Genomic DNA, 69,866 nt, shown 5'->3' with positions numbered 1-69,866 from the left:
TACAAGATTTATTATAAAAATACAAACAAAAAATATTATTAAATATAAAGACAAATAGTTTGTTTTTTTATTACATAAACTTTTATTCAATTCATTCGAAGTACAGAATGTAAATCATGGAAATTCAATTTTAGAGCTCCTCAACAAATATCCCATTGTTGGCTGATTGAAAGTTTAGAAATGAAAATTATCGAGACTCAAATTTAGAGCTTTTGACCAGATGTCCATCGCTCAAACATAGTCAAACATTCATAAGGAGTGAAAAATGGAGCAATGTGACCCGATCCCTATTTATTAACCCCAAAAAAAAAAATCATTAGAATTTTTATTTCAAAAAATGAGAATAATATCATTAACTTCTTACCTTCAGAGTGGCAAATGTCATATTGTTGGAGTAACTTCTCGTATAACTATAAATAAGATGAAACAAATTGTTAACGCGTAGTTGTTGGAGCACCTTCTCGTAAAACTTAAATACGTAGTTGTTTAATTTATCAACAGATTTTCATTAGTAAAACACTGAAATACTAAAAGTGTTTAAATTGTAACTATTTAATCTGCTATAAAATATATTATTATTTTTGCTATATTCTTGTAATTAATAAAGAATTGAGTGAGCCTTGAAACGTACCCAGCTATAATACCATCATCTACAACCCATGGTCTCCAATTGTCAACAGTCGAGTAATTCAACAGAGTTATCCATGCTTCAGTTGCCATTGTTGGCACTACTAAATCGTGGTCACCACTGTTCAAAAAAAAAATTCATTATATAATAAATTACCGAGTTTTAATGGTGTCGATCAATACCACGGTTAATAATATTAGACACAATTATATTGATATACTTAATTAAATATTTCGTACTATTAAATTATTTGACATAACAAAAAAAAAAACATAATTATATATGATACTAGGAAAATAGTTAAATAGTGTCCTAAACATTATTCAAACAGTCAATTAGGTCATTGAATTATTTTAATGTATGTGCAATTAAGTCCATCAACATGTTATTTTGGTGCATGGAAACCTAAAAATCAATTAGTGACATGTTATAAGTCAATAACTGATTTTTGGGCTTCGGTATATTAATATAAAATGTTGATAAACTTAATTATAGCTTTTAAAAGTTCTGGGGACTGTCTAATTGACTTTTTGAATAAAGTTTAGGGACTTATGTAACATTGTTTTTTCTTGTGATACTATCAACCTAGTAAAAAATCTCAAATATTTTATAACTGTACATAAGAACCAAAATTTAGGGACTTATTCAACTTTTTTTTTTTTTTCGTGGTAGTATCAACGGCGTAAAAAATCTCAAATATTTTATACCTGTAAACAAGGGCCCTTAAACCTCTGGCGCTAAGATTTGCATGATAGGGAAGAGCGTCTGTCATATCTGATATGTAGCCAATATTTGTATAATTGCATGCACACCATCTTCCAATTGTTCCCTACATTTAAAATCTCAATTAATAATTAACTAGTCAATAAATTAATTACTTTTATAAGTTTATTACAAGGATTAATGTACATACCCTTCGAACATGGAAGGCATCTTGAACAGCTGCAATGTTTGCCCACATGTCTGTTCTAAGGTACCAAAACGTTTGCTGTTCAAATTCAATTGTAATATTATCATAAATGAGTGTTGATCGAGTTTGTTACCAGATCTTTATGATTGTACAAGGTATTATTGATACTGATTTTTAATTATATTCGGTATAATTATCTGAATATAAATGACAATACCAAGTGCAAAAGGCAACGATACTGATTAACATTAAGACTTTTGCATACCCAACAGAATTCACCCGGAGGTAAAGGAGGTATTCTTCGAGAAAGGATTCTTCTTAGACCATCTGATCCAGCACCGACACGTATGCAGAAATCCTCTAGAACATGAGTTGGATTTATACCCATGAGCAACTGCAAGTATATTTGTATTTAATTATTTATTACATGTGTTTATACATAATAACAATGTAATTAACAACAAATATTCGTATATTGTTGAACAGATACTATGAATATGTTTAATCTACCTGAGTAAGTGTGCCCATATCCCGCGCACAAAGTTCATTGCTGAAATGATCATAATTTCCTTCACAGTTTTTCTCCAGTGACTGATCATATATAATTAATCTCAAATTAGTAAAATTAATCTTACTTGCATACCATATATAGACATTATTTTATGAATTAATTAACCTTGTACAAATCCGTAGGAATAAGGTTCATTCCATAAGCAGTTGGGATAGTGTACTCGTGTAGATTATTAAGAGATGTAACCGGATTGCCAAGTATATAACCCTACAAAAATAAATTATATATTAAAATCAACGCATTAAAATTAAATGTTAAAATGTCAAAAATTCAACCCTCGACCCCTCATATATATATATAAATAAGTTAAGCCTAGTTCACCTTGAGGTTAATCAATGGTTTAGTCCCAGCTTCATTCCCTACACCCACAAAGATAGAGTACGTGTTAACAACTAGAAAAGATACTATATTCAATTCATAGTATTTGATCTGAAATATAATTTAGAGATTTATAATTGTATGGATGTATTTATTATTCCAATTGAAAAAAATAAAAAATAAATAAAAGAAAAGTGTTGTTTAAAATCTTACCATCAGCTATCTTTCGAGTAATTATTGGCACATTAAGTCCAGAAAATGAATCTCCGCCAACATAAAAAGGATTGGTTAAGTATTCTGGATAATCATTGAACCACTGTAAAATAATGTAACATTAGTAATTGCAATATATGAATATGACAAAATCTCTTATAAGATCGTCTTGCAGATTCTCATTCGTACCTGACACAAGCCAGATTCTTCATAAGTATTAATATTTTTCTTCATTAAGTAACTCTTCAACATTAATATTATATTTTCTTAGGGTGTCATCACGTGAGTGAACATAGGAAAAAGCTTACCTTGCGCAAAAATTCATAGGCTTGCTCACTTTCTTGCATATTGCTTGAGACATTAGCCTTTTTGGTGGTTGCATAAGTGAATCCAGCTCTTGCCGGTAAATCAACATACAATATGTTTGCGACCTGAAGATATATTTTGTACAGTTTCAAGTTAGATCAAAGTGAACTTAAAAAACACACGACTTAAGTAATGATATATAAATTATTGACCTTTGTCCATGAGTAAGGATTTAATTTTAATTTAGGTATACCCCCAGTATATTCCACAATCTCCAATGAAATCGGACCTACAATACAAATATATAAATATAAAATTAAAGTCAATCACATATATAATTTTGCATATATGTTCCAAGAGTTAAATATTAATTAAATACGTATTATATAATATAAAATAATAATCAAATAAAACTCACCCATTTCTAGTATAATTGCGAACAAAGCAGAGCAACCTGGGCCTCCAACTTTCCAGAATATGAAAGGATCAGTGGTAGGATCTCTTTGGGACTTTATAAAATAGTAGAAAACTTGCACTTCTTCATTTTCTCCAACTCCTATGTACCTAATAATATGAAAACAACCATGCATTTGATACTGTGAGCATAAATATAACATGTGCAGTCCAACTATTAGCTTAGGCTCTTAGTTAGATGAAACACATGCTTTAATTTGGTATCAAAGCCATGCAAAAGGTCATGAATTTGAATCTCCACGTCACTCAAAAAACAGAGACTTCCACGTGTTGCATGGAATCCACCGCACACGTTGAGGTAGCGTGTGAACGTAAATATAACATGAAAACATACAAACAAAAAAATACCCGGTTTCAATCTCAAAAGGGAGCGGCCCGTCATATTCAAGTCCAGGGATATGCTCCACCTTGGAGCCTTTGGCCGCCATTACTACCGGCACCATTGAAGAGCAGTAGAGCTGCAACACAACCAAGAAATTCAACAAAACAACGGCGGCGGCGTTGCGCCGCCGCCTGGAATTCCCTCTGCTCCACATCTTAATTAATTTCTTCAGACTTATAGAGGGGGAATATGTGAACTTATTTTTGCCTACCTTAATTTCTCCAACGCATGCATTGGCTTATATAGTTGTCAAAATAAATTTATTATTCATTAAATAATATTATTGGTTCAACTAACAACGTTAACTACTTGTGTTCTCGCTTCAGACAATCTTCGATACTCGATAGGCCTCGTTGGTTCGTGATCTACGTGTAACAAAATATTTAATATGAATAGGTTGTCCACGAGTAAATTTTAAGGCTCATGTAAAATAGTTTGTGAATTTTGTACCACAGATTTAACTGATAGAGTGTTGATAATAATAAATTTATCACTTTCAGAAACGAGAATAATGTTCTACCTACTTAATTACTCTTTTGGACTTTTTTTTTTGTTATATTAAGTATTTACAAATAAGAACCAAAGATCTTGTGGTCGGGTGGCACCCCGTTGCACTCCCACATGGAAAGTGGTGGATTCAAGCCTTAGTAGAGGTGTGATATTGGCTCTTTGTGCTTCATTTGATTGAGAAAATAACTGTGAACAAATACTATATTGTAACAGAGTTAATAGTACTCAAAAAAAAATATTACAAATAATAGTTGAACGAAAAGAACCTCTAGACATCACATGTACATTTTTTAAAACAGAAATTCTAATCCATATATTCCTCTCCATTGATATCATCTGATCTATTTCAAGTAATTTATGTGGAACCACCATTTGAGTTATTCTTTGTGCGCCTCTATTTACTACTGTCTTTTATTTTAATAATTTTTCAAAGAATTTAATTGTTATATTTTTAAATAGTACCAAACATGTTTAATAATTTTCTAACAAAATTATTTATGATAAATACATTCCTTAAAATTATTTTTCTAGTTGGCATATATCAACCAACTATATATATTGAGAGAGAGGGGACAGAGAACACCCTACGGGAGGCACAATTTAAAAAAAAAAATGACAAAAACGTACACACAGCAGGAAACTCACGTGGAACAGTTGTTATGTCATGGATCCCGGTACACTTTGTAAGGTGGATCCGGATCTATGTTCACAATTTCATAACCCTATGTTCATAATTTTATAACCTCATGTTCATAATTTCATAACTCCATGTTCACAGTTTTATAACTTCATGTTCACAATTTCATAATTTTATGTTCACAATTTCATAGCTCTACGTTCACAATTTCATAACTCTACGTTCACAATTCCATAACTCTACGTTCACAATTTTATAACTCTATGTTCACAATTTCATAACTATATGTTCAACACTATCAAAACTCTATGTTCAACAGTATAACACAATTTTTGAATCTATATAATAAAATTGTGAATATAGAGTTTAAAAGTTGTGAATATCGAGTAATGTAATTTTGTATATTAAGATCTAAAATTGTTAATATAGAGTTTTAAATTTGTGAACATAGACTCGCGTTCACCTTGCAAGGTGGACTCGCGTCCATAGCATAATTTGCCCACGTGGAACATAACTAATAATTTCGCTTTGTTTGTAAACTGAAAGGCTAACTAAATGTTGAAAAGTTAGTAGCTAATAATAAGCTAACTAATTTAAATTAAAATGTGGTAAAATTAATTGTCAAATTAATTGATAAGTGTAAAAAGAGATAAAAAGATAAACTAGGATATTAGGATTTTGATTAATGAAGGGTATATGATGTCATATTTGTAAATTAATAAAATAAAATATGAAAAAAAAAAAAAGTTAAAAAGTCACGAGCTTATTTTGAAACGCTCCTTAGAATAGCGTTTCAAAATAAGCTATTGTTTTAAGCTCCTTATATTTTACCAAACAAAATTTATAGCTTATTTGTACGTTAAAATAAGTTATAAGCTATAAAATAAGTTCTACAAAACAAAGAATTTGTGTATCAGTTTTTAAAGCCTTGCTGTTTTTTTGCCGTAATTATTTGAAGGTGTGTATTGAATAAACTCCATTATATTCTTGTATGATAATTCACAAATTATACGGGTGAAATAAGTCGCATTAGAAAAATCATGTGCAACAAATTCAAATGAGAAAATGTTGACTAAAGACGTTTAGGTCATTCGACCACTCTTTTCGGGGTCATTTTTGCTGCTTTTTAATCATTAGCTAACTTGTTGACCTAATTTTCTATAACACAGTTAATTAGGTTGGATGAGTACTTCTGGTTAGGAAAATTTGGTTGTGAAAAAATGGAACAACCTAAGCCAAAAACTTGAATCAATTAAAATCTTCATGAAATGCTTGATTGAATATGGATATTTATCAATTTTTATCCTCAATTTTTAATTGTATCATAAATGATCTCTTGATTATTAATATTTATCTATTTTCATCCTTGACTTTTAATTTAACTATAAAGAGTGCTCTAACTATAAATAGTCCTTAATTATTGATTTTGTTCCAAATTTGATCCTTTAGTTAAATATTAATTTAATAAAAATTAAATTTAAGGGTAATAATGTAAAAAAATTTAGTTTTTCACATTCCACTAATGATGACCTCAATGTATTAAATTTATAAACTCAATTTGTCCATCTAAACAAGAAGTCAAATTTTACATCATCATCATCATCATTATTAAATTTAATGTTAACTAAATGGATATTTAAGTGAATAACCAAATTTGGAACAAATCCAATAGTCAATGGACTATTTATGGTCAAATTGAAAGTTGGTAAAGATCAATAGTAAGGGACCATTTATGGTCCAATTAAAAGTCAAATGATAAAATTGATAAATATTAATAGTCAATGGACCATTGCTAGAATTAACTACTTTATAATTAAATATACAATTTTTTTAACAACTTTTTGGCTGTCCTTAATTAAAGATGTGAAATTAGTTTAGTTTGGTTGTTGAAAGTAATTCATCAAAGATGTAACTTTAGAGATTTGTACGTGGTAGCAGACTTGATCTATTATATTAGAAATCATCAAATACGAATTGAACTAAAATATTTATTCAGGTGCAAGGTTGGTGATAATCCTTTTGTACCAATAATTATTACTTATCAATTAAAAACTAACTACTTGCCCACAAGAAAACTAAATAGTTATCAAGATGTGTAATGGTGGTGAGCATATGTATCTATCATTTTTAATCATTATACAATGAACCAGGAACCACTAACATAATATTTATTTTTTATACATTAACTCTTTATTTTTTTTTCTAAAAGTTCATTATTTAGTACAAGTATATTTTTTAAAATAAACATTCAATATACTATTGTCGCAGAACAATTATGTTGAGTTTTCTCCAAAAAAAAAAAAGAGGCTAAGTTAGACACTAGATGAATCTTATTGAATGTGCATAAAACAGCATACCTTCTAATTTTATACGTTTTTATTTTTTAATCGCATAATTGTTATAATGTTAATATATATATATATATAAACTTTTATCTCAAATATTGTGATGGTTAACAACAAATTTAATATCTGATCATCTTCTCTTTTTATTTCTTTGCATTTCAACAAAATGAAGTAATTTTTACATATAATTATATACTCCATATTTGATAATATGAATTATTAAATGTTGAATATGATTGATGTGATTTCAATTACTTAATATATTATATAAATATTTTGTTAAATTCAAATATGATCAATAAATATAAAATTATAAACAAATTAACAATTTTTATTTTAATAATAATGTTAATTTTACAATTTCTTTTGTGAATTTTATTTAAAATTTTGGTTAATCCACCTAATTTGGATAATTGAAGTTTTAAACCAAAATAACTCATAACTGAAATTCTAAAAATTATAAATTTTAACTAAACCAAAATATTTTGATTAAAAAACCAATTAACCAAATTAATTTATTTGACTCAACCAATTTTTCACCAAATTTCCACACCCTTAGAACCTTTTGATTGTACGTTTTGATACCAAATTAAATATAGTCTCAAACGCCTAGACACAGTCTACAAACATTATCTGGACTAATAAGAAAATTATTGGCATGTAGAAGAACTTAAGAAGGAAGACCTGACTTAGAAAGTACAACTAACGTTTGGGTTTGGGCGCCATTGTTATGGTTTCCAAGTTGTTACAACCTAGGAACAACATGAGGTGCATCCCATGGAGCTACGATGTGATTGCGAGTAATTTCTTGGATGGATCGACACCCGCTCAAAGCCATCGTTAGCTCAAACTCGTCATGAAGCATCTGCAAAACCTTTCTAACTCCACCCTCCCCATCAACCGCCAACGAAAACACTACCGGCCTTCCGATCTGCAACCGGACGTACAATTTTATACAAACGACTACTCGATCCGTATTGAGTATACAATATATAAAATGTGCAGTGTCAGAGTCAACTTAAACTAACTTTTAGTTCAGATGAAACGCATCCTTCAAGTCTATAACGCTATTGATATGACAATGGACGATGAAATATCGTGACAAGGCAATATTTCAAAGTAATTGTATCCACTTACAAATATGCCAGATGCTCCGAGGGCTAGCGCTTTGAAGACATCAGTTCCTCGTCGAACCCCTCCATCCAAGAAAACGGGAACTCTGCCTTGGGCAGCTTTAACCACCTACAATGTTTGTTTAGTTTAGACCGATCGAGTTTCAGGTAACAGAGAAACACAATACAGATCGCCATGGTAAGTATCCGAAAAAGGTATCATAATAACAGCAATAAACCCCGAATACAAAAAGGGAACGAAGGGGGTTGCTGTTGAGATTTCTACGAGAAATTATATAGTTATAATAGGCACATCACGCTTAGAATTGCGAACTAACCTCTTCCAAGGCCATAATAGTAGCGGGAGAGTAATCTAGTTGCCGAGCTCCATGGTTTGATACAATAATTCCTGCTACCCCGTTCTGCACTGCTATCCTTGCTGAACTTGTTAAGACACGCACAATAATATATATGTAAAAATCAGATGATGGTGTCTAGAAACACAAAATATATCATCGCGATTGAATCTTAATATCATCTTCCATACCATCCTCTGCAGTTAACACGCCCTTCACGAGAATTGGTAGTGTGGTTACTGTCTGAAGCCATTTCACGTCCTGTCCAAAATTCCAAAAAAGATCAGAGCACTTGAAATTCGATTGTTATTGAAAATCGATTTTTTAAACTGCCTATGTACCTTCCAGCTAAGAGATCGGTCAACTTGGCTAGCAACGTATGAAGCAAGTCCAGAGTCATTAGTCTGCAGGTTCACCGCAGAACGTAGAATGTTAGCGATCGAGAACAATACATTTGAGCATCAATCGTCTAAAAACAACAAATGTGCGTTTTTCAAAGGATAGATATTCACCTTATCTATTTTCCCGAGGTCCAATTCCTCAAAATTCTTCAGTGTCAAGTGAGGCGGCAAAATAAACCTATCGGGGGTAACAAATACAAAGAACCCCCGTTAGCACACAGCGAAAAAGCAGACTGGAACAACGTATGTATGTATAACCACGGTTTCAAAATATTCCATTCAAATGACTTTCTTGCATACCTATTCTTAATATCGGCTTCCCTTCGCCCAAGAATTGGTGTATCCACCGTTAGGACAACTGCCTTGAAGCCAGCTCTTTCAGCTCTTTTCAGTAGCTGCACAACGATATTCCTGTCTTTGTACACCTGAATGAAAAGCAAGCAACAAGTGGTCGACTTTGAAACTCTGAACACTCCACCGCAGAATAGGAATAATAGCAAGGAAAAAACGAAATGGATTGGTAGAGAAAACATTTAAACTTACATACAGCTGGAAGAATCGAATTCCAGGTCCTGTGGAAGCAACTTCTTCAATACTGGAAGTAGACCATGAAGACAGAGTCTAAAATCACCAATCAGACAGACAATCCATGTTAGACTGTAACAACCTCGAGATCGATCATAATAGTACAACTCATAGGAATTCTTAGCCAGTTAAGCAAGAACATTTTTAAAGACGAAAGGGCAAAAGAGAGGCATAGCATCCAAACCAACCATTATCGTGCCAGCAGATGAAGCTGCTCTTGCAGTCGCATATTCTCCTGCATCACAATAAACGCTCGTAATAAGGAGCAAACGACACAGATTCCAGTTTACCAAAAAGTGCCCGATATTTACTCAATTTTATATGTAGAGGTGGTTTTGAATATTTGGAAGATGAAGTGAATGAAAAAGTGGCATATATATACCTTGAGGATGAGCCATTTTTTGCATAGCTGTGGGAGCCACCATTATGGGCATTGAAATCTTGAATCCCAACACAGTTGTGCTCGTATCAATTTTACTCACATCAATAAGAATCCTTGGTCGAAATCTACATCAATTTCAGAGTTCAAAGAAGGAATTTCTCATACATACAACTCATTCGTGACTGGGATTTTAGGGGAATCAGAGGCACTTCAATTCAATTCAATTCAATTCCCCTATGAAATAAGTGAGAGCTAAAGAAATACTTACAGAATCCTAGAAAACGCATCTCGATTCTCCTTGAGAGTCCACTGGTCCTCTGCCCCAGAGGCATAATAATCATAAATCATTTTGGGCAATTTCTCCTTAGCAATCACTTCATATTCCTTCACATTGGTAATGCTCTCCATGTTCTTCAATTAATAATAATACCTACTCTACACTGAAACAAATTATCATTGTTACATTCTCTTCACAATTCATGACTGAAGCATAATATATAGCAACCAAATCACTTCCAAGGAATCACAAAAACCATAAACAAACAAACACTACACACTAGAAATAGAATTAACAGCATGAATCCTTTTTCCAATAACAAGTTCATCAATTTGAAAAAATTAAAAAAATATATATATCATATTATCCATGATGTATGATGTAATTTTCAAAGAGATAACAAAGTTTTGAACTTTTGATGATCCCACTTCACAAAGAGAATAGATCACACAGAGAATGATAAAATCAATATCAACAGCACCCATATTAAGGAAATTCAAGAAAATATGCAAGAAAACGAAAGAGAGGAGATGAATGGAAACCTTTGGTGGTGGCGGCGGCAAAAGATAGAGAGAGAGAGAGAGAATCGCGAACAAATAAGGGCTGCCCGGAGATGAAGAATGAAGAATGATGGAAACAAACACGGAAAATGACAAAAACCCACTGCAGATTCCTTGGAATTGTCTGCGGAAAATGAAAAGATGATTATGATGATGATGAAATAAAGAAAACGGAGCCAACTCAGTTAGTTTCTGTTTCATAAATCACACAGTCGCCTTTTTGAAAATCAAGAATCCAGACAAAAGGATCAGAGGCCCTGTGACAACGACACACTAATTTAGTAATTTCAACTCGATCTATTGCTTTTTTATCTCAAATCTTGAGAATTACAGTCAAGAATTTTAACCACCCAATATATATACCACTTCATCAGATATACTTAGATTGTTGGATCTTCATGTTCACGAGAGAAACAACCCGTGAACTTCATAAATCCATCACAACTCCCAATGTGTTTTCCACTGTGCCCATCATCATAACAAAATGAGTCCATCAAAATTTTGATTGAGAGTGAAAGTAAACTTTAAATAGAGTTCACATAATAATTTCTTTTCTATTATGAGGTTGTCGAAAACTTTATCTAAACATGTTCATTGAACTGGCAATCTTACGTGTTTATCCTCAAAGCTTATCTTCAGGAGCCGTATCAACCTTGATTTTTCTAGTTTTCTCCCAGGAATAAAAACAAGGCTGACATCATGTATAACCTCATACATGCATATAACTGAATGGAGTGGGATAAATACATTTTTAATATATTAAAAGTATATTATTTGTGTATGTAGGTATGTAAAATATACGGAGTATTATTTAATTATTGAAAATATATTATTTTGTATATTATTAAATAATATACTTTCTCTATATAAATAATATATTTTAGGGAAAAGGGTCAAATAGGCCCTCGAACTATAGCTCATTGTGCAATTAGACCCTCAAACTTTAAAAAAGTTCAATTAAGCCCTCAAACTTGTTATTTTGGAGCAAATAGACCCTTGAACTTATTTATGACCTGCTNAGCAGGTCATAAATAAGTTCAAGGGTCTATTTGCTCCAAAATAACAAGTTTGAGGGCTTAATTGAACTTTTTTAAAGTTTGAGGGTCTAATTGCACAATGAGCTATAGTTCGAGGGCCTATTTGACCCTTTTCCCCATATTTTAATATATTAAAAGTGTACATTATGTTCATAATCCATATAATTGTGTGGACTATAGCTTAAAAAAAAATTTGTCAAGTGAGAATAGGTCAGCCCTCTCAAGAGGCAATTGTTATACTATGATTAATCATAGTACACTTTATATTGTGGATAATTGTTCAAGAATTACGACAAATAACGTTATTATGTGTGTTTCATTAATTTTATTTGAGTATCTGAATATTGAAAAAATGTTGGTAAATACTGCTGTGCGCCGCAGCGCCGGGATTAAAAGCGTACCCATAATATTTGATAATCTGAATACCTACATCAACGTTTATCTGAGGTAGCTGTCTTTCAGGGAAGTATTTATTTGTTGAACATCATTTTTTGTACATAAATTTAATTTCTTTTAAAAAAAAGTATATTTTATACTTATTCTCTCTCATTTTACCTGTCTTACTTTCTTTTTTAGTTTGTTCCAAAATATTATTTTCTTTTCAAAATTGAACATAATCATTCACTTTTTTTTCAAAAAAAAAAAAAACATTTTTATAGCTTTCTATAATAACTATTGCATTTAAGTCCAAATGCACCGTATATAAGAACAATCTCACATGATTCTCACCTAGGAAGATTTTCAAGATTCGTCAATAACCCGATCAAATCAAATCAGCGTGTTCTCACGTGTCAAATTATTTACCAGAATATGCATTTTTCCCCTCCTTAACTGAGAGTCTGAGATTGATTCTTTTAACTTTCTTTTAAAAACAAGTTATGATGTTATCTTAATCCTATATATACAACTATCCATATAGATCATGATTTGCACCAAGCACAACAATCCATAATTAGATTGGCTGTACCTTGTACTCAATGCAAATCCACACAATAGAATATATAGAGACAGTATCCTACTGTAACTTTACCAGCAGAACAAAAAAAATTATCACAATTTGGCACATAGACTCACTTGGGTTAGGTTATGAAAAGCAGGGAAATAAAAGCCCTAGTCGAAAATGCTAACAATCCATTGAAGGTCTTCTTGAATTCATACATTGCAAAGGAGATAAGAGCCATTGCAGCAGATGCTATTGTCTCCTTGATCCAACTAAACTAATCTCATAACATGTAATTCTCTTCCAACTTGGACCAAGGAAACACAAAACGCAATAGAAATGTAGATATTCCTACACCTGATAATGCGACAATGCACAATGTTACAGCACAGAGATTGCAGATACTTTACCGTGACAGTAGTTATTCTGCAGTCTTCTTCTTCTTCTTCTTTTTATCTTTCTTGGTTGATTCAGGTTCTTCTTCTTCAGCCTCTGAGTGCTTTCTCTTTTTCTTTTTCTTCTCTCCCGCTTCGGCATTTTCATCATTGTTCTGCACTTCCTCACTTTCAGCTGCATGCTTCTTCTTTTTCTTCTTTTCCTTCTTCCCTACCTCTTCGCTTTCAGGTTCTTCCACAGCTGCTTCCTTTTTCTTCTTTTTCTTCTTCTTCTCCTCAATGGCGGGGGTCTCTTCAACCGCTTCGGCATCCATCTTTTCTTGCTCCGGCTCATCTTCATTAGCAGTCGGCTCAGTATGTCCAAGAACAGAATCTGCTGCAGGGTTGTAAGCCTANTAAGTTCAAGGGTCTATTTGCTCCAAAATAACAAGTTTGAGGGCTTAATTGAACTTTTTTAAAGTTTGAGGGTCTAATTGCACAATGAGCTATAGTTCGAGGGCCTATTTGACCCTTTTCCCCATATTTTAATATATTAAAAGTGTACATTATGTTCATAATCCATATAATTGTGTGGACTATAGCTTAAAAAAAAATTTGTCAAGTGAGAATAGGTCAGCCCTCTCAAGAGGCAATTGTTATACTATGATTAATCATAGTACACTTTATATTGTGGATAATTGTTCAAGAATTACGACAAATAACGTTATTATGTGTGTTTCATTAATTTTATTTGAGTATCTGAATATTGAAAAAATGTTGGTAAATACTGCTGTGCGCCGCAGCGCCGGGATTAAAAGCGTACCCATAATATTTGATAATCTGAATACCTACATCAACGTTTATCTGAGGTAGCTGTCTTTCAGGGAAGTATTTATTTGTTGAACATCATTTTTTGTACATAAATTTAATTTCTTTTAAAAAAAAGTATATTTTATACTTATTCTCTCTCATTTTACCTGTCTTACTTTCTTTTTTAGTTTGTTCCAAAATATTATTTTCTTTTCAAAATTGAACATAATCATTCACTTTTTTTTCAAAAAAAAAAAAAACATTTTTATAGCTTTCTATAATAACTATTGCATTTAAGTCCAAATGCACCGTATATAAGAACAATCTCACATGATTCTCACCTAGGAAGATTTTCAAGATTCGTCAATAACCCGATCAAATCAAATCAGCGTGTTCTCACGTGTCAAATTATTTACCAGAATATGCATTTTTCCCCTCCTTAACTGAGAGTCTGAGATTGATTCTTTTAACTTTCTTTTAAAAACAAGTTATGATGTTATCTTAATCCTATATATACAACTATCCATATAGATCATGATTTGCACTAAGCACAACAATCCATAATTAGATTGGCTGTACCTTGTACTCAATGCAAATCCACACAATAGAATATATAGAGACAGTATCCTACTGTAACTTTACCAGCAGAACAAAAAAAATTATCACAATTTGGCACATAGACTCACTTGGGTTAGGTTATGAAAAGCAGGGAAATAAAAGCCCTAGTCGAAAATGCTAACAATCCATAAATCCATTGAAGGTCTTCTTGAATTCATACATTGCAAAGGAGATAAGAGCCATTGCAGCAGATGCTATTGTCTCCTTGATCCAACTAAACTAATCTCATAACATGTAATTCTCTTCCAACTTGGACCAAGGAAACACAAAACGCAATAGAAATGTATAGATATTCCTACACCTGATAATGCGACAATGCACAATGTTACAGCACAGAGATTGCAGATACAGTTTACCGTGACAGTAGTTATTCTGCAGTCTTCTTCTTCTTCTTCTTTTTATCTTTCTTGGTTGATTCAGGTTCTTCTTCTTCAGCCTCTGAGTGCTTTCTCTTTTTCTTTTTCTTCTCTCCCGCTTCGGCATTTTCATCATTGTTCTGCACTTCCTCACTTTCAGCTGCTGCATGCTTCTTCTTTTTCTTCTTTTCCTTCTTCCCTACCTCTTCGCTTTCAGGTTCTTCCACAGCTGCTTCCTTTTTCTTCTTTTTCTTCTTCTTCTCCTCAATGGCGGGGGTCTCTTCAACCGCTTCGGCATCCATCTTTTCTTGCTCCGGCTCATCTTCATTAGCAGTCGGCTCAGTATGTCCAAGAACAGAATCTGCTGCAGGGTTGTAAGCCTACAAAGAAAAGACGAGTCAATAACTCAAATGAAGCAGAATCTACAGAACGAAATTTCCAGGTAGAATAGGGAGGCACACCTTAGCTGGAGTTATCAATGCCCCGGGACCTTTCTTACGATCCTTATCATAAACCTCTATCTTAGGCTTCCCTTTAGCAGAGCCTGCTGAACGACCCAAATCTCTGCCTTCTAAGTTTCTTAACCGTGCTTCAAGCTGCAAAAGACATATCATAAGATTGGAATACTACAAGAGACTAAGAGGGCATGGATCCCTATCCTAAAAAGATAAAACATCCATAGTACCTTGGCCCGGTTCTCCAATCCCATAGTACTATCCTGGCTATCTCCAAGAGCATCATATCGAATTGCCAAAGCAGTCTTGGCAGCAAGAGACCGTGAAATTTTACCCTTGTGTTTTGGTGCGGCCTGACCAATCAATGATGCATGGTATATTAGCCCGTATTTAGGCGTTGCATGTTTCGTTTTCAGAGCCCTGAAGAGAGCCTTTTCTGCGCCAAGTATCTGAACTGTGCTTCCAGGCTGCTTTGCAAGATTCAACAAGCTACCACCATGGGCAATAAGACGAGCACCAACAAGTTCTCCAACAAGAGCGGTGAGATTTGGAGCAATGGTATTCATCCTGCTCTTCAAATAATCATACAACTGTCCTCTGTACTCTGAAAAAGAGAGAACCTGACTGCATAGGTCTTTAATATTCATCAGATCAAGGTCACTAACTTCAGTTCCCATGGAAATCATTGCTGCCTCTTTCAGTTCTGCCTCAACCTCTTCAGGCAGTATCTATTAACATTTCAAGAAAATATTTAAACGAAGGTTCTCATTACATCATAATACAATGAAAACATTTTCTAAAATCAAAAGAAACTGCCAATATCATTTCCAAAATCCCAAATATGTATTGCTTCGGGCTCAGACAAATTACACCCCAGCAAATATCAACTACATACTCAAACAAAAGTCAAATGCACTAAAGAATATAAATTGCTGGTCATAATCAGGTAGCTAGCATGAAGAAGAACCTAATCAAGAGGTGTAGGCCATCTGTTGAACATCATATGATAGTCATTATGGAAAAACAAGCAAATCCATAGCATACATATCAAGGTTTTGCAGAAACACACATGTCATCTAGTACAAAGACCATCAAACAGTTGATCTGACAAGAGATTCACGGTTCTCTTCTAAATATGAACCTAGCCCAACTTATAGTACAAATCTAAAAATAATGAAAGATAATAAATTGAGGGGAGAAAGAACCTCAGAAAAATCAAGCTTTGCAGCATTTGTACGGTCACCCATCAACTTCACTGTTTTGGCATACTGAATATTGTCTTGTACAATCTTTGCAAGCTCAGGGAAATGCCAACCATACCACTCTCGAACTCTCATAGCATAAGTGTTTAGCTCCTTATCAAGATCATCCAACAAGCTGATGGCTTGGACAATCATTGTGTCCACCTAGAAAGAATATAGCATAAATGATGGCACCAAATGAATAAAGACTCCAATAGAAACCAGCATTGAAATTTATTGGCCCAAAGTTGCACCACTCAAGTAGATAAGTTGTATATAGTCCATTTACTGGGTTGAAATAAGGGTACACAGATGCAGCTTACAAGAAGCATTCAAAACAAATACTGAGTGGCAAATTACAAAGCAATTTTACCTTGTCAGGGCTAAATTTCAGCTTGTATCTTGAAAGGCTGTGAGATAAACCCAAGCTCATTGGAGCCAAATCTTGAACAGCTAGACCACTTATCAGCTCAGTTAACTGATTCCTCAATCCTCTCATCAATTCCATGACTGTGCTGTTGTGCACACAGTCAATTTGCTGCAGGCAAAAACTTGTTTAAGATTAGAGGAAACAAAAGCTACTAAAGATCTAGACAGGGGTAATTGTCAGACCAGTTTCTCCTTAATTGCATTTCCAAGCTTCGAATCGGCTACAGCCAGAGTTTCACCATCGCAATGAGAGCGTAAAAACTTGCGCAGCCCTTTGCTTGGCTTACTATCAATCAACAAAGTAGCTGCTGACAATGCTTCCGATGTATTTTCAAACTTAGAGAAGGCTTTTAGCTTCACAACCTGTTTCCAATCAAACAAATTAGACCCAAAATAAGGAGTGCTACCCTGCCTGCCAACTTGAGTATCATTCCCTCATCATAAATTTTCCAGCAACATGGAGCTTCTTAAACCCAATTAGATCCAAATTAAGCACTCAGTTAACTTGCAGTGCACAAACAGATATCAGACAACTAAAACACAAAACTTCAGGCAACCATCCTACAGAAAACCAACTAATATTTCACATAACATTACTCAGCACACAAAACAGAAAATTTTCAATCCTGAATTCACCTCTACATTATTTTCTCCATTACCTGCCATCATCAAGTAACAAACACTCCAACTTCCAAAACAGTTTGATTACAGAGAATTTTTTTTTAAATTCAATCTTTTTAATTGTTCTTTCTTTTTCATAAACGAATGAGTCATATGTAAGAATTACGAGCAAAAGAACGAAACACCGCACCTTGCGAGCGGTGTCAGCTGTGGAGAACTCCTTCCATAAATCCTGAGAAAGAACAACTCAATGCCTTGAGCATCCATCGGAGCAAACGAAAATGGAGGAAACTAATACATACATAGATACATGCATGGATAGATACATACCTCGACTTTGGAGAGCTTGCCCTCATCCAATACCTTGAAAAGGGCAAAGCCCGCTGGCGTCTCAAACAGCACCAGCATTTCCTCGGCTTAACGATGGTCGAAACCTAGCAGGAGCAGCCAAACGGTGTGGTGGAGATGAGTTATTAGGGTTTTAGTAGCTGCAGGGGGACAAGCTTTTAGGCTTTTAAACAGCGATGGGTTTTGGGATTCTAGGGTTTTACCAATCCTCATGTCCACAGAGAAAATCATCTTTTTTAATATACAATTCACCCCAGTTGTTTTTATTGATGTTGAAGTAGCCCCTGTATTCTTCAATATTATTTAGGAAAAAGTGTCAAATAGGCCACTGAACTTGTCGCTTTTGTGCAATTGGGCCATTGAACTTAAAAAGTGTTCAATTCAACCATCAAACAAGCAAAATTTGTGCAACTGGACCATTTTTACAAAAAATTTTAATTCAATTTGAATTAAAAGCATTTCAATATTGACTCCCAACTAGTATGGTAGAAGAAAATGTCACTCTTAATACATATATGTTTGTAATATAATTGGATTTACCAGAAAATTTTTGTAAAAATGGTCCAATTGCACAAATTTTGCTTGTTTGATGGTTGAATTGCACAGTTTTTAAGTTCAATGGTCCAATTGCACAAAAGCGATAAGTTCAGTTGCCTATTTGACACTTTTTCCTATTATTTATATTCCCCTATAGTATTTGTTAATTATGGCGTGCCTCTGATAGATGTGATAGAAGTGGTGTGTTAACAAGTGTCTAATTACTTTATATTTAGTAAAATACTTCATACATTTATATATTATTTTATTAAATTAAATACTTCATACAAGTGTCTAATTACTTTATATTTAGTAAAATACAATGTTAATGTGTGACAGGATAATTGGGCAAGCAGCACCCTACCCGAATCACAAGCAGGTAAGTGGACTCAGGAGTCAAACGGTCACCCGTTATACTTGAGGAGATGAGTTATTATCAATAGCTCCACTACCATTGAAGGGAGCTCCAGTACCATTGAAGGCTCACCATCATTGAACAATCGTTACAAGTCACAAAGAGTCGTTGTATCTCAAGTATAAGAGGAGCCCTGTTGTAGAGGAGAGGGGGACTTGGCTTTCTGACACACAACACCACTGTCCTAAAACACTACTGTACTGACACTAGTTACTCATTGTACTGAACTATTGTTACTCCACTTATCAAATATATACCGGTAACATAATTACCATCATTGGTGCTCTCGTTGAGAGTTGAGGCCAAATCTCAGGCACAGCTCTACATATTACAAAAGAATGCCACCCCGGTGCCTTCCATGGCAGGGCGTCCGCCTCCTCAAGTAGGGTTGCCTCCTCATCCACGTCGTCACCTCCTCATCCACGGCGTTGCCTCCTCTAGCAGCGCCTCCTCATCAAGTGATGACGCCTCCTCATCCACGGCGTCGCCTCCTCAAGCGGCGTCCTGCTCATCAAGTGGCATCGCATCCTCAAGCGGCGTCGCCTCCTCATCCACAACGTCTCCTCCTCATCCACGGCGTAGCCTCCTCAAGTGACATCGCCTCCTCAAGCCGAGTTGCCTCCTCATCCACGACGTCGCCTCCTCATCCACGGCATCGCCTCCTCAAGCGGCATCTTCCTCATCAAGTGGCGTCGCCTCCTCAAGCGGCGTCACCTCCTCATCCACGGTGTCGCCTCCTCCTCAAGTGGAGTTGCCTCCTCCTCAAGTGGCGTCCACAATTATAATACCCCGTATTTTATTAACATTATCCTAAGGCGTTGACATTCCTAAGTTATGATTTTCAGATATTTCAAAAGAATTTTTATAAGTGAGTATAGTTGTTATTAAGTTGCGAACCTACGTACCGGTCACGAACCGTAAAAATTTTAGGAGCTGGTATTCAGACCCGGTTGTCCTAGGAAATGGATTTTTAGACACCATACTATTATTCTTGAATTTCCTATTTAATTAAATCAGCTCATAGTAGCGAAAATTTATTTTGATCGTACATCGCTAAATTTCGCGGTGTACCGAACCTAGCCCAATTTTGAGGGTTAGTCTGGAATAAATTTTTAGTTTCGGAATTTATTCTATCTGGATTATTTTCTACCGAAAATTCATCTGTTTCAATCCCGATCAGTCCAAGTTGAGATATTTTATTATTTTATTAATTTTTTTCCCTTACCTTATCACATAAGCTAAATGTGATTATAAAAGCATTTTTTCCCCTTTTCTTCTTCCTATTGCCGAAATGAAGAGAGAGGGAGAGAGGGTGTGATCTTCATTGTCTTCTTCCATGAATACCTTGCTTCCATAGCTAATTTCCTTCACATCTCTCAACTATATTCGGTAAGATTCCAATTTTATTCGGTAAAAAGCTTTATAATCCTTCCTAGAGCATGAATCTAAGTTAAGATTTCTTGTATGTTGTGTTATGTTGTTGGTGGAATCATAGGGTTTTAAGGTGAAATTGGGGAAATCAACTCCAAAAGCCTTCTACGAGAACTAGTAACCCGGTTGAGGTAAGGAATTCCCTTAAGTTGGAATTAGTCACTTGAATTTGGATAATTGATTTTTGGTTGAAATATGGTGTTTTTGAGCTTTGGAAATATTTTTTTATACATGTTCATAGCTTGGATATGCATGTATATGTTATATTTATGTTCATATGAGCTTATACTTGTGAGAATAGTGAAAGGAAATCAGGGTAGATTCTGGCAGTAACTTCCGAGATTTATTGGGAAAAATTGGTAAGGTATTTTGATCCTATTTTTTTTTAGACATGTAGTTCTATAACTGTAGAACCAGCATATAAAATTTCATAATGATCGGAGTAGTATAAGTATGGTTTTCGAATTTTTCTCCAAAACTGGTCCAGAGAGAGAAAAATTCCGGACAGCACACTGCCAAGGGCAAAGATGGAATTTTCTGTGTTTATTCGCGGACCAAAATGACCAAAACTTTTTACGGACATCAAGTACTATGAGTTGGGGTTCTACCATAAAAATTTCAAGTGAAAAAGAGTTCGGGAACTATTTTTACCGGCTCAATCTTTCGGACTGCGCCAAGCTGAATTACTGTCCAGAATAGGCGGAACGTGTTGGACGCGCGTCCAGTGGAGTCCAGTAGGTTCGAGAGTAAGATCAAATTGTATAAGCTTTGATTATTATTATTGATGTTTAGATGATGGGGTTGTAATGAACCTAAGAGGTTATGAGAATGATGATGATGTTATAACATGTTGATACATGGGTTATGAAATGGTGATAAAGTTAGGATGGTTATTACTGATGATTGTAATGATTATAGATAGTAATTAGAGCTTAATTAAGGACTTAGTAATTAATGATGGATTAACAATGGAGTTCAGGAGGTAATTAAGCTCTAATTATAGTGATTAAGGAATGATAACAGTTATTAAGGTTTAATGACTGGATGAATAGACGGAATGGTAATTAATATATTATCAAGGTGGGACTAATTATTTGAAGGATTATATTTGATGATTATTGTGAGATCTTTGTTATGGGCAATACTCTCTATTTGGTGGTTATGTTGAAAGATTGGAACTACTCCTTTCGAATTTATTTGGAGAGGTTGTAATTCTCTCTTTGGTTATTATTTTAAGAACTTGGAAGTGATTCTTTTGATTTGGGGATTGTTGGTGTTTACTTGAGGATTTAAAATATCTCTTTGGTAAAGATATTATGGTTTAAAGGAATTTTGAGTGGTGATGATATTACGATATTTATTAAGGAAATTGTTATATGGAAATATTGAGATAAAGATTGAATATGGTGAATTTTGAGGAAATAGTTGTTGAACGACTTTGGATTATGGTTAGGTAATGACTTTACCTCAAGTTACGATCTAATGGTGTTGATCATGGTGGAAGTTGTCAATGGAAATAATGACAAGGACAGCTATCTATTATTAGTTAATGGTGGAACCATGATTATGGATCACCGACGATGATTGGATTGTAAGATGAATTGAGATTCATGATAAGGAATAAGGTTAAGGATGTTAATATTAATGGTGCTATGAATCTATTGATTCATAAATGATTGACTATGGGTTCATACTATTATAATAATAGTATTGGAAATGGATATATGTAGTGTTAGTAGAATATACAAGTGTATAACTAGCTGGATTGAATTCAAGTATGAGACTTGAATATGAAGTATATCCAAGAATATCCTAGTATTGTATATGATGAAGTATCCGATGAGTGACCAGCTTGTGTCCAGTTATACTTTCTTCCAATCTTTGCTCGTGCTTGAGCCATGTTTGAAAAGCCTCTCGGCAAGTAAAAATGTTTATAAAACTTACATTGAAAAACGTATGCTATTTTGATATAAAGGTTGTCAAAACCTTATTGTTGAGAAAATGATGTTTGAAAAGCCTGCGGGCAGAGAAAGTCTTTTGAAAATCCTTCAGGGGCTAAAGAGGTAGCCGATTTCCAATATTGGACTCATTTGTGAATTATGTCCAAAGAAATGATTGTTGTAAGAGAACTGAATGAAGGATCACGTTTTCAAACCCTTAGTTTCTAAAGTGAATTGAGGAGGACCTTGATTGACCTACGGGAGGGCTTAATTGCCATGGCCCGGGGTTGTTGATATGATTGACCTACGGGAGGGCTTAAAGTGCCATGGCCCAGTGGTTTTGTTTATCTCCCTTGACAAACCTCATGGGAGGGCTTAAAGGGCCATGGCCCAGTGGTTTTGTTTATCTCCCTTGACAAACCTCATGGGAGGGCTTAAAGGGCCATGGCCCAGTGGTTTTGTTTATCTCCCTTGACAAACCTCATGGGAGGGCTTAAAGGGCCATGGCCCAGTGGTTTTGTTTATCTCCCTTGACAAACCTCATGGGAGGGCTTAAAGGGCCATGGCCCAGTGGTTTTGTTTATCTCCCTTGACAAACCTCATGGGAGGGCTTAAAGTGCCATGGCCCAGTGGTTTTGTTTATGTCCCTTGACAAACCTCATGGGAGGGCTTAAAGTGCCATGGCCCAGTGGTTTTGTTTATGTCTCCTTGACAAACCTCATGGGAGGGCTTAAAGTGCCATGGCCTAGTGGTTTTGTTTATGCCGTATGACATGCAATTCATACTGAGGGCGAAGTCTATTCGCCGGGTACTGTATCACTCGTAAGCTGCGGTTTGCGGGGGTGTGCACACTTAAGTATGGTTACTCATGAAATATCGGGCAAGATTCGTTTCAATGAACCTAGTTAGGCCAACTAGGATTCATTGTAACGATCCGGTATAGATCCAGGGGAATCGATAAGATACAGGGGGATGCCAGACATTGACCCCGAGTCGAGACCCAAGTGGAAACGAGGGGACAAGATTGGTTGCTCCTAAGGCCTCAAGCTCTCAAGTTAAGGAAACTAAGGATATATTTTTTATAATGAAGGGTAGTTACGCTGTAACTACGAGAGAAGAGAAAGGTGTTAAGGGCTAGCACTGAAGTATGCTAGCGAATTCGTTTTCTTGAGATGATTAGTAAGGAAATTTCCCTGTGATGAGGGACTGAAAGGAGAAATGATGAGTGGGAAAGATTAGAAGTTTTACAGTAGAAAAACTTATGATTTTCAATATCTATTTGTATTCTCAAATGATTTTGTCTTACGAGACGAGTGGATGTTGTTTCACTAAATGTTTTCAAACCTTTGTCTACTTTTGAGTGACATCGGATTTCCTTACTTAGCCGTCGCGCTAACTGCACTTCAATGTGTTTCTTATCAGTTGCAGATTAGTGTGGGCCCCTGTAGCCGATGAGCTCGGAATAGAAGGGAAGTACAGGTTGAGGTCTACTCTTTGATGTAGATAGGGATTGTTATTAATGTTGTAAGTTTAGCCTGTGCACTTAGAGTGGAGTTTGTCAAAGAGGTGATAGAATTCACTCTAGGTGTGGCGGTAGCACCCGGTTTTCTGTTGATATGATGTAAGCTTCCGCAGCGTTTTATTACGGATTTTGTAATAAATGTAAGAGTTGAAAATTGGGGTGTTACAACAATTTTCAGTGTACCTAGTGGTCATGGTCCACCGTGACTAATTCCGTAAAAATAAAATAAAATAAAATAAATAAACTCTATTCCCTTAGGGCCGGCACGAGATCCGATCTTGCTAGCTACCTGACGAGATGGTGTTTTCAAGGTAAAGCTAAAGGCTTTGTTACGAAAACACCACACTCTATTCTCTTACGGCCGGCATGAGATCCGCTCTCGCTAGCTACCTGACGAGAGAGTGTTTTTCTGAGTCAAGGCGAAAGCTTGGTTTCAAAAACACCACACTCTACTCCCATAGGGTCGGCACGGGATCCAATCTCGCTAGGTACCTGACGGGAGAGCGGACCTTCGACCGGGCCTACAGCCGGTCGAAGTGAGCTCGCACACAAAACACCAAAAAAAAATAAAAAAAAATTGGAACTGGGTCGAGGCCATACCTCAGCCACAACTGGCGGAGGCGTGGCCTCGTCCACTCTTGGCCGAGGCCACCCTTGGCCGAGGCTGACCTCGGCCACCTTTGGCCGAGGCGTGGCTTCGGCCACTCTTGGCCAAGGCGTGGGCTCGGCCACTCTTGGCCAAGGCCACCTTTGGCCGAAGCCGACCTCGGCCACTCTTTGGCCTTTTAAAAAAAAATTTATTCATCTCGCTTTGCACTATTACTACTCCCTAGTTGACTTGACTACGCTCGCAAACTGGGGAGTATGGGGGCTGGTGACAGGATAATTGGGCAAGCAGCACTCGACCCGAATCACAAGCAGGCAAGTGGACTTAGGAGTCAAACGGTCACCCGTTATACTTGAGGAGATGAGTTATTATCAACAGCTCCACTACCGTTGAAGGCTCACCATCATTGAACAACCGTTACAAGTCACAAAGAGTCGTTGTACCTCAAGTATAAGAGGAGCCCTGTTGTAGAGGAGAGGGGGGACTTGGTTTTCTGACACACAACACCACTGTCTTAAAACACTACTGTACTAAAACTAGCTATTCATTGTACTGAACTATTGTTACTCCACTTATCAAATATATACCGGTAGCATAATTATATTACCGTCAATGTGTTCCAATGAGTCAATGACCTTGTGGTCTAGTGGCACGAAATAACTCTCCTAGATGAGAGATCATGTGTTTGAGCCCTTATATATACTACATTGTAACAGAGTAACTAGTATTTTATTTTTTTTTAAAAGTCAAAACAATAAAGGGTCGTTTGGATTCTTATTGAATCAAATTGAGATATGTAATATAAGGTTGTTCTTTAATACCATCAACATTTTTTCATTCAATTTTTTTTATTAACTTTCACTGCAGAAGAACACATTTTTATATTAACTTTCACTACAATACTAAGCATGTACGGTGCACTTCAATTTTGTATTAACTTTCACTGCAAAAGAATCAATTCCTATATTAGGCAGAATGGGATTCAGTAAGAATTCAAAAATAATTGCTCATTAAAGGAGAAAGTGAAAATTAACATTAGCAACGATTATAAAACCAATAAACAATGTTTTTACATACATATATATATACACACACACTTACGATACGAGAGATAAACCAAGGATATTAAAGGTAGAGTTTGTAAAATAGCAAGGCTGTAAGGGAATCTTACATTACCTAAGGAAATCAAGAGTTTCACATTTCCTCCAAAATAAGGAAAAAGCTTTCCATAGAAAAGTTAGAAAATTTTAACAAAACACAGAAATATCATATAACTAGCTAAAGATAACCTTTGTTATCTTAGATAATCTGAACCAAATGTCCCTAAGTAGTATAACTAATGCTATCACTATCAACCCGTTGTTGCCACTGCCATCTCCGATACATGTTCAATTTCACAATCCATCAATTTTTAAGGGGCTCTTCTAACAGTTAACACATCTGAGGTGGGTAAAATAGCAGAGCATGCATGATATGCAATGCTTGCCACAAGAAATTATTAACCTTCGGTGGGACTAACAAATTCCACACGTAGTCTAAGGCTAAATCTATACTACCATTTACCTTACATCAAATTTTAAGTAACCATCACGAGATGGGTTTATAGTCACCATATATATCAATATATCAATACTAATTACTATCTCTATCCCATTTAGCCGTTTATTATTTTTTGACAAAAACCTTGGGGGTTGTTTAGTAAAGTGGAAAAATGGAGAGTTTTCCAGAAAAATATAAAATTGGAGAGGTAGAAAATGGAAAATGGAAGATGTGTTTACTAAATTTGTTCTTCCAAAATCTATTTCCATCTCCTTTCTCCATCTTTTTTAAGGAATTTGGAGAATGGAAAAACCAATCTCTCCAAATGGAGGAATGGGATAATGCGCATGAACAGTGCATTACTTGGAGGTCTCAACATTGATTCCAACCAATAGCAATATGCTTTCTATTTCCCTTTTGCGCCTTCCCTCCAGTTGCGCACAACCCCACAAGCCCCTATGAACAACATTATTATTGTTTTTGTTATTGATTATTGATTTTATTATTATTATATGTTTGCCGTGTTTACATTTAATTACTAAATTATTATTATTATTATTATTATTATTATTATTATTACAGTTTTTTCTTCCCATTTTGTGCTTCTCACATTATTTATTATTATTATTATTATTATTATTATTATTATTACAGTTTTTTCTTTAATTATTATTATTATTATTATTATTATTATTATTATATGTTTGCCATTTTTACCTATTATTATTATTATTATTACTACTACAGTTTTTTCTTCCCATTTTGTGCTTCTCACATTTATTATTATTAGCGTTTTTCTTTAATTACTATTATTATTATTATCTCAAGAACGTAAACCCTAAGGAATAGCCTCTGCAACTTCCGTCTTCTTCCCCTATTTTCGGCGGTCGCCGCCGCCACCGATTGCTTAACGACGGCGGAGACCGCCCCTTCCTCTTCATCATCCTATCGTCTCCCTCTCCCCGTCTTCTTCTCCTCTTCGTCACCGGCCATTTTCCACCTCCACCGCATCTCAGTCGTCCGCCACCGCGGCAACACCTCCGTCTTCCACCATAGCAGCAATCCTTCCGCCTTCCACTACCGTAGAAACTTCCCAAACGTAGCTACTCCGTCCGCTCCCTCTGCAGATCTCAGACCTGCCACCACTCACCGCCGCACGCCACCAACGCTGTTCCTCACCACCACCGCTGCCGTCTATATTTATAAATATATATTAATAATAAAACAGTGGGTAGGGTAATAGGTTGATAGCCTTGAGACCTGTGCTTCTCGAGCTCTTAACTTCATTGTCCTTTATCCTTTTATTGTCTTGGTTTGTCTCCCTCTGCATAGTTTCTGCAGTTATCTTCCTCTGCATTGTTTTTACAGTTTATTATTTTCCTTCTCGTTATATTTCGAGGTTCGTTTTGGAGTGCTTCAGGATATATAAGGTCATGGCCAGTGTGATATTCATCCTGATCGAAGTAGACGACAAAAGAATGCCTCTCATGAACATCAGTTCAGTTGGGAGGATACCCACTGATGAACCGGTCAAAAGGACAAGGCTGGATATATACCTTTAGTTGGGGAAAATGTCAATGGACTTCAGTAAGAAGAAAAAGACTCAGGTGATTTGCAAGTTGTTTCATTCAGAGGTCGACTTGTACACATTCGGCAAGGCCATCAATCATTTGATAAAAGTTTTAAGGTCCTATAAGGACCAAAACTCGCTTGTAACACAGTCTGCGAACTTAAGTTTTATTAGCTTAGCTAAAAAATTTAGTTTTTTGTCTGACGGTATAGAATGGCTTTACATTCCATTGAACCTTGTTGTACTTGTTCCTATTATTTATTAATGAAGGTTTATTATTATCAAAAAAAATTATTATTATTATGTACTCAAATTATTTACTAAAATGATTGAAATAGTTATAATTTACTTAGTAATATGTTTTTATCGACTTTTGTTACCTTTTGTACATTTGAATTTTTTATTTAAAAATGAAATTATTATTATTATTATTATTATTATTATTATTATTATTATTATTATTATTATTATTATTACTAGTAGTAGTACTACTTTTGTTTCATATTATGAAATTTGTATATGAAATCAGAAAATTAGAGAAATGGAAAACTGGAGAAATGGAAATGGAAAACTGGAAAAATGGAGATAGAAAACTGGAAAAATGGAGAGATGGAAAACTGGAAAAGAAAAAACAGAAAAATGAAGTAAACGACCCCTTGGTCTTTCAGATGAGAGCTTACTTACTTACTCTCTCTCTCTCCTTTCCTTCTCTCTTCCACATCAACTAGGATTCCTGAAAACCACACCAAAAATCACAATTGAGAATACCTTAAGAACAATCACATTAGTGATTTTTTCACAATTTTTGAGGAAAACATGGTTTATGTGGAGGAGAGAGAAAAGTTGTTGTCTTCATATCAGAGTGGTTTTTTGTGGGGCCTGCCAAGAGAGAGAAAAGAGAAAGAAGAGGCGCACAAGCATGCGTGGGTTGCACAGACCGTGCCCGTTAGCGCACCCGCAGCTCTCTTTTTTTTTTTTTCATTTTTCCTTCTTCTCTCTCCCAATTGATACCTCAAAAACCTCAAACTATTGAGGATGCTAGGCCCTCCCCATTTGTGTATTTTGCACAGTTAATATGGGGGTTTTTTGCGGTGAAAGCAAGGCCCACCTTGAGAGAAGAGATGCGCCTCACCTTGCGTGAGGCGCAACTCTGTCACCTTTTTTTAACAATTTTTTATTTCTTTTTCTTTTATTCTTTTCCCACTCTCATTTTCTCATTCTTAATCAAATCTGTAAAATCTCCTCAAAATCTCAAACTATCGTGGATGGCCTAAGCATCTAAATTTGTTAATTTGGCAGTCAGACCAATAATTTAAAATTAAAGAATAAAATTTTTTTTTTATTACCTATTATATTTACACTAGCCTGCCAAGACTAGAAGAGAATCTTTGTCAGCCTAATCAGCCATCATTCTTGTCAATGCTGATCTTTTCTTAATATTGGCTTATCTTTTTCTCTATAAAAGGCTGGGGGCAGCAAAACTATACTAACTGATGGGACTGAGCCCATACACATCTCCCTACTAAATAACAGTAAAAGTCATGACCAAAAAGAGAGGCAATTCACGGCTCTTCTGCCCATGCTTTATGTTTTGTCTTACCATTTTAAGTAGACTTGGCTATGCTATATTGCTATAGTTGGTTCAGGTGCATAGTTTGAATCTTATCAAGAATGAGTATAGATTGAAATATGTAGCTCATTCATACATATTTCACAATTTAACATTTCACCAAAGTTTTAGTATATTAATAGATGCAGGTATTAAGATTAGGGTGTATTCTTTTAGTAAAAAAATTTCCATCCATGTGTAAGAGTATGCTCAATAGTGGATTTTTTTTTTTATTGGCTTTTAATGAGTTTTTGTAGGTGTGATTAGGATAGAGAAAATGAGGGGAAAAAATCAAAAGAGGACTGTTTTAGAAGAAAGATTTATTCTCAAAAATCCGGAATAATCTTCTATCGGGGATGCTCTAAGGTATTGTCTTAACATTTTAAGTGGATTTGACTAGTCTATAGTTGGTACAATTGATAATCGTAGAGTGTGGAGTTCGATTCCTACCAGGAATGGGTATAAATCAAAACACATAGCTCGTTGAGACACATTTCACGATTTACCTCTCCACCAGAGTTTCATGGTAAGACCTTATGAATGTCTCAAGATTAGGGTGTAATCCTCGAGTAAAGATTTTTTTAAATATTTGTATTCATGTATAAGTTTTTGTCTTAACATTTTGGTGGGTTCAGAGTAGAAGTATAATGTATCATTAGGCACTGTATTTCATATGCAATTACTATTGTACAAGAAGAAAATGACCCATGAATGGTAAAACCACAACAATATTCACCAACCATTTGAGGACCAAATGCTAAAAACCAAAATTCTAGATCAGAGTACAGATGAGAGAACCAAAGTCCATAACATACTGGAAAACACAACCTTTTGATGTAACAACCCATGACTACTGCAGCTTGATCCCATCTCACCTTGGCCCCAAGTTGGCTTCATTTTCTTGGAACCATTTGTGTGCTCTGAATCACTTCTGTTACTGCTTGCAAACCTTGTACCAAAACAATAACTATGTAAAAATCTTGAAGTCTGGTTTTTCGTGAATTTTTGCAACATTTGTCTGGTGCATAACCCATTGTTCTCCCTGAGGTCTAGTCTTTCCCCAAGCCTTTGGATGAATTCTTGAGGAAACATCAGCTCTCCACTCAGCTTGTTTTGGCTTAGATTGAGCAAACCAAGGTTTTGAAGTGTCCCTAAATCTTGAGGCACTGTCCCATTAAGGTTGTTCTTGTCTAGGGACAATGCTGTGAGGTTTTTCAAGCTGGAAAGTGATGAAGGTATTGGACCTCTCAGCCCACACTTGGAAAGACTAATCACAGTTAATTTCAGTAATGAGCCCAAAAATGGAGGGATTTCTGCATTTATTGGGTTGTTTTCAAGTATAAAGTACTGTAATTGCTCCAAACCTGATAGGCTTTCTGGGATTGGACCAGAAAGAGAGTTTTGACTGAAATCCAACAAGGTAAGCCTCTTTAACTCCCTCAGTTCTTGAGGGAGCATGCCTTGAAGATTGTTTGAGCTGAGGTCAATTTTCTGAAGATTCTGCAACCCACCCACAGAATCTGGCAAGTTTCCAGTGAACCCATTCTTGCTAAGATCCAAGATTTTCAAGAATTTGAGCCCTCCTATTTCCCCAGGGATTGAGCCACTCAGATTATTGTAACTCAGATCAAGCTGCTCCAGATTCACCAGCCCAGAAATCTGTCTGGGGATTTCACCTTCTAGGCTGTTCTGTGCCAAAGACAGGACCTTTAGGGTTGAAATGTGGGATAAAGTTGAAGGGATTTCCCCTGTGAGGCCAGGGTTTGAGAGCAGGGAAAGATGTTGCAGTGAAGAAGATGAGGCAAAGAGTGAGGGTGGGAGGGAGAGTGGGGCAGTGGTGAAACAGCTGAACAAAGAAAGGGTTTTGAGGTAGGGCAATTTGTGGAGAGAATTGGGGATTTTTGCAGAGGGTTTACATGGTGGGGTGAGAATGTCAGGGCCAATGTGAATCTTGGTGACATGAAAGATTGAAGGGTTTTGGTTTTCTTGTTGCCCAAGTTCACACTCCACCCCTGGCCATGGAGTTTCTGTGCATGGTAGGGGGTGGAATTGTGGCCATGTTGGGTCCTCCAGAAGAGAACCCATCACCTCAAATAGCCCTAACAGCTCTTCTTCCTCCATTGCACTCCCATCTCCATGAGCTGCCACTGCAAGAACTCCTACTAGCACAAGAGACAGCAATGCCATTAGAGAAAGAGTGAGTTTCAAATTATTCGAGTTTGCACAAAATGTGAGAACACAGAATAATTTATCTGCCTCAGTACCTAATGTCCCCACTCCCATCCGTACTTATACACTCAGCAACCACGACCAAGTTAGTCAGGTTATAGTGTGATAATTACAAAATTTCAAGTTCGACTCTCAATTGGAGCAACGTATTGACCTTATTGGTTTTAGTCAGTCAGCTATGAACAATCTAGACTAATTTATCTATTTGTGGTCATTTACCGACTAGGGTCATAAAACAAGGTGTGACTACGTTTCCTTGGATAACCTATCAACTTGGAACAGTTGGTAAACATACTACTAATATAACTGTAGTATAGGAAATCTAGACTAATTTATTTTCTTGTGGTCATTTACTGACAATGGCCATAAGACAATGTGTGGCTCGATAACCCATCAATTTGGAACAATTGATAAACATACTACTAATACAACTGAACATTTCCTTCGATAACCTATCAACTTGGAACAATTAGTAAACATACTACTAATACAACTGAAAAATAGATGAATTTATGTGTAACGTTAAAGATCTCTAATCAAACGTCTTCAGCTAAATTTAAACAAGTGTCACAGTGATAAAGATATCGAGTGGTATACGCAAAATAAGAAGGTTGTACATGAATAGGCAAATCGAATTACCCGAAATGTAAAGTGAGGCAGCAGACAATATATGTCTGGTTAGCATGCAGGAGAAGATGAAAGAGCAGACATTATATTGCTGCTTCTTGAAACACTAAACGATGAATTTTTCTTGAATTTATTGATTTGTGTCGTGACAGTCAATAAAAGAAACATATATGTCTGCATAACATGACCGGACAGTATAGCTCTAGTCATTTGTTGCTCTCACAATGACAATATGCTCAGCATGCTCTGAACCCTGGACCACACCACCATAAATTCTATAAATTAAACTCTCGTTTTAATGTTTTTTTTTTTTCTTATTTGAAAACCTCTCGTTTTATTAATGTTAAATGCTGCGCAGGTAGAGCGATGCATAAACTTTCTCTTTTGACTAAACTTACTCCTCAGTAAAGTATGGTGCCACTTTAATTTGTGTCTTAGTCACAGTTCCTAAAGCTAACTAAAAGCTGAAACTTCATCATATATAGTTCTTGTGGAAACTTTAATTTGAGTACAACAACATACTAATTTTTGAATATTTATTCAACCCCGTACCATATCTTATGCAATTCATACATTTTAACTGAATCGGGAAGAATCTTGGAGACACTTGGTCTTTCCATGCACCTTTTAACCCAGGCTGATATCTTTGGGCACTCTTCCTCCAACTTGAACTCACCATGACTTTCATACCCATAGAACATGCTAGAAAATGGGATGAAAGCCACATCAAAGAACCCAAATTTCTCACCTCCAAAGTATGGTTTGTCTCCCAAAACATCTTCTAATTGTTTCAGCTCACTAATCAATTCCTCCTCAGCTTCTTGTTTGGCTTCACCTTTGCTCTTCAAGAACGTTGCTTGTGTTGGGAAAAACTGCAAATTAACCGCACAAATTATCATCTGCTTTAATGCGTCACCGTGATTTATCTTTTCACAATCATATCAGACTCAAGTCTGTATTTTGACTTTTGAGTATGAAGAATGCTATAAAAAAAGAGTTTTTTCCCAAAATGGTCCATCGACAATTGCTCATTCTCAATTTTGCATTTCGACTTTCAATTGCACCTAATATGGTCCCTCGACTTTCAAAAACTCACCCAATTTGGTCCTCCGTTACATATTCCGTCAAATCAGTGTTAAAATGGAGGGCATTTTCGTCCATTTACCTATTATTAGCCTAATAAACATTGAGAAATAGTTGATGGACCATTTTGAGAATAGTCAAGGGACCATTTTGGGAAAAACTATTTTATTTATTTCATTTTTGTTTATTTTCATTTTTTAGACTATAAAATTAGAATTTCTATACATTTTTATCTTACAAATATAAATAGTTAAAATCGCGCAATCCAACCTCAAAATTTTTGACTTTCTTTACAGACTTTTCCCCTCTAAATATACAAACTATTCCTATGAAGTTTTACAATAAGTTCCGTAAATTTCATAAATACTCATATACTTTTTTTTTTTTTTATGTTCATAGACAATCAATCACTATGTATCACATTAAATATTACTTTTACCATTGAAAATAATATATTTTTTTCAAGCATAGACCCCAAAGAGTGTAAAATGTAGGGAAAATATTGGACCGAAAGGTAAATTTTTCTAGTAAACTTCTCAGGTGAGCCGAAAAGTAAAATCTCGTCAATGTTTCCTGCAATATTTTCCGTATTTGATTTTGAAATAATTATTAAATTTTATATTAATTTACATTATTTAAGATATTGTATGATATCTTTTATATGTTTTCCTCTTCTTTTTTTTTTATTGATTATTAATTATTAAGGCAAGTATAATTTATTTTGTAATGTGGACACATTATTTTTAATAATTTTGATTTAATTAAATTATACCTTAATTATAAAAATCCTACCTAATAATTTTAGTATGTTACACGGGACACAATAATTATTATAAATAATGTTTAATAATTGTCAATTTGTATTCAACAATAAAATTTATAGTTAATTTTTAAGTCAATCATAAAATCTTTTGTGCTGTGGGCACATTATTTTTAATTATTTGAGTTTAATAATATTATATCTTATTTATAAAAAAATTCAAAGTAATATATTTAGTACTACAGATGTGACTAAGAATTATTTTAATCGGTGCTTAAAAAATGAGTATTTATGAAATTTACGAAACTTATTGTAAATCTGCATAGGAATAGTTTGTATATTTAGATAGAGGGAAAAAGTCTGTAAAAAAGTTAAAAATTGTTATGATGGATTGCACGATTTTAACTATTTATATTTGTAAGAAAAAAATGTATAGAAATTCTAATTTTATAGAGTCTAAAAAATGAAAATAAACAAAAATGAAATAAATAAAATAGTTTTCCCAAAATGGTCCCTTGACTATTCTCAAAATGGTCCCTCAACTATTTCTCAATGTTTATTAGGCTAACAATAGGTAAATGGACGAAAATGCCATCCATTTTAAGACTGATTTGACGGAATATGTTACGGAGGACCAAATTGGGTGAACTTTTGAAAGTCGAGGGACCACATTAGGTGCAATTGAAAGTCGAAATGCAAAATTGAGAATGAGCAATAGTCGATGGACCATTTTGGGAAAAAACTCTATAAAAAAACATTATAATAGGTGAAATGACAAATATACCCTTTAGCAGATATGTAACTATGGGACAATGATACTAAAAGAGTAACTAACCTTATTGTCAATGAAATGAGTCCAGAATCTTGCAGTGGCTCTCTCATAAGGATCCTTTGGCAACAGCAAAGGAAACCCATCTTTCCAAATCTCATCAATGTACTCAAGAATAGCAACCGAGTCACAAACCGGTCTCCCCTCATGAACCAGTATGGGAACCGATTTCCGAACCGGGTTCATTTCAAGAACCAGCCGGCTCCTCTGAGGGTTATTTAGGTCTTCTTCCTTGTACTGATATGCAACCCCCTTCTCCTCCAAAGCTATCCTGATCCTCATTCCAAACCCATTAGCCCAGAAATCTATGACCGCAACGCCGCCGCAGGTAGTTGCCATGTTAATTAAGGTTCTGTTGTCGTCGTTGAATGTATGAAGGAGAGGGTGACGAGGTACTTATAGGCCTCGTATTCATGCCACGCAACATTGATCATTTATTGTAGTCTAAGAAAATGATTAGAATAATATTGGCGGCTTTGACTTTCATAGTAATCTACATGTCATTGCTTTCATCATTGATGCTCTTGGGCGGGGAAATGTTAAGTGCAGCCCACTACATATCATAAATGAAAGAGTTTTGATTAGCCAACATCTATCAACTTATTTTGACTAATCCAGCAAGTTCAGAGCCATAAATTAGTGCGATATGATAGGCCCAATTATGGATGTGTCAATAATGGAACTCGTGATATTTAAATACAAGAATTATGTTGTACTTCACAATTATATCGTGATACATATTTATATATGATCATCTTTAACCATTAAGTTATGCACAAAATGATGAGTTTAGCTGCTGAAAAACCAAATCCGTTAGTAATATATTGGTGGCAAAAATAATCACCGAGGAACTAAAATTACTGCTTCACGTATAACTTAGTGGAATAGTGGGTTAAAATTGTCACGCATATAACTTAAAAAACTAAATTTTTAGTACATGTATAACCGAATGACAAAAATACAATCTTCTTTAATAAAAAGTGTAATCCACCTTTTTTTTTTTTGCTGATTTGATTTTCTTAGAAAATAGAGAGAAGTTTTATAACAAAAAAAATAAAAATAAGAAAAGTTGGTACTGGGGCAGTTTTGGGGAGTTGCATGCGTCCCTATCCATTCTGACCGCACTGATACGTTTCCCACATAAAAACATCCTCTTTTTTTTTTTCATATTACGAGAAGATAACTGACTGAATTCTTAAGTTTCTAACTGTAATTACGACACGACTCAAGATTTAAAAATATATATATATATATATATATATATCAATTGGTTCTTGAGAGACAAATTATTAATAAGGATGCAGAATTAGGCTTAGCAGTCGTTGTGTGATAGTTACACTTAATGTAGTGAGTTTGTAGGCACCAAACATTAGCCTGCCCACTTAATTCAGTTAATTGACTGATGAGTCATCGTAATTTATCACCTTTACAAATTCTGTCTGATCATGTGTACGGTCAGAGCGAGTAAAAATATTTAGCCTACATGTTTGGATATGATATGGTGCTACTGTTGGAAGAGGTTGAAGAAGGCCAAGTCTAGCAGCAATTGATGGCTAAGGAATTGTTGAGCAGGAGTTGAAAGGCTAAGTCCTGCACCCTATCCTGAAAAGTATATAAGAAAATAAAGTTAGGCTCTACAAGCGAAACACTGGTGCCGAAGGTGTATAAACTGCTCTAAAATTGGCAAGGAAATGGGGATATATGAAGAAAGGAATACCAAAAGATGAGGTCTGTTGTCAATTGGGCCATCCTGTTAATTAGTCAGTTTTAATATCCACACACTGAAGCATCACTGTTACCGTTCCAAACGGAAGGTCTCAGGTTCGAGTCCCATTCCAATCAAGGATGTTGGCATTATCATGTTGTTTGAGCAGATATTATGTATAGGTTAGATTGTAGTACTCAAAAAAAAAAAAAAAATATCCACACACTGAAGCATTTTGTCAAAAGTTAGTGCTGTGGTAGCAGATAAAGATGTTATGCTTTGCATTCAGGCCGGAGAGCATGAAAGGTTACTAATTACAAATTGATTTTAATGTCTGTGTAACTAACTGCTCTATACTCCTTGATATGTTCAACAGTAGCTAGCTTGCATTTTTAAGGGCCGAGGATGCTTTAATTTGCATTCAATCTTAAGTAATGTGAATGCGTTGTATGTACTATCAGTGCACGGAATTTAGGAAATAACTTGCCAGATAGTTGCTTGATAAGTTAGGGATTTCTTTGTAGCTTTTATCTAATCTGGTTCTCTATGAAGAAGATTTCTGGTCATATATGCTGCAAAATAAATTTCCTGTGTATGTGTATTCAGCCATTTTAGCAACTTGTATTCTGGTGATGACTAATATTAATTCTGTTTTTTATTTGGATCACAACTAGTTTTGTCTGTCTCATATATACTAGGACATGTATGCTTTTAAGCTGAGGTTTACTCTGTTAGCAGACATGCTTTTTAATGTTTGTATACAGCACGTACATTTGGAGGAAACCCGCGATGCCATTGCATCTTTAGATGTGATAAGAGACTTGCAGATGGCCGGGAACAGTCTCCCATACTATCTCTAACATAATCGATGTGGCTGCAGCTGGTATATATGGAATGGCTAGCTCGATCTTCATAAATTATAGAATTCCCTATGTGTTTTTTTTTTAATCATTTGTTGTTCTTTAGTTGGTTGTGATGTTCCACTTTACGTATATCAATCCCTGAATGATTTGCTGAGCTTGCAAGTGAATTATGACTTAGCTAGGGATAGTGTCAACTGAAATTTAGGTAAAAGTGCACAAGGAATGGAATGGAATGGCTTAACCATCTGATCTGCCTCCTCCAAATGATTTTTAGCTGAACAATAATGATCCCACCCAGCATCATTATGCTTTCCTTTTAGTTCATCCATCATTCCATAATTCCTTTTTGGAGTTCATCCATCTAAACCAAACTCTCATCTCACACCTGCTGCTGCTGCTGCTCATCATGTGCTATTTCATCTTATTGTCTGTCAACTGTTTTTGAGTAGTACTGACTCTGTTACAATGTAATATCTGTTCATAGCTACTTTCTCAACCTATTGAAGCACAAAGAGTCACCATTTGCCTCCACTGAGGCTCGAACCCACTCCATCATCCATGTGAGAGTGTAAACCGGGACACCGAGTGCCACTAGTCAAGTTGGTCAGACTGTTGGTTTGGTAATCACAAGGTTCTAAGTTCAACTCCTAGTGGATTTGAGCCTGGGCCAATAACTATGGCAACCTAGCACCTAGGTTGATTTACCGTTTGTCAACTAGTATACACACTCGGATAGTGGCTTTTACGAGATTACTTATTTCACCCAAAATAACACACTTGACTGTTAGGGCTGGATCTGGGATACAAGGAAAGCATTCAATTAGCATGCTGTTTCCCATTCATATTATTCAAAGGGAAGAAGCATATGAACTTAGGATTTCCAGAATATTTTTGACATTAATGATTGATGTTGTGTGTGGAGTTGTGCATACAGGGGAGACAAAGTGGAGACAGAATAATGCCCAAAACTTCTGGTGGGCACTAATTATGTGGCTAAAAACAGCATCTTTATTTTATATAACATTATCACAAAGATGGATCATGTTAACCCTTTATAGCTCTCTACAAATCTTGGTATAAAATATAAACTGGGACCTCTCTATCTCATCTCTGCATTATCTCAGCCTCTGAGCTGGATTTTCATTATTGTAGTGTGACAAAACAACTTATTATGTTAAAGCTTAGCTTAGCTGTTTAAGAAGATGATTAGAATAAGTATATATTATATATCTTCAAAATTAAAAGTCTTGACCTGCAATTCTTTATTCTCCTGTGACAGATACTGCTGCACTTGTGTTCTTCTTTCTCAATTCTTTCTGTTTCTGGGCTGTCATTTATCAGTTCAAGTTTTTAGATGTTAAGATTAAGAGAGTTTGAAAATAATCAAATTCAATATTTTTAAGTATAAATTTAGCAGTTGTTCATAATTATATATATCTAGTGTATGCCAATGATGATGTCTTTCTAACTTTAGTTTTGAGCAACTATTGAAAACTTCATTATGGGAGAAATTTTATATTCGTAAAGTTTAAATTCGATATTTTAATTTAACAATCGTTGAATTGTATTCGTCTTGATGTATCATTTTGTACATAATCTTTTCTTTTTTATTATTTTCCTTTTTAACTATTTATTATTGATCATAGCGTAGCACAAAAGCAAGTTGCATATTGCATAGTTTTGAATGACTCAACCCCATCATTTATCTCTTCTTTCTCCATCTCTCTTTTAGCCTTTAGAATACCTTAAAGCAATGTGGCATTAGGTTCTTTTTGTCCTCTTCACGACATCATAAATATCCTTCTAATAATTTCTTGGCTTAATATTAATGATTAAAATTTAAGAATTACACCGTAATTTCTAATGTTTCATCGTTCTTAATCGTTGCTTATTGCCTAGACTGGTTTATCTTATTGTAATCATTTGTTGGTTAAAGTCAAAATACGAATTTTACCCAAAGTGTATATTTCAGATAGTAAGGAAGACTTTTCCATAAATCAAAAGATTTCTAGTTAGAAATTTGTGTGTCATCGAGCATGTTATTATATATTGATTTACTTATTAAATTGAGTATTTTATAAGGAAAAAAAATATTGTAATGTATGGTGTAGTAAGAAGAAAAGAAAACTAAAAAAAATGGCATAAAGAATATTTCGTTACAATAAAGTATTAACCTTTTTTAAAGACCACGATTCCATGACGTTGCAATGCTAATTTAGAAGACTAGACGTTACATGTTGAAAAGGCATATGCACTTTAATTCTTCCCTACTTTATGAGTTTTGGCACATTGGGTGAATGGCATGCTTTGTATAGAGTATCTGTACATGTATATTAATTTGTGTTGGGGTGGGGGTGGGGGTGGAGTTGGTGGCATGCTACGTTCAAATAATACATTTGATTTAAAATAACATTATTTTTATCACCGGCAAATAAGCGAAAAAAAAAAAAGATAGTTAAAAGTTGCCTTAAAATAGGTAGTTGATGGAGTATAACATGATTTTCATATTTAGGAGATCATCATGAGTTTGACTATTGTCAATACTTCCTTGGTCGAGCACTTTTCGATTCTTGTCAAAACTCTCTCAATCGAATACAAGTAAAAGGAATTGGTACTGATCAACACTTTAGAATTTTCCTATAAATTAGTGAACAAACTGGGTTTTTAACTAAATAAATGCAATTTACTAACTTAAAGTGTAACTAATTTTAGCATTTTACATTTTTTACCTCAAATATGTTAATGTAATTTGTTGTTTATCAAACACTAACTTATCAAATCATTAAAGTTAAATAAATCACTATCTACCAACACCCCTGTTGTTATCACTTTATATTGAGTTAAACTAGCTAAAATTCTGCACAATAATAATCTCGTTAAACTTAATAAGTGTATGGAATTTGACATGTCTTAATATAAATGATAGGTTTTAATAAATCATCAAAGAGAACAAAACATAATTCCTATTGTCCATCAACTAGCTATAACAAGTCAATTCTTATGTGAACACATAATTGGTTCCCATCATCAATTGCAAAAATGTTTGGGGACCATTCCCAAGACCATGGTGGACTGGTGATAAACACATGGAGAATGAAAAATAATGTGTAATAAATACACACACATAATATGGTATTTGATCTTTTCTTGCTCATAATTAAGATGCAAAATTTTCTTACCTCATTGTCATATATTTCGGTCTAATTAAATTATAGTGTGGTTGGTGTTCACAAGTAGCACATCCCATTGAGTATGGTAAAACTCAGCTCCAACATTGCAGCTATCTAGTCTCGGTAATGTGTCATTACCTGCAATCTATCACCTAAAAATCAACTGAGCTATAAGTGTAGGAGCTGAGTTTCACCACGACACTAAAAATATGCGATGCTACACACGCGCAAGAGTTGACATGGACATGGATTGCCCATGGATGAATGTTATTTATATATATGTCAGCAATTCATTCCCTCTAGCCAACTAACATTATTTGTGTGTCCTCCAATCATACACTTATGTTGGGATGGGAATGCTATAAATGGTGTGCAGAGAGGCGACGACGCGCTTACGGCGGAGCCCCACCGTGCAAGCGGTGGTGGCCTGGTGGGGGGTTTGAAAGGGACAAATTGTTTTCATCGTTGAAGGCGTAATAATGGGTTATGGCGTTGTGGGCGTATCCTCCACCCCCTTTCCACTATAAATATCACGTCTCTTTCAACATTTATTTATTGAAACTAAAACGTAACCGCGATTCAAAATGATATATCAAGATTTGATGAGTTCTTTTATAGTATCTTTTTATTAAATTAAAATTTATGTAAGTGTAGCGAAATGATACGATATTCTTTTTCGATTTGATTAATTCTCACGCTATTACTGAATAAAAAGTAGAAATATGTTAGATTATAATGCGTGAACTCTTTTAGTTATCTGATTAATTCGTGATAAAATTATACAATAATTTTATGAATTTTTTTTTAATAGAAAAGAGTATAATTTAATATATGTATTGCACGTTAAAATGTACTATTAAGTAATGTATAAATTCATTGATTGAAAATGGTGTCATTTTCATAAAGACGCAGTAACGCCATCCTTTTTAATACAGACTATAATACTAATCCTTTCACTAATTAAACAATTAATTGTTGTCCTGTCTAGTTGATGGAGAACCTTTTTGTTTTTTTTTTAATATAATAATTTTGAAAAAAAAAAGTTTTTGAAAAGAGTTTTGTGTTAAAATAATTTATAACTAGGTGATAAAGTCATCAATTATACATTTTCTTAAGTAACAATTTTGAATTCAAATTTTATGAAACGTGTATCTTGATATAATTTGTAATTCTAATAGAGATTGATATTTTTAGTCTTTTAATTGTGATTGTATAGATCTAAGTATTTAATTATTTACATTATAAAACTAATCTCTGATATAAATATTTAGTGAATTTTATAATTACTACAAACTTTCATGTTTACAATACTTATAAAATTAGTCCTGTCATTTTTTTTATTTTTTAATAATCATCAATATGTTATTTATTCAAATAGATAGATTAATAGATCAATTTTTATTTTTATTTAAAGTATATATGTTTTCACCTGAACACTCTCCTATATAGCCAGCGGTAATTTTGCATGCAAGGTTGATTGTATATGTGAGTACGGAATGCACGGCAAGATGTGGAATGATGCTCTTGAAAACTGCAAAATATTTGGAATTGAAGCAAAGTAATAAAGAGCAAATTAATTAATTAAAGGCATCACACATGCAGTCCATAACGTGTGTGTGCCAATTTCTTTGCTGCAATGTCCCTTAGATCTATCCTATGCTCAATTGCACATGCATTTTGATACCTACAACCCGTACACTATCATTCATTGCCATTGTTTTGCACCCTTTTCTAAGCATTCAATCAACCATATTTTTTTATACAAGAAAAAAAAATTATATATAAAACAAGTAAGTTACATGTATATAATCTAAAAGAATCACACCAACTATATCGATAGCAAAGACAGTCTCAAAGAGAGTCGATCGAATGTTGTTAAACACTTAGAACATATATCAAACGTAACCACACCAACATTATCATGTGATCTGAAGTCAAAGAAGATGACATTTAATTTGCACACATATTGACTACTCTGTGAATATATATGTTTTATAAAATATATCCATTTTCATTACATTAAATCTCTAATAGCCTCACTTTCAAAAATAATAATCTCTACATCAATGAAATTGTGAATTTCTCATACTAAACGTTCATTTAAATATTTGTATCACAATATGAGAATCACTCTTCAACTCGATCATTCAAAAATCACTATATCGACTATGGTATTTTATGATATTTGATCATTGTGTATTGCTCAAAAGGTCCTACTAAGCTTATAACTCAATGAATGATGAGTAATAATAGTGCTAGCTAGAAATTTTGTCAACTTTGTAAAGTTTAAGATTTTTTCTGAAAGAAAAATTTGAGGATGAGGGAAATCTATCATCGATATTTGAGAGTGTGTACAAGGTAAACTCCACTCATATATAATAACTCGTAACTACCAAAAAAAAAAAGAAAAAAGAAGATAAACCGCAATAGAAATAAGATTCAATTTTCTTATACTATGAACATATACTATATTTTAATGTAGTAAATGGTAGTAAAAAAAAAGTTATGGAATTAAGCTGATCTCAATATTGAGTAATTCTAGACATGACATATATATTGACATTTCAGTTGTTAGCACTGAAGTTCCAAGTTGTTAAGAATTTTTCTATAACCTCTATAGGGAGCAATTATTTGGATGTGATATTCATTATTTTTATCATTAATTTGATTTGATGCATTATTGATCTTTAATTGTGTTATAAAAATAAAAAGAGTGACAATCAATATTTCAGTGCAAAATTATTCAAAGTAGTAAAATTATGTACACTTGAGTTAATAATAACTTTAATTTTTACTTCATTCAAAATAATTTAAATTTGATTCTCATTACTTGCCATCTACTTTAATCGGTGCTTTATAAGTTCTGCCCAAAATTTGTTTTATACATATTCAATTGAGCTTTAAAACATTAAATTGAAAAAAGCTTCCGCTCTTGTCTAAACTTCATTTATATCAAAACAAAAGCATGCAAAATTGGAGACTTGTAAGCGGTTTATTGCGCAAAACTAAACAATCAGGATTTACCATATCTTCAGGGAGCGGAAGCTGAATAGTTGATCTTTTAGCTGAGAAGTCCCTTACATAAAATCAGGGACACCGAGTGGTTGAGCATATTCGCGAGGAGCTTCACGTACCAGATTTTAATTAAAAACGTTATGCATGCGTACAATGACGACTCACAAGACTTCAAATGCTTATTAGATCGTCATTTAATTTTTCTGGGTTCAATCTTCCCTTTCAATAATAATAATAATAACAATAATAATAATAATAATAATAATAATAATAATAATGCAGATAATTATTGAAATGTCTACACATCCAGCTATAGTTCTATAGCCACCCATTCAATAAAAAATAATTTATGATTTGATGTTGCAAGATCCAGTTGTGCGGGTGAGTAGGTGCATGTGTGCTCACTGTCATGTATTCATCTCTGATCCTCAAAACATTTTTTAGAATTCAAGTCAACATTAATAATGTTCTAAAGTCATTTATAGTAGTAGGTTAATTGATTTAAAAAAAAAAAAAAGTAGTAGGTTAATTGGGTTGAAAACATGCATTTCAGCTGCAATTACTATACAATATGACTCATGGTTGACAAATCAACCATAAACGTATATGTTCATTTTTAATATTTTGAAAGTTCATTTTTAGCGTATCAAATGTTCATTTATAGACATTATACTTATAAAAATTAAAAATTAACATTAGAAATAAATATTTATCAGTTGTTTACATTATAATATGAATCATAGTCCACAATATAATTTGTCATTTGAATTATGTGGAATCTATTAAATATTACTCCGTAATTACTAATTCAGTCAAAGTGAATTCATTTTATATATCTAGTAAGGGAAAATTGATTGAAATTATTTATAATTCAATTTTTCATAACATTAAGTTTAATATTAATATATAAAATTTATATATTTAAAACTTACGTTAGTACAATAAAACAAAGTTAATGAATAGTAAATATGACAGATGAAAAGTAACTGATGAATTTTTTTTCTTTCTTACTTTGTAGCAAATATATAATGTATTGTTAAAAGGTTTTTGTCGTGGCATCGCAAAACAAGACTAGGTTTAGAAATGTTATAGTTAGGTTAAAAGTTAGAGGGGGTGAAGATGGCCGGCCGACATCCCAACTGAACCACTTTGCAAGTTGCAACTAACATATTGCTATAATATAATAATACCACCAAAATTACACCATATATGTCACCAAACGTTAAAGTTCCAAAGCTGTAACTCCAATTTCCCTAACAATATATAATTCACGCATTTACATTTTTTCCTCAATTCCCCTATTTTATTTCATTTAGAAGACGAGAGAAATTTGTAATTATATATATGATAATGTGTATTAGCTAAACTCTACTATTATATAATAACTCATAAATCAAGTATGATAAGTAAATCGTATTAGAAATGCTGCTTAAGCCAGAGAGTATTGAGCACATTGACACTTAGCAATAGGTTAGAATGAGATATTGTGGATTTGTGGTTAATAATTATACACATATTATATTAATTATAAAATATATTACTTTATAATAATAAGAAGATGCTTAAGATGGGTAGACACTTAGCTTGGTAATCACAAAGATTTTCTTAGGTTGAGCAAATCACTTATGAACAATCTGAACATGTTTTACTTAGAGTGCACATTTAGATAGCAACAACAAACTTTCTTGTAAATGAAAAAAAATACGTACAAGATACTATCCGAACACTATGCTACTTGAATCATAAATTTAAGATGTTAACATTTTGTATAGTATCAATATATTCGAAAGAACAAACATAGGACTTTGTATTTATTGTGAACCCTTCAAAAAAAAAAGTATTTGTGTTATTTAAAAGTCATTCACTTTATACGAAATTATCTATCATATTTAAGAGATTAAAAGTGAAATCATAGACTAATCAAAACATTTATGAACAAATTTGTTCATTTTAAAGGTGCGTCCGATAGTTCAATTACAATAATTGGGACAGTCTTAACGCTTCAATCATTTAAAGTGTCACTTTAACGAATTGTGATTAAAGTGGTGGATTGCTTTTAACTTAAGAGATAAGAATTCGATTATAATAATTAAATTGTCACCAATTTCATTACTTTTCTGAATAAAATCTAAATAAGGTAATTTTTTGGATATAATAATTTAATAATTTACAGGGTAACAAATAATTTTTTTCAAAAAAAAAACAAATAAAATAAATAAGAGAATTATTTTTTTCATAGAAAAGGGGAAAGTAATGTGTCTTTTTCTTTCAATATTTTTGGCCAAAAAAAGATGAAAAATGGTATTTTATTGAAGAAATGGATACATCAGAAAATGAAAATACACCAAACGCACCCTTCCCTTCCGAACCTCGCAAACACGCATACTTTATCTCTGCAAACCCACAAGAACTGTGTTTTCATCTCCAAACTTCACACCTTTCTCTCTCTCTCAAATCTGCCTTTGCCATGTCTTCTTCTCTATTAGATCCATAAAACCCATTCCTCCAAACCCCAATCCCACCCCGCTTCTCTCAATTCTCCATTCTCGCGTTTATATACATCGTTTTCTGTGTATCTGTGTAGAGAATAGAGATACATAGAGATATAGCTTGAAATTGCTGGGAAATGGGTTCTGTAAGGCCAGATCTGAGCTGCAGAGTGTATCCGGAGCCGGTGGACCACTTTGACCGGCTACCGGACTCTCTAATCCTGCTGGTTTTCAATATGATCGGCGATGTTAAAGCTCTCGGCCGATGCTGCGTCGTTTCGAAGCGTTTCCATTCGCTGGTGCCGCAGGTGGACAACGTCGTCGTTCGCGTTGACTGCGTGATCTCCGACGAAGACGGTTCTTCGCCGTCGTCGGCGACGGCGGCGACGGCGACGACGGCGGCGGCGTCCGCCGCCGCCGCCGACAAGTCTCGGCATCCGATCTCCTCCATCCTCCGCCTGGTGTTCACGGGGCTGCTCAAACCCTTCCAATCTCTCTCCCAATTCATCTCCGCCTCCGCCTCACCGCGGCGCGTGGGCGCGTCGTCGGCCATGGAAGACGGCGAGTTTGACCAGAGCTCCGTGACGCACCACTCGCCCACTCAGGTGTTGAAGAATTTTAACGAAATCAAGTTCCTCCGGATCGAGCTCCCCAGCGGCGAGCTGGGAATAGACGACGGCGTTTTGCTTAAATGGAGGGCCGATTTCGGGTCCACGCTGGACAATTGCGTCATCCTCGGCGCCTCGTCGGTGACTCACCCCTCACCCTCACCCTCACCCGCCGGTAATAATAACAACAATACCCTAATCCCCGACGACCAAACCCCTAACAATGATTCAAATCCCGAGAACGATAATGGGAGCATTCCCGAGTCCTTTTACACTAGCGGCGGCTTAAAATTACGCGTAGTTTGGACAATTAGCTCCCTAATTGCCGCTTCTGCTAGACATTATTTACTCCAACCCATAATTTCCGAGCATAGAACTCTGGATAGTTTGGTTTTAACCGATACAGATGGGCAGGGAGTTCTGTGTATGAACAGGGAGCAGCTTGAGGAGCTGAGAGTGAAGCCACTCTCGGCCTCCTCGGCCTCGAAGAGGACTTTGGTGCCTGCTCTCAATATGCGCCTGTGGTACGCTCCACATTTGGAGTTACCAGATGGAACAGTGCTTAAAGGCGCGACCTTGGTGGCGATTAGGCCGAGCGAGCAGCACAAGAAAGATGTGGTTGGGTCAGATGGGAATTGGGTAGCTTCAGCTTTCGATGAACCCTATGGGGCAGCTGCAAGGATGTTGGTGAAGAGGAGAACCTACTGTCTTGAAATGAACTCGTTCTGAAAGCGAATCGAGAATGAACTCGTTAGATGGATCTCTAAGCTGAGGTATGACTGTTTTGATTTGGTAAATACCTCTTGTAATTATATCGAGATCATTGCTGTGTAAGGATTGTAATGAATATGTTTGTGTTTTTGATGTATTCATACATTATCCATGAATTTCATGAAATTCGGTCTCTGAACCAATGAATATTTCCTAGATTAATCAGTGTATTTAGTTTCTGCTTTTGCCTTTGATTGTGAGATGTGTTTCATTACAATTGCTGCCACAATCTATGGCAATCATTTGTGAGTTCCGGTTAATGCACATTCCAGAACAATTGTCTTTTAGATGGGTTTGATAGTTGATACTATCTTTCACAATGCCACCACTTTGCAGTAATTGCCATGATATCTACAACTTGTTTTTGCTCTAATTTTTAAGATTGTTTTTTATATACTTACTGATAGAGAAATTAAAGGTTGTGAATTATTGTTTTCATAATATTGTGGTCTTTATAGTCATATAAGACAAGATTATAGTCTTATAGATGCTTGTGAACTGAAATTTCACATTCTTTCTTACTTTTTGTCTGTGTTATGGTTTGCGGGGGTTGGTGTGGGTGTGAAAACATATTCTCTTTACCTTCGTTGAATAATTCTGATGTATGCTTTAAAGTTCTGATAGTTTTCGAGAAGCTGCTCAATTCATTGGCAGTTACAAACGGACTTGTATGAAATTATAGAAAGCTGTTCAAATAGTTGATAATTTATCCATAAATAGGCACACACACTTTGTATTCGAAGTTAACATGTTCTTGTTACATTTTTGAGTAATTCAAATAAGTGATGTATTCCTTTGATGGCTCTATTTTGTAACCATTAACTAATAATCCCATCATTATTGTATTGTAAGTAATTGAGTGGTTGAAAGATCAAATATATTTTATTGCATTAATCTTCAACCTGCTATTGGTTTCTCTAAGTTGCAATATAATGCATATCAGCCATCTAGCTTTTTCTGAGTCTTCAGTCAGCAAATTTTTCGTTCTGTTCTGGTATATTGTCACGGAGCCATTAATAGGCATGTGGCTGCTTTGCTATATAGCCCAGTTGATCTAAATTTTCAATTTTTTTTACAGGAAGGTTGCTGCTTTTGATGAAGATGGATTCACGTGTCATCACTGTCATGGAAGGATGAGAAACAGTACAATTTTGTCTTGAGCAAGCCTCAATTGAGTTAATTGAGCCTCTTTACATATGAATCGTAATGGAGCAATGCATGCTTTGGGAGATGAAATGCCAATTGTCAACTGATCAATAGCTGTAAATGTGTTGTTATGTGCACTTAAACAAACGGACAATAGGCATCTGCTTTGCTTTTATTCTTGGCATATGCTTTATGGATGCTGAGAATGCTTAATGATTTATGTTGTAAGAGCTTTGTGCCTTTGACATCGTCGTGGTCTACTTAGTTTCCTCTTGTGAATATTGTAGGTTATGTTATGCTTATGTGATGTACTTTCAAGGCCTAATCAATCAATGAATTGTGTATTTCGCTCGTATCTGAATTAATTGTCTTACTTTTCTGAACAAATTTGCCTGGTTCTTCAACCTCGTGTCTTTAACATACTGTGCTGCAACTTGTGCTTATGGTCTCAATACATTTTCGGGACTCAGCGCGTGCAATCTCTGTTGTAGTAGTGTTGTTTATGGCAGAGATTCCACGCCAATATTATGAATCTTGTGCGGGATTGGATAAACTTAGTCCTCGTCTATTGCACTTATCGGTTTATTTGTCAGTGATATATTGTGAATGTGCAGCAAATGGTCCCTAGTTAAATTGATAAGCTGGCTTTTCAGTTTGCAGGGGTATCACTCTACTGTAATCTTTATTTCTATTTGAGATGTGATTTTAGGTTTTTGACCATTGTAGTCCTCACATGGTGGATAGCATGTTAATGGTGAACAAGCTTGTAGTATTGTTATAGTTTCTATGCATATATACATCTGCTCAGATGGCATGTAGTGACTCTCTCATATAGAAAGTCATGAGATTGAGCTTCAGTGGAGGCGATCTTAACTCTTTGTGCTTGAACTGGTTGAGAAAGTATGTATAAACGGATACTACAATGTAACGTAATGTTGTAATGATATAGCTGTTTCCACTTTTCCAGTTCTATCTCTCCACCATAATATCAGTCACACAAAAAATCTTGTACACATGGAAATGCATTATATCATCCTCCATTATTGGACTGACTAACACAAAACCTTACACATGATGCACTCACATTTCATGTGAACACAAAACTTTATCAAGGGAGAGTGGGGCATCCATATCACAAGAACAGAACCTTATCACCAAACCTCAAAAGATATCATGAACATACATTATAGACCGAAGAATTGACACCACTAAAATTTTGGTTTCGAAGTTTTTCACCAAAAATATGTGGGAAACTCCCTATTTTCATTCCATGTCATTTACAAAACTAGTAAACTATATAGTAAAGATTTACAGTTCAAGAAAGGGGATGGGGATGAATAGGTGTTATGAGAGCTTACAAAGGTGGAAGACTAGCGAGCCATGGAAGAAGCTTGTCGTGGACAAGATCGGGCCGATCATCGTGAGGGCAATGCCCGACGCCTTCCAAAAGAAAGAGCTTCACATTTGGCAGCTGAGAAGGCAAGGATGAGAAGTACTTGCCAACAGGTCCATCAATCGGGGTAAAAGGATCGCGGTCACCCCAAAGGACTAGGACAGGCAACGCGAGTTGTGGCACCAGTTGCATGGGGTTAGGCCCGGGAGGACCTGTGACAATGGAAACGAAAGCATCAAGTGCTCCCTCGTCGTTGGCTGGTCCCCTGATGATCTCCACCAGTTCTTCATCAACCGAGTCTTTGTTCCCATACACTGACAGCAAGATGTTCTTAAGATTTTCGCTCTGTCTCACGCGATCAAAGAGAGCTGAAGCGATCGCCTTTTGTTGCAACAAGAAGTCAATCAACCATAGCAAAGGCAAAAGGAGTTTGATCCTCCAATCATCAACTATGGCCTTGTTGTTCATCCCTCCCGCACAGTTTAACAGAACAAGCCCTCGAATCAACGACTGCTGAGAATCCGCAGCAGCAATCACACAGGCAAGACTCCCAACAGAATTCCCTACTAGCACAGTTGGCATTTGGACTACTTCACTCAAGAAATCCAATATCAACATAGCCCATTTCTCCATGGAATATGCATACCCCGGTGGCTTATCTGACGCCCCAAAACCAAGAAGATCAATGGCATAAACTGTATAATCCTTCGCCAAGACAGCAATGTTCCTTCTCCAATGTCCAACAGAAGCACCAAACCCATGAACAAGAAGTATGGCAGGGCGAGAAGGGCTGCCATTGCTCGCTTGGCAAACCAAGTAATTAATGTTGTAACCATTCCATACCCAATTTCTGCACAACGCCTTAACTTCTGCTAACTGTAATGGGAGCAAATCCTCCTGATTTGCAACAATGGCTGCAGCAGATGAGGCAGTGCAGTTCACATTACTAACTGCTATACCCTTCGGCTTGCTTCCACAAATTTGAACACAATTGCTCAAACCAAAGCCTCCATTGCACTGAATTTGCAGTTGCAGTGAAGAAGCAGGTGATAATGAGGGCATGCAGTTAAAAGGAGTAGCATTTACTGCAACAACAACCATATTTTTCCCTTGAATTCTGCAGCTCTTAATCCAAAGTGATGAACTTATCAGATGAAAGGTGCCATTAATTATAGGTGCAGATATATAAGAATAAATTTAGACAGGGCAAGACCAACATGATAAAATACCCAAAAAAAAAAAAAAAAACAGTATAGCAAATGCCACTTTATCCCAAATCCAACATTTTACAGAGAATTATTCCCACATTTAAAAACAACCTTAAATAATGTGCAGGTTAGGTTTTCAGTTTGAACTAAACCAAGAAACAAAAAATTCATGGAAACGCATAATGGATGTGAGAAAGAAGAAGAAGGAATTTTAAGAAAGACTTTACAATATTGCTGCAAATTAAATGAAAGTTTAGGATAGTAAGCAGAAACCAAAGCGCTGCATAAACACAGTAAATGAAAAGAGAAGCAACCTGAGAAGAGAAGCTACACAGAGGAGATGAAGAAGATGATGATGATAAGAAACTATTTGCTGTGAAACCAAACACCATTAAAGCGTGTGTGGTTCTTGATGAAGTCAGTCAGTCTTTGCCTTCACAAATTGTGAGGTGCAGAGTTTCGTCACTTTTTTTGGAAAAATTACATTTTTGCCCTCCGGTTATACCTGACACATATTTATCCTTGAGTTATATGTATGTCCATTTTTAACCTCTAAGTTATGTTCAAAGTATGAGTTTCATCTTTGAATAAAGAAATTCGTCATTTTAGTAACATATTGGTGATATAAATAATCTTGAGAAACTAAAATCGTCACTCCACACATAATTTAAGAGTTAAAATGATCACGCATATGACTCAGAGAATCAAAGATAAGTATGTACCATAAGCATAACTGAAGGACCAAAAAATGTATTTTTTTTTTGCTGAAAATGAAAAATGTGCCCCTTAACTTTGAAAGTATAGCATGTTAGTTGTTTAACTCTAAACATATGTCATATATACAGACAACCTAGTCAAGTTGATCATGTTGCTAATTTAACTTTTTTCTTTTTTTTTTTAATTTGAGCTGATCAACAATGAATAATTTAAGCTAGTTTACCTCCTTAGATTACAAGACAAGATTTACTCAATGCATACATTTAGAATATGGATTACATATTTACCTCAGCCACTCAAATAAATGGTCAAATTGACCCCATAAATCGACCGGATTTACACTTCCAAAATCCGATTACAACTTAACACTTTTGCTCAAGTTTTCAAAATTTTGCTATTGTATGCTACCAGTTGTGATCTTGTCGGCAATATCATTGTTCTTGCTTTCGTTTCAAACCCTAAGACCTAAGGCCTGGAATCATATAATAATATAAAGTGGTAAAGTTGAATGGGTATAGATAGAGCAATTTGCAGTACACTAATGGCGGCAAAAAAGAGAATGTAATCGCCAAAAAAGAAGGAATTGTCTGTCTTGTGTATCTTTATTAAGTTTGGCCCTTTCTCAGGCCATGGCAGCTGTGGAAGGAGCTGTTTGCCTGTTTACTAATTTTAAAAAATTCAAAAAGTTTTAAATGGCCAAGCACCTTGTGCTCAAATGACATGTTGTGGCCTCCCTCAAATGAAAGGTCATGAGTTTGAGCCTCAGTGGAGGAAATATCGAAATTGACTCTTTGTTCTTCAACAGGTTGAGAAAAGTATAGATGAACAGATACTACAATGTAATAGGGTCAGTTGTATTAAAAAAAAAAAAGTTTTAAATGAAAAAAACATTTTTTTTTTGAAAACAAATGAAAAAAGCATTTAAGAAAACAAAAATTAATTTTTTTCTTTTAAATGAACACGTGTCAACATTTTTGTCCATTTAGAGGGTTTTTCTTTTTAAACTTAGGGAGTTTAATTGCCCTGTCCGGAGACTAATTTAACCATTTTTCTTCTTAAAAAAAAAAAAAAAAAAAAATAAAAAAAATTTTTTTTTTTTTTTTGCAATTTTTTTTTTTTTTTTTTAAAAAAAAAAAAAAAAAAAAATAAAAAAAATTTTTTTTTTTTTTTTGCAATTTTTTTTTTTTTTTTTTAAAAAAAAAAAAAAAAAAAAATAAAAAAAATTTTTTTTTTTTTTTTGCAATTTTTTTTTTTTTTTTTTAAAAAAAAAAAAAAAAAAAAATAAAAAAAATTTTTTTTTTTTTTTTGCAATTTTTTTTTTTTTTTTTTAAAAAAAAAAAAAAAAAAAAATAAAAAAAATTTTTTTTTTTTTTTTGCAATTTTTTTTTTTTTTTTTTAAAAAAAAAAAAAAAAAAAAATAAAAAAAATTTTTTTTTTTTTTTTGCAATTTTTTTTTTTTTTTTTTAAAAAAAAAAAAAAAAAAAAATAAAAAAAATTTTTTTTTTTTTTTTGCAATTTTTTTTTTTTTTTTTTAAAAAAAAAAAAAAAAAAAAATAAAAAAAATTTTTTTTTTTTTTTTGCAATTTTTTTTTTTTTTTTTTAAAAAAAAAAAAAAAAAAAAATAAAAAAAATTTTTTTTTTTTTTTTGCAATTTTTTTTTTTTTTTTTTAAAAAAAAAAAAAAAAAAAAATAAAAAAAATTTTTTTTTTTTTTTTGCAATTTTTTTTTTTTTTTTTTAAAAAAAAAAAAAAAAAAAAATAAAAAAAATTTTTTTTTTTTTTTTGCAATTTTTTTTTTTTTTTTTTAAAAAAAAAAAAAAAAAAAAATAAAAAAAATTTTTTTTTTTTTTTTGCAATTTTTTTTTTTTTTTTTTAAAAAAAAAAAAAAAAAAAAATAAAAAAAATTTTTTTTTTTTTTTTGCAATTTTTTTTTTTTTTTTTTAAAAAAAAAAAAAAAAAAAAATAAAAAAAATTTTTTTTTTTTTTTTGCAATTTTTTTTTTTTTTTTTTAAAAAAAAAAAAAAAAAAAAATAAAAAAAATTTTTTTTTTTTTTTTGCAATTTTTTTTTTTTTTTTTTAAAAAAAAAAAAAAAAAAAAATAAAAAAAATTTTTTTTTTTTTTTTGCAATTTTTTTTTTTTTTTTTTAAAAAAAAAAAAAAAAAAAAATAAAAAAAATTTTTTTTTTTTTTTTGCAATTTTTTTTTTTTTTTTTTAAAAAAAAAAAAAAAAAAAAATAAAAAAAATTTTTTTTTTTTTTTTGCAATTTTTTTTTTTTTTTTTTAAAAAAAAAAAAAAAAAAAAGAGTATACATGTTATTAATTTTTCTGCAGTTTTCTATTTTTTTTTTTAAAAAATCTCCTATAAGTAAATGTGGTATTAGTTTCGATTGGTCCACTAGTTCACAAATTAAAGGGCTTACCTTTTCACCAAAAAAAAAATGGCTTGCCTTCAACAATGTTTGTGTACACTTGCAGGAGCAGATTAGCAGAATGAATGTGGGGATTGAAAGGGGAACAAGAAAGAATATAATTTGAAGCAAAAACACATTATTTCATATCAAGAAAATACAACACAACTTGGCAGGCTAATACATGAATTGCTTGAAATCAACAAATCCAGAAATCAGAATAATGATTTAAGAAGCATAATAAGAAGTTGCAGGGAAGCTTGCTTCACTTGGCTACATTGATTCACCTTCAATCACCTGCATCCAAAATCACCGTTGTGAACACGCATACACCTCCACTCGTAAGGTAGATCATGTTGTGCATATAATATATATGAAATATATACGTGTACTCTCAGTATCAGTTTAAACTTTTGGTTGAGACATGACATATCCTTTAATTGATCATCACTAACCATTGCGACCACAAAAGGCCGATGAAAATGGATGCTAAGTTCTATTTCATAACATGCAAATCAAGATAATCATGTGTCATGAGTATGATAAATAGTAAGTATATAAGGTATTAGACCAAGAACAAACGCAACCTCATTCATTGCACTATAGCACTTGGTCTATGCAAAAACTTCACCACTAATGTAGATTCATTCTTAGAAGAAAACTGGCCTAACAACCTAAAAGAGCTTCTTCAATAGCAGCTTCAGACATAAGTGGCTATCCAAGAGCAACTCTAATTACATAGATACCTCAAATTAACAATTCACAGATTCAGATAAAGTATCCACACACAGAATGCAAATGCATCTAAAAACCGAGCAAATGAACAGTGAGGTAAAGTACAGGAACTATAGCAAATTCAGCAGAGCACAAGAGGGGTCTTCTACCCACCTGTTCTAATGAATTCTTAGGTTTAAGTATATGAAGAGTGAACTTCTCAATCTATCTAGAATTCTTAAACAGTACTTGACAAAGGTCCTCTATATTTTCCCCTCATGGAAACCCAGTATCGGGACAAAAACTAAATCGGGCATTGGGTGGGGTGGGCGCCGGTGAAGCAGCAATCATAATCGTATCATGATACTTCAAATTCTTAAACTAATGGTTCAAGAAGAATTCGGTATCTCAAAGATGTGCTTTGTGGCATTCATTTCCTACTTTATATTCTTGATAGAGAAAAAGTACAGATTTTTCAAGAAAAGAATCAATTTTCTTAGTTAAGTGGTCCTGGATTGAATCCTTGATAGTGCACATCACATTCTCCATGCACATATCTTGTGATTTAGAATTTCAATCTCTAATCTAATACTGAAAGAGAAGGCCTAAAGAAAATAACGCTACAAGTTTAATCATGTATGAAAAACATAATATCAGATTATCGAATCAGCCATTTGAGCAAGAAGATTTGCAGGATAAGTACTTTAGTAATTACAAGTTCATATCATCATCATCATATTTTAATCAACTACCTATGCTTTCATGCATTAATTTTCTATTCTAATATGTGGTACGAGGAAGTTCACATACCATACTTTTATCCTAAAGTTGTTAGCAAATGAAGTTGATAATCTACCAAACCTCAAGAAGTATGAATAAAATATGAAACCATACTCCATAGCCCTATCTACCAAACATGTACCACCAATCACAGTTTAGTCTGCACAAATTCATCAATCTCCAGGTACAAAAGCAGGTAATCTCTGGAACTAAGTAGAAATTAATACTGCTTTATACCTAATAGCCTCTATCCGTACTTAAGAATATTGCTCATTCCCAAATAATAGTTTCCAGTGCACAATAATGCACAGTAAAACTGTCAGATGTTAGTTGCTTACAATGGCTGACATTTTCTATGCCAAGGAGACAAAAGAATTGGGATCAAGAAAGGCTCTGAGATTAACCAACAACTCCCCACTGTTTCACCATTGGTAAAAACAGATTTGATCCAGAAACCAATACCTGGCAAGCCCACACACATGCTAGGAAGAAGGGAACCAAACAAGAAAATAAGCAAAAGGACAGACAGCTTACCCACCACCTTTCCCAGGTATCCATAAAGCCAACATTAATAGTACCAGATTTTAGTAATAAAATAGACAGCCAAATGGTCTTGCTTTTTGTATAACCCATAAATTAAAGACAGTTCCATAGATGTTCATGCCATCACATTGCCCAACACTATCCTAAAACTTGACTAAATCATGGTTTAGTTGCAAGTTAGTAAGGTGGTATGAAATTATGAATGTTAAAGCTTCTCTTGACAACATTAATGTTAATACTTAGTGTTATAATCTAAGATTCGGCTAATATCGCTCACCCACGAGCCAAACCACACAGAAAATGAATCCAATCAATTAACTAGTCTAACCAGCATTATAACCTAGACTCTTAACACTTAATGAAGAGATTGGAGATTTTACCTTGTTTGAAGATGAGGTGGAGATGAGCTCGGCGGCGCTTTTATGAGCTCAGGTTTTTCCTTTGCCGTTATGATCTGCGTGGTGGTCGCCATAGAAGAGCTGCAAACGGGCGTCGAATCCGAGGAAGTGGTGGTGGTTGTCGACTGGGGCAGTGGGAGCTGCGGCGGTGAAGAAACTCGCCGGCGTTAAGTCTACGGCCGGAAACCTCTGTAGATGAGGCAGAAGAGAAGGCGAGGAAGGAGAATTGGACTGAAGGGTCCCCCTAAAAGCAGTAAGGCCCGAATGAGACGAAGGAGACGAAATGCTGAAGTTTAGATTGTATTCGTTGTTGTGGTGGCGGTGGTCCGTGACGAAGGAGAAATTCTGCAGCTCCGAGTGGTGCTCGCCGGGAATAGTGAACAGCGGGGAAGAAACCGGCGGTGGAGGAGGAGGATGAGGTGGAAGATGTATAGGGTTTCCGAGATGAACGTGGGCCGGAAAATCCGGGGAAGACGGTTGGGCGGTTGAGCGGGTTAGTAATCCAGTAGTGGTGACGTAATCAAGGGAGAAGAAATTTGATTCTTCGTCTTTGCCGTTGTTGTTACCGCCGTTAGTTAACAGCTCCGTGAAGCTAGAGTTTTGGGAAATAAGGCTCCCGGGGGCGGGGGCGATATCGTCTTTGCTCTTCTCCTTCTCGGCGGCTCGCTCGCGGGCGCGTTCTCGAGCCAGGATGCGCGACTCGGACCGGGAAAGCGAGAGCCCCGCCGACGGCGCCGAGCCTTTGCTAGTATCCGACGGGCTACTTTGCTGAGCCGCCGGCTCCACTCCGGCTCCGCCGTTCGGCTTTCTCTCGTCGCTAAGCTGAAGCGTATCAGGGAACAAGTCATGTAAAGAAGGCAGCTCCTCGATGAACGGCGCCGCCGCCTTCAACAGCCACTCCACCGCCTTGCTCGGCTGGTCGTAGCCGAGCCGGTCCTGCAAATCGTAAAACTGCACCGCCGTGTTGACGGAGAGCCGCACACGGCGGTCCCTCAGCCCCTTCGAAGTCCACACCTTACTGTGCCTATCTTTCCCCCCCGAAGCTCGAGAAACCCGAACAATCCGCGACGACGGCCAGCCACAGAGCCGCCCAAGCCCCCCGCCGCCGCCATTACTACTCCTCTTGATCTCCCCATCTTCTCCTCCCCCATTTCCGATTCTTGGGTTTTCAACCTCCATGCCACTTTCATACCTCTCTCAAACACACCCCTCTTTCTTCCCCACCACCCAATTGGGCACACAGAAAGCTCAGAAACAATCAAGTTCGCAGCTTTGGGCACACAGAAAGCTCAGAATTGAAATTAGGGTTACGAGTGAGAGAAGAAGAGGGAAAAGAACTGAGAGGGTTGAAGGACTCACTGAGTCACTGTAGATGGTGGGGTTTCAGTGACATTTGCATTGATGATGATTACACACTATCTTAGCTTTTACAGCTGATATATATATATATATATCTATATATAGATATATACACGCACAGAGAGTAGCATATATCCCTATATACAGATACATACGTACAGATACTTTAAAAAAATAGATTTTTTTTAATTATAAAAGTTTTTACTTTCTTGCAAAATTGATATGATACATCACCTTCATAGCCGGTTAAGATGTCAGAAAAGAAGAGTGGTAAAAAGCAAGAAAGGCTGTCATTTTTCTCAGAACCCTTCTCTCAGTCAAAACCATAACCTGATGGTAAAAATCTCAGCTTCACCACAATTAACAAATAAAATTAAATTTAACAAAAAATCATATATGCGTATATAATTATATTGACAAACCTATATTACCTAGCCATCAAACCCTTTTTCTTATTTTTACGGCAAATATTACATGAGAGTGTGGGGGTAAGTTCATAGGCCGTAATTTTATATTATAAAGAGGTAAATTATCAGTCTAGATTGATATAGTTGATCTGCTCACAAACTTAAATTTATATCGATTAGTGAAGAAAACACTCCCACATGGATGATGGGAGTGGGTTCGAGGTTGAGACAGAGTTTGTATTCAAAAAAAAACTCGAAGTCAATATAAACTTCTATCCTAGCTTAGGTTGTCAACAGTTGAATGATTCACCATCTCAAATCAAGATGGAGTAACAAGAAAATCCCGTAATCACTATCCAATGAGGTAAATCACATGCCCATAACTGGCCAACTCAAATTAAGATTGAGTGGCGAGGGTGTGCATGGGATAAAACAGTGAAGGCTGCTCATAACTTAGGCCGCTCATAACGAACATATAACTTGTAATCTTATGGTTACCAAAGTAACATCTTGATTAATTTGGTTGAGATTAAGGTCCAGTAACATAATTAGCTTATTAGCTAATTTTGGTTTATTTGACAACTATTAGCTATTTGATTTGGTTAAATAGTCAATATAACTTATAAATGTTTGATTAATTAACTGTTTGTAACAGTTTATTGCTCCAAAATGCTTTTAACATTGAAAAAGTTGCTCGTTTTTTTCAAACAACTTTTTAAGATAATAATTTTATTTTATATGTAATCAGCTATCAATTAATTTATGAAACATCTTTTTACAATCAATTAATACTATAAGTTAGTCAAACTCACTAACCCAATTAACTAATAATTATTTACCGAACACCCTATATATTTAAATTCTTGGTAATTAACCTGCGGTTCTTGCATGGGTGAAAATGGTGGTAGTTTTAACCGGAGGAGATGAAAATGTTCAGAGAAAAAAAAAAACAAAAAAAGATGGAGTTGGAAGCTCGAAGAAAGCGTGGTGCCCAAAATTCCGGTAAAACTGCTTCGTCATTTACAACTTTACCAACTCCGAGAACTGTTTTGTTTCTTCCCATGTCTGAATTTTGAGGCGTGGGTCTTGCCCAAAAGGAGATTTTACTCCCTATTGCATCAACATTCAAACCCCAAATAATTTTTAATTCTAATAAATGTTATAATACTAGGAGAAAAAACCAAGTCATTATTGACTATTATAAATAGAAATGAGTGTTATTTTTGTAAATAGAGAAAGTACAATTATTAATTTGTCTTATTATTTGACATTGCTAAATTTTGGATCCAATGATGTTGGGGTAATTAAAGTACTCAATTGTTGAAAAAAAGTTAATTGGTTTAAGCTGGTTAAAAAGGCAATTGACAAAGATAGTTGATAATTCATTATGTTAAATTTTTTTATTACAGGTGGCAATAGTAATCTGTAAAAAATGTTAGTAAATTAGTTTTTTTTTTTGGTTACAATGTAGTTCTATTCATAGGGACACCAGATGCCACTAGACCACAAGGTCTTTGGCAGTAAATTAGTTATTTATTATTAATATGTGAAATGACACATTAGAATATGAATTTATTATTTTATTTTATTTATTTATTATTAACTTATTTTTAGTTTTTAAGTATAAACTTTAAAAATTATTATTATTATTACTACTATATACTACTACTGCCCACAACCATTGTTGCCATCAAAGGATGACTGCTCGAGAGGCCCAACTTCAAATCGCAGCCATGATCATCCTTATGAAGGTCATCACTATCTCATTATGTAGCAATTACAACAGTTTATTGGAGCTATGATTATTTTGGTTAATCATTGTTTCATTATCCAATAGCTAATGATCCTAAGATGTATAAACAATTGGGACAAAATAGATCACAAATTGTTATTCTTGTATCCGAAAGTCGCAAATTTGATTATTGTCAACATACTTTTTGTTAAATACACTCTTGGATACTATTTTTTTTTAATACTACTGACTCTATTACATTGTAGTATCTGTTCATATATACTTCCAATACCACATTCACTGAGACTCAACCTTATGACCTCCCATATGGGAGAGTCACTAATTATTATTTTACTTGTCATCAAAAAAATAAATTTATCAAATAGTGACAATTTGCATCTCCCGACGCTCTTAGGCCATCCCCATTAAGGGAGTTTTACACGTTTCTTTAAGTAGAAATAGTGAGGTGGATGAGAGATAAGTTGGGGAGAGAAGAAAATCACATCTCCTGCAAATATGGGGTTCTTTTAGACTTCTGAAAATCACCTAGGTGGGCGCGTAATTATATATTTTTTAAATTTTTTTATTTTTTTTTTCGTTTTTTTCCTCCACTCTCATTTTTTTTTTTTTTTTTTTCTAATCACACTTGCGAAATCTATTAAAAAATTCACCATTATTGAGGAAGGCCTTAGGTAGGAATTTTAGTGACTTAATTATTGGAAATATAATATATGTACAAAGAAAAATACAAATAAAATAGAAAGATGTATAAGTAGTGTAAGTGGGGACCACAATGGAGATTTAGCATTTTCCTAAATCTGCTGTACTCCCAAATTCACCAACCAAGGTACTACTACAAGGTACAATAATCCACATTTTTTTTAATGTTCACTCTATTCATCTTTCTCAAAAGCCTTTCAACATAGGATTCACGGAAACGAAAATATTAATTATATACAAAACGTGAAGAAAATAGTGATATATAAAATATATGTCTTTATTCGTATTTTTTTTTTAAGTATAGATAAATATTTTTCTAATTTATATTTTAAAAATATATTTTAAATTAAGAAATAATTATGAAAAGTCTTATAGAGTTCGACCGTAGGCTTATTTTGTTAATGTATGCCCGACCTATGATATACATAACAATTTTTGTTGTGGGTTTTTTTTTTCTTTTTCTTTTTTTGCCCGTTTGTATGTCCCAAGTATAATATATTAAATATACTCATATACTCACTATTTCAATTATCAAAAAAAAGGAAAAAAAAAAAACCATAAAGTTCTTAACATATATACATACGTACAGAAATTACTTATACGTAAAAAAAAGTAAAAAAAAAATATTTTTACTTTCTTGCAAGATTGATATGATGCGTCATCTTCATAGCCGGTTGAGATGTCAGAACTGAGAAGAGAAGAGAGTAAAAAGCAAGAAAGTCTGTACATTTTGCTCAGAATTCTTTTCTCAGTCAAAACCACAACCTGATGGCAAAAACCTCAACTTCACACGTTTCATGAAAGAAAACATTATTAGTTATTACAACACAGAATCTTGGGCATAATGGGGGTGTTTGGCAAACGGCTGACAACTTATAGCTGATAGCTGGTTGGTTTAGCTAGTAGTTGATGGCTGATTGTGTTAACTGGTTTGACCAGCTGGTTGTATTAGCTGGTTATAAAAAAACTGTTTGGTAAATTAGCTGTTTATTAGTAGCTGATTGAATGTAAAATGACATTTAAGGGTATTATTATTATTATTATTATTATTATTATTATTATTATAAAATAACAAACACACCACCCATTTAAAAGTAAATCCCATTGATTTCAAAGGATAAAATAGTCAATATACCTATTATTTCCAACCAGCTAATACATTCATTAGCTTTTCAATTTTCACCTTATTGGCCCAATGAGCCAAGGCCAATAAGCCATTTACCAAACACTTCAAAATAGCTTATTGGTTGGTCAAAAAGCTAAACTTGGTCAAATAAGCTAAAATTTGGCTTATAAGCCAATAACCAAACACCCCCAATATATACATAAATATTATGCCCATATGAGCAACTCAACTGGTCACAGTGGTGAAGTTTGGAAAAAGATATCAGGGATTGAGTTAACTGGTCTAGCCTCTGTGTTCAGTTGAGTTACCATGATTTACACCTTTTGAAAGAAGAAGAATCAATAACTTATTATAAGGTCTGTTATAAGATTATCTCATAAATCATTATTCGTAAGGCATGTCAATTTTTTAATAAGTATTACCCTTTATTTCATGATAATTACAATTTTCTCAAAAATAACTTTCTAACATCTAATATTACATTTTAATTTAAAAGTATTATTACAACTTTCATCAAAGGTATCACATTTTTCTCATAAATAATAACCAATTTATCCGTGGTTAGTATTATAATTTTCCTCATAAGTAATTGTACGTTCAGCCACTAATATTACATTTTGATTTAAAAGTGTTACATTTTTTGTCAAAAATATTACACTTTGTAATATAGTCAGCAGACAATTTATTTTTCATTAGTATTACATTTTTCAGCATAAGTATTACATTTATATCTTGACCCAACCCGCCTCATAGATAAAGATCAGTAAGATGATCTCACATAAATATGCACATGCAGTTTAACTATCAATTTAATTTATTTTTTTTTATAGAGAAAGAGGGCGTAAGCCCGGAGAGAACAAAGAAGCTACAAACTAAACAGTCCCCCGATCACAGGGAACCCACCGATGGAAGCTTGCCCCCATCTGGTCTTCACTAAGAATCTCTCGTAAATCAATCGGAGCCTCTGCAAACTGAAGTAGGCTAGAGGACGTACTTAGGGCATTTTTTGCAAGACAGTCGGCTAATCGATTCTGCTCCCGGTAGGCGTGTACGAACGAAATCCGCTCAAACCCCTGCGCTAAAGTACAGCAGCGCTTAATGATATTATGAACACTGCCATGGCGTGAAATGGCGCCCTGCAGCATCTGAACCACTCTTCGCGAATCGCACTCCACAATCAAACTCCTCGTTCCAATCCTCAGGGCCATTTGCATGCCTTGGAACACGCCCCAGGCTTCCGCCATTTCTGACGAACAGCATCCAATATGGTATTGAAAACCCATATCCCAATTCCCATTGTGATCCCGTATCACGCCACCACACCCAGCAGCCCCAGATGCAGCAGAGCGGCTCCCATCGACGTTTAGTTTCTTCCAGCCAAATGGAGGTTTCGTCCAAGAAAGGAGGATAGCAGCGCCTTGGTTTCGCACATGGGTCGAAGTTCGGCTTGCTGTGAAGGCCGCCGAAATCTCCGCCTCTTGCTTAGAAATCCACAGCAGTTTCTGGGCTAACGGGAGATTGCGACCATTAAAAACGGCATTGTTACACCACTTCCACATCCACCAGAGTCGAATGGCAAACCGGACTGGCCAGTCTTCGCTAGATCCAATGGAGGCATCGCCCCTGATGTTCAGCAGCAGCCAGGTATCCCAATCGAAACAATCAAGGGCATCTAGCACCTGAGGTTGTAAAACCGCACTCCAAATAGCCTTCGCTGCATGACAACGACGAAACAAATGATCCCGATCCTCCTGTTGGCCTGCACAAAGATAACAGAAAGTATTAGACGTAAGATGTCGTCGGCCACGTTCGACGTTGGTCAGTACTCGATCATGCATAAGCAGCCAAAGAAAAAAACAGATCCGATGAGGCAGTTTGAGCTCCCAAATCCTCAACCAATCCGTTGTAGCCTCTAACTGAGCCGGAGGAAGAATAGCAGCGTAAGCAGACGCCATCGAGAAATTTCCATCACGTTCGAGATGCCACCCGACACTGTCACTCTCTAGATCATCTGTTATCAAAATATGGGAAGCCAAAGTTTGCAAGATAGTCGAAGGCAGAAGACTCTGTAAGCATTCCCACTTCCATCCTCGACCATCCTCCCAATATTCATCAACAGTAGCATAAAGCTCCGGTAGACTTAGAGGAGTACAAAGAAGCTGGTAAAGCGGATACGGTACAATCCATTTATCCATCCAAAAACGAGTGTCCTTCCCGTTTCTGACATTCCTGACCAAACCAGCTTCAAGAAACGGAGTGGCCGCAAGAATACCTCTCCAAACATTTGACGGGTTCGCCGACCGACCATTTTTATATTTGCAACTTAAGGTTCGGGCCCAAAAAGTATCTTTTTCCAACTGGAGCCGCCACCCCAGCTTAACCATGTAAGCCATATTCAATTCCTGCAGTTTACAAATACCAAGGCCACCCGATTCTTTAGGACTAGCAACTGTATTCCAAGCAACCATATGCAAACGACCATTCCAAGTACCATGGTCATCATTGCCCCATATAAAACGGCGCATAGCTCGTTCAATACTCTGGTAGACTCCTTTGGGCAAAATCGTCGTTTGCATAGTGTACGAGGGAATAGCATTTAGCACAGCTTTCGCAAGAGTCACACGACCTGCCATAGATAGGGTCTTCGCTCTCCACCCCTCCAGGCGATTATTAATTCTATCAAGCAAAGCAGCGTATGACCGACATGTAACACGCCCGTGAATAGAGGGCACCCCTAGATACTTGCCCAAATCATTCGTCGTTTCTAGATTGAGTTGGCGCGAAATTTGTGCAGCAATACCGGAATCCGTATTCTTTGAGAAGAAAATCTATGATTTTTCATAACTGATCCTTTGCCCGGAGGCAGCGCAGAATCGCGACAGACAGTCTTGGATAACGGCGATCTGATCAATAGAAGCTTCAGCAAACAAAACCATATCATCCGCGAAGCAAAGATGTGAAAGTATGGGGCACCCGGGTGCTAATTGAACTCCTTTCCAATCCCCCGAATTGACCCGAAGAGTAATTATCTGACAGAGCTTCTCCAAACCCAAAACAAAAATAGCCGGTGACATCGGATCACCTTGACGGAGGCCCCGTTCTGGGTGGAATTGAGATAAACGGTTACCGTTCCAGTTTACGGATAGGCGTGCAGTCCTAATACAACACATAATCACCTTCACCCACATCGAGCTAAACCCAATTTCCTTTAGGATAGTATCAACAAATTGCCACGAAAGGCGATCATAAGCCTTTTCGAAGTCAAGTTTGATTGCCATAATGCCGGTGGAACCTCTCTTCGTCCGCATGGTGTGCATCACCTCTTGATATACCAGTATGTTATCAGAAATCTATCGACCCAGAACAAACGAACTTTGAAAGGGGCCTACCAACGTTGGTAAAATGCGTTTCAAACGATTCGTGATTGTCTTCGTGATCACCTTATAACTCACATTGCACAAACTAATAGGGCGAAACTGCCGAATAGTTTTCGGGGTACCAACCTTAGGAATAAGTGCAAGTAAGGTATCATTTAAACCATCTGGCAAACAACCTGTCACAATCGAATTCTTAACTAAGTCAAACAAATTGTCACCTATAACGTCCCACATTTGTTGGTAAAAAGCGGCATGGAAACCGTCAGGTCCCGGAGCTTTAAACGGTGACATATCAAAGAGAGCATTGCAAACCTCTTCCTTGGAGATATCCTGGTTAAACACCCTCCATTCATCTTGGGAGAGAACTGGAAACACACCCTCCAAACTAGTATCCCTTTGCTCCGCCGAATAGTCTGAAAACAGAGTGACATAAAAGGTCTGAACATGTGCTTTGAGAAGATCATCATCCGTAATCCACTCACCATCCACATCCCGTAGACTTGAAATAGTATTTCTGGATTTTCGAATAGTAGTAGCAATGTGGTAGTATTTCGTGTTCCGGTCCCCGAAAACAATCCAGTCTTCGCGAGACCGCTGGTACCATAGGAGTTCTTCTTGATAGAGAATCTCCTGATACTCCGCAGAAAGTTTTTTTTCCAACTTTTCTAAGCCGCCATGGCAGTTGTGAGCAATCTAACGCTGCACCCCATTTAGACGCGCAAGAACAACTTTCTTGCGGTGAACAATATTACCAAACACGTGTTTGTTCCAATCCAAAAGAGCATCTGTGATGACCGAAATATTATCCGTAAACCCCGAGCTCGGACGCCAGGCGTTGTGTATGACATCCTTCAAACACTGGTCGGTGAGCCAGGCAGCTTGGAAACGAAAAGGAGCCCTGTTGTAGCGTACATCCCTTGCCTAAATCCGAATAAGGATAGGGGCGTGGTCCGACGAAATCCGAGGTAGGTGCGTAACTGTAGCCTCAGAAAACGATGTCTCCAAGCAACATTACAAAGAGCCCGGTCGAGCCTCGCCCCTTTAGTAAAACCTGACTGGTCACTCCGAACCCATGTCAGCTTCGGACCATGAAATCCCATATCAATGAAACCTTCAGAATTGATCCAATCCGCAAAATCTGAGCTCCGCTGTAACGAGAAAGCAGAATAATTAGAGGTTTCATTTTGGTTAACAACAGAATTAAAATCTCCAGCAATCAGCATAAGACCCGAGAGACCCCGCTTGGTCATCTGAAGTTCACTCCATAGACGTCGACGGAGGTGATGGGTAGGACTACCATAGACTACTGTAAAAAACCAGTAATCATGAGGATCCACACCGACCTGCAAAACTACAAACTGAGGATGAGTAAAATGAACAACAACTTGAGTAGCAGCATGCCAAAAAATCCAAATACCCTCGCTAAAACCCACCGCCTCGACCCGAACCCAATCCGAAAAACCAGTCTCGTGCAAATAGCATTCGCGTGAGACCCGGAAACCTTAGGTTCAACAAGGCCAAGGATAGCGGGTTTATGGGTCTGAACAAGAGTTTTAAGGACGCGGTGGAAAACCTTACCACCCGCGCCTTGACAGTTCCAAACAACAAACTTCATAAAAACAGGAAGACAAGGGGAGGAAAACCAAAACAGAAACAAAAAAGAAAACACAAAGCAAACAGCTCAAACAGGGGCAGAAGACCCATCTGCCTTCTCCGCAGTAGCCTCGTGATTATCCTCTATGTCCATGACCACATCTCCCTCAAAGTCAAAACCGTCCGGCGGATCCCCGTGGTGTTCGGGAGGAGGGCAGGCACTGGTGCTCATATCAGCGTGTAAACGTTCCCCAGTGCAAACCCTTGTGGATTCAATCATGTTACCTCCTTGCTCACCCCAGACTACCACGTGCTCATCCTCCTCGGCAGCTCGCCGTGAACAAGAACCTCTAAGCATATTACCTCCAGATGGAACCTGTTCTCCGGCCGATACCTAGGCAGCAAGGACGTCGTTCGTAATCTGTTTCTCATTTGCAATAACATTCGCACGGCGCGGTCTCCCACCCATAGAAGGCTACTTCGTTGTAGGACTCGGATCTTTCGCTAAGTTCTCCGGAGATTTACCATTCTGATCAGAGGGCGATTGTCCATTATTCAGAGCCAAGTCCTGGTCATAACCAGATAGTTCGGCATCAAGTAACGCATACTTGGAGCCCGAAGCTCTCTGTGCAACCGCATTAGTAGCCGACTTGTCACGATTACCCGCTCTGTCCCCCTGCCGTCCCTGCCCGGCCGGTCGTCCCACCTGCCCACGGTCCTTACGCGTGACGATCATCTAAGAGCCATAAGGAGCAGCACAATGCATAGACTTATTCATAATCGACGCACTGCCACCATTCGAAATAGCACGACCGGCGCCCTGTTCTGCAGCCGGTTCTGATGGAGAGTCCACAACCACATTTGCAACGTAAGGAACCTCAGAGCAAGCCTCCCTCCTATGCCCGTATCGCCCACACGAGAAACAAACAAGGTGCATACCTTCGTATGCCACCTGCCACACTTTTTCCTCCAAAGTAAAACGAGAGATCAGGGGCTTAGTCAGATCGATTTCAACGCACACTCGAGCAAACTTTCCTCGCGAGACTAGGCTTGTAGTATGATCAACCCGAACCGTTCTACCAAGCTTATTCCCAATCCGCCGCAAAGTAAGAAGATTATAATATTCCACCGGTAGGTTAGGAAATCGAACCCATACAAGGACCTTTTCAGTCGTATCCGTCAAAGGATCAAAATTTAGCACCCACTGTTTGACGATCAAATAGTGATCGAGGACCATCCATGGACCCTCAAACATGGCGAATTCAAGATCCTCGACCGAGCCGAATTTGACTAAAAAATAGTCGTTCTCAAGGGCAATCAGCTCCATTCTGCACTTAGGCTTCCACATTGCGCTCAAACGTCGTGACAAGTAGGCATAACCCACCCTCCGGCCCATTACCTTGATGATGAGAGACTTCCGCCACGGCTCCCGTATCCGTTCCTTCTCTTGGTCTGTCAACCGAATCGTAGGGCAAGTAGGATCATCATCCACCTCCCTAGGATCAGTCTCATCATCCCCAGCCAGAAGCTTGTTCTCATTGTCATTAGCAATAAGAAAAGGGGCAGTATCTGATCCATTGCCTACGACAGAGTCCAGATAGGATCGATTCGGCCGAGGATTTTCGCCCACAGGAGGGATCTGGTCCGGCACCCCCGTCGTTACCTCATCAGTCACAGGAAGATTGTCCCCTGATTCCTTACGCGCCGATTGATCAAGCATTCCAGATGGAGTTTCCGGGATCACGTCAACAGCGGATAATGGCTTGGAATCAGCATCCATCGCCACATCCGCCATCGTAGTCTCCATCGCACTATCCGTCAAAGCATTCGCTGGGTCCCCGTCAGTCGGATCCAGCGGCGATTCCATAACAGTATCTATTGCCTTGAGACCCGGATTGCCAATAGTCACCTTCGATTTCTTCGTACTACGTTCCAAGAGATCTTGATCTTCAGCGGAACGTTGAGAGGAGAGGATTTTCCCGTTATCAGTCATCGTTTTTATATCAATTTAATTTTTTAGTTACAATGAAATGCAACACTTTGAAATGAGCATTGAATAAAACATTATTTTCATATCAAAAAGTCATAAATATGATTCTTGCCAACATCATATCAATTAAGTCTCTCACATAGAATTTTATTAGTGTGATATATGAATGCAACAAAATTATCGTGCACCATACTGTAACGTAACAATAGTTGATAGAGGTTAGTAATATGGGTAGGGGGCCAGGCTAGCTAGAGACGACGTGAAAGGCAACGACAATTAGAATAATAGGGAACGTCTGCAGGTTGTTAAAACTATATTTTTGTGATGTGCTCGTGTGACTTGCCCTCTCTAAAAACAAAATAGCTGGTTGAAAAAAAAAATAAAAAATAGCTAATGTAAAATTCGAAATTACAAATTCAGCCAACCATGGTACTGCTACAATGTAAAATTCGACATGTTTACTCTAAAGGCGTACCTAGTTCTGTACAAATTAGGTTTAGGTTTCCTAATTCTTAAGATTGAAAATGATACATTTGGTCGGTTGCATATATTCTATTTGCTATGTACCTAATTCTATCTTTATTACGGAGTACTATTTTGTAACTTGCGATCATTTACCTTTCTTGAGCCATTTTTGTAGTTTCAAAGTTGTTACATCTTTGTGTCTTATTTTATTCGGTCGTGAACTTAGTTTGTTAAGATATATTCGAACTATAAATCTATAATATACATAACATTTTT

General features: G+C 35.5%; 9 protein-coding genes across 12 annotated transcripts; 1 reads left to right on the top strand and 8 right to left on the bottom strand.

Moving 5' to 3' along the window:
- Window positions 1–45: 45 nt before the first annotated feature.
- On the bottom strand, window positions 46–4,022 carry LOC116032763 (serine carboxypeptidase-like 13). Its single transcript, XM_031275475.1, has 14 exons — window positions 3,769–4,022; window positions 3,365–3,510; window positions 3,159–3,235; window positions 2,949–3,071; window positions 2,641–2,743; window positions 2,431–2,468; window positions 2,215–2,316; window positions 2,049–2,129; window positions 1,804–1,932; window positions 1,542–1,616; window positions 1,336–1,457; window positions 632–748; window positions 365–410; window positions 46–287 (listed from the first exon to the last, which is right to left on the bottom strand). The coding sequence occupies exons 1-14, from the start codon at window positions 3,954–3,956 to the stop codon at window positions 204–206; spliced, it is 1,431 nt and encodes a 476-aa protein (XP_031131335.1). The 5' UTR covers window positions 3,957–4,022; the 3' UTR covers window positions 46–203.
- A 3,773-nt stretch (window positions 4,023–7,795) lies between these two features.
- LOC116033646 (peroxisomal (S)-2-hydroxy-acid oxidase-like) lies at window positions 7,796–11,476 on the bottom strand. Of its 2 annotated transcripts, none has more exons than XM_031276402.1 (13): window positions 11,331–11,475; window positions 10,950–11,091; window positions 10,399–10,570; window positions 10,131–10,255; window positions 9,937–9,983; window positions 9,707–9,784; window positions 9,464–9,588; window positions 9,275–9,341; window positions 9,104–9,166; window positions 8,954–9,023; window positions 8,745–8,845; window positions 8,432–8,536; window positions 7,796–8,225 (listed from the first exon to the last, which is right to left on the bottom strand). In XM_031276402.1, the coding sequence occupies exons 3-13, from the start codon at window positions 10,536–10,538 to the stop codon at window positions 8,040–8,042; spliced, it is 1,107 nt and encodes a 368-aa protein (XP_031132262.1). In that variant the 5' UTR covers window positions 10,539–10,570; window positions 10,950–11,091; window positions 11,331–11,475; the 3' UTR covers window positions 7,796–8,039. The 2 variants fall into 2 exon arrangements, with proteins under 2 accessions (XP_031132262.1, XP_031132263.1); XM_031276403.1 differs by having other exon boundaries at window positions 8,040–8,225; window positions 10,399–10,565; window positions 11,331–11,476.
- A 3,380-nt stretch (window positions 11,477–14,856) lies between these two features.
- Window positions 14,857–18,366, bottom strand: LOC116032375 (probable nucleolar protein 5-2). The gene is made up of 8 exons (XM_031274888.1): window positions 18,179–18,366; window positions 18,039–18,080; window positions 17,411–17,590; window positions 17,172–17,336; window positions 16,763–16,963; window positions 15,788–16,285; window positions 15,564–15,698; window positions 14,857–15,482 (listed from the first exon to the last, which is right to left on the bottom strand). Exons 1-8 carry the CDS (start codon window positions 18,254–18,256, stop codon window positions 15,114–15,116), a joined length of 1,668 nt encoding a protein of 555 aa, XP_031130748.1. The 5' UTR covers window positions 18,257–18,366; the 3' UTR covers window positions 14,857–15,113.
- Window positions 18,367–30,009: 11,643 nt separating this feature from the next.
- Window positions 30,010–31,570, bottom strand: LOC116032814 (receptor like protein 29-like). Its single transcript, XM_031275532.1, has one exon. It carries the CDS (start codon window positions 31,551–31,553, stop codon window positions 30,144–30,146), a length of 1,410 nt encoding a protein of 469 aa, XP_031131392.1. The 5' UTR covers window positions 31,554–31,570; the 3' UTR covers window positions 30,010–30,143.
- Window positions 31,571–32,554: 984 nt separating this feature from the next.
- On the bottom strand, window positions 32,555–35,262 carry LOC116032862 (glutathione S-transferase 3-like). The gene is made up of 2 exons (XM_031275603.1): window positions 34,901–35,262; window positions 32,555–33,094 (listed from the first exon to the last, which is right to left on the bottom strand). Exons 1-2 carry the CDS (start codon window positions 35,231–35,233, stop codon window positions 32,759–32,761), a joined length of 669 nt encoding a protein of 222 aa, XP_031131463.1. The 5' UTR covers window positions 35,234–35,262; the 3' UTR covers window positions 32,555–32,758.
- Window positions 35,263–45,972: 10,710 nt separating this feature from the next.
- Window positions 45,973–49,022, top strand: LOC116032434 (F-box protein At4g18380-like). 2 transcript variants are annotated; one of them, XM_031274991.1, is made up of 2 exons: window positions 45,973–47,517; window positions 48,598–49,022. In XM_031274991.1, exon 1 carries the CDS (start codon window positions 46,274–46,276, stop codon window positions 47,471–47,473), a length of 1,200 nt encoding a protein of 399 aa, XP_031130851.1. In that variant the 5' UTR covers window positions 45,973–46,273; the 3' UTR covers window positions 47,474–47,517; window positions 48,598–49,022. The 2 variants fall into 2 exon arrangements, with proteins under 2 accessions (XP_031130851.1, XP_031130850.1); XM_031274990.1 differs by having other exon boundaries at window positions 45,974–47,517; window positions 48,594–49,022.
- Window positions 49,023–49,793: 771 nt separating this feature from the next.
- On the bottom strand, window positions 49,794–51,700 carry LOC116031463 (pheophytinase, chloroplastic). 2 transcript variants are annotated; one of them, XM_031273683.1, is made up of 2 exons: window positions 51,577–51,700; window positions 49,794–51,179 (listed from the first exon to the last, which is right to left on the bottom strand). In XM_031273683.1, the coding sequence occupies exons 1-2, from the start codon at window positions 51,652–51,654 to the stop codon at window positions 50,016–50,018; spliced, it is 1,242 nt and encodes a 413-aa protein (XP_031129543.1). In that variant the 5' UTR covers window positions 51,655–51,700; the 3' UTR covers window positions 49,794–50,015. The 2 variants fall into 2 exon arrangements, with proteins under 2 accessions (XP_031129543.1, XP_031129544.1); XM_031273684.1 differs by having other exon boundaries at window positions 49,794–51,171; window positions 51,577–51,694.
- Window positions 51,701–54,481: 2,781 nt separating this feature from the next.
- On the bottom strand, window positions 54,482–58,242 carry LOC116033020 (transcription factor TCP24). The gene is made up of 2 exons (XM_031275772.1): window positions 56,804–58,242; window positions 54,482–54,683 (listed from the first exon to the last, which is right to left on the bottom strand). Exon 1 carries the CDS (start codon window positions 57,998–58,000, stop codon window positions 56,852–56,854), a length of 1,149 nt encoding a protein of 382 aa, XP_031131632.1. The 5' UTR covers window positions 58,001–58,242; the 3' UTR covers window positions 54,482–54,683; window positions 56,804–56,851.
- Window positions 58,243–64,993: 6,751 nt separating this feature from the next.
- LOC116033348 lies at window positions 64,994–67,493 on the bottom strand. The gene is made up of 7 exons (XM_031276097.1): window positions 67,230–67,493; window positions 66,960–67,151; window positions 66,553–66,885; window positions 66,248–66,463; window positions 65,803–66,136; window positions 65,618–65,718; window positions 64,994–65,515 (listed from the first exon to the last, which is right to left on the bottom strand). Exons 1-7 carry the CDS (start codon window positions 67,491–67,493, stop codon window positions 64,994–64,996), a joined length of 1,962 nt encoding a protein of 653 aa, XP_031131957.1.
- Window positions 67,494–69,866: the final 2,373 nt, after the last annotated feature.

This window comes from Ipomoea triloba, chromosome 10, assembly GCF_003576645.1.
Source record: "Ipomoea triloba cultivar NCNSP0323 chromosome 10, ASM357664v1".
NCBI lineage: Eukaryota > Viridiplantae > Streptophyta > Magnoliopsida > Solanales > Convolvulaceae > Ipomoea > Ipomoea triloba.
This window is presented reverse-complemented; position numbering and strand designations above follow the sequence as displayed.

What these genes read in the sequence shown, in the direction of transcription:
- LOC116033020 (XM_031275772.1), bottom strand. Translation starts at nt 58,000, where the DNA reads ATGGAGGTTGAAAACCCAAGAATCGGAAATGGGGGAGGAGAAGATGGG.
- LOC116033646 (XM_031276403.1), bottom strand. Translation starts at nt 10,538, where the DNA reads ATGGAGAGCATTACCAATGTGAAGGAATATGAAGTGATTGCTAAGGAG. An exon ending in GATGCGTTTTCTAGGATTCT is followed by an intron (nt 10,256 to 10,398) that starts GTAAGTATTTCT and finishes AAATTGATGTAG; the next exon opens with ATTTCGACCAAGGATTCTTA. An exon ending in AAAAATGGCTCATCCTCAAG is followed by an intron (nt 9,984 to 10,130) that starts GTATATATATGC and finishes ATTGTGATGCAG; the next exon opens with GAGAATATGCGACTGCAAGA.
- LOC116033348 (XM_031276097.1), bottom strand. Translation starts at nt 67,493, where the DNA reads ATGCTTAGAGGTTCTTGTTCACGGCGAGCTGCCGAGGAGGATGAGCAC. An exon ending in CAGATGGGTCTTCTGCCCCT is followed by an intron (nt 67,152 to 67,229) that starts GTTTGAGCTGTT and finishes GTTTTTATGAAG; the next exon opens with TTTGTTGTTTGGAACTGTCA. An exon ending in TTCTTGCGCGTCTAAATGGG is followed by an intron (nt 66,137 to 66,247) that starts GTGCAGCGTTAG and finishes CTATGGTACCAG; the next exon opens with CGGTCTCGCGAAGACTGGAT.
- LOC116032862 (XM_031275603.1), bottom strand. Translation starts at nt 35,233, where the DNA reads ATGGCAACTACCTGCGGCGGCGTTGCGGTCATAGATTTCTGGGCTAAT. An exon ending in CTCATTTCATTGACAATAAG is followed by an intron (nt 33,095 to 34,900) that starts GTTAGTTACTCT and finishes GTTAATTTGCAG; the next exon opens with TTTTTCCCAACACAAGCAAC.
- LOC116032375 (XM_031274888.1), bottom strand. Translation starts at nt 18,256, where the DNA reads ATGCTGGTGCTGTTTGAGACGCCAGCGGGCTTTGCCCTTTTCAAGGTA. An exon ending in GCAAGCTCTCCAAAGTCGAG is followed by an intron (nt 18,081 to 18,178) that starts GTATGTATCTAT and finishes GTTCTTTCTCAG; the next exon opens with GATTTATGGAAGGAGTTCTC. An exon ending in TGAAATTTAGCCCTGACAAG is followed by an intron (nt 16,964 to 17,171) that starts GTAAAATTGCTT and finishes TATTCTTTCTAG; the next exon opens with GTGGACACAATGATTGTCCA.
- LOC116032763 (XM_031275475.1), bottom strand. Translation starts at nt 3,956, where the DNA reads ATGTGGAGCAGAGGGAATTCCAGGCGGCGGCGCAACGCCGCCGCCGTT. An exon ending in ATCCTTACTCATGGACAAAG is followed by an intron (nt 3,072 to 3,158) that starts GTCAATAATTTA and finishes ATATATCTTCAG; the next exon opens with GTCGCAAACATATTGTATGT. An exon ending in TGACATTTGCCACTCTGAAG is followed by an intron (nt 288 to 364) that starts GTAAGAAGTTAA and finishes GTTAATAAATAG; the next exon opens with GGATCGGGTCACATTGCTCC.
- LOC116031463 (XM_031273683.1), bottom strand. Translation starts at nt 51,654, where the DNA reads ATGGTGTTTGGTTTCACAGCAAATAGTTTCTTATCATCATCATCTTCT. An exon ending in TGTGTAGCTTCTCTTCTCAG is followed by an intron (nt 51,180 to 51,576) that starts GTTGCTTCTCTT and finishes CTTTGGATTAAG; the next exon opens with AGCTGCAGAATTCAAGGGAA.
- LOC116032434 (XM_031274991.1), top strand. Translation starts at nt 46,274, where the DNA reads ATGGGTTCTGTAAGGCCAGATCTGAGCTGCAGAGTGTATCCGGAGCCG.
- LOC116032814 (XM_031275532.1), bottom strand. Translation starts at nt 31,553, where the DNA reads ATGGCATTGCTGTCTCTTGTGCTAGTAGGAGTTCTTGCAGTGGCAGCT.